At 46.6% G+C, this 70,609-nt stretch overlaps 6 protein-coding genes across 7 annotated transcripts; 1 reads left to right on the top strand and 5 right to left on the bottom strand.

The window, feature by feature from the left end:
- Window positions 1-17,964: 17,964 nt before the first annotated feature.
- LOC120688759 (ethylene-responsive transcription factor 1-like) lies at window positions 17,965-18,807 on the bottom strand (the record flags this gene model as incomplete). The annotated part of the gene is made up of 1 exon (XM_039971131.1): window positions 17,965-18,807. A coding segment is annotated over one exon (843 nt), but the record flags the coding sequence as incomplete, so codon positions are not given.
- Window positions 18,808-28,611: 9,804 nt separating this feature from the next.
- LOC120687789 (CBL-interacting protein kinase 7-like) lies at window positions 28,612-30,267 on the bottom strand. Its single transcript, XM_039969807.1, has one exon. The coding sequence runs from the start codon at window positions 30,154-30,156 to the stop codon at window positions 28,861-28,863; it is 1,296 nt and encodes a 431-aa protein (XP_039825741.1). The 5' UTR covers window positions 30,157-30,267; the 3' UTR covers window positions 28,612-28,860.
- Window positions 30,268-41,353: 11,086 nt separating this feature from the next.
- Window positions 41,354-42,702, bottom strand: LOC120687767 (pentatricopeptide repeat-containing protein At3g29230-like). The gene has a single exon (XM_039969791.1). It carries the CDS (start codon window positions 42,487-42,489, stop codon window positions 41,623-41,625), a length of 867 nt encoding a protein of 288 aa, XP_039825725.1. The 5' UTR covers window positions 42,490-42,702; the 3' UTR covers window positions 41,354-41,622.
- Window positions 42,703-43,165: 463 nt separating this feature from the next.
- LOC120693453 (guanine nucleotide-binding protein subunit gamma 1-like) lies at window positions 43,166-46,805 on the bottom strand. Its single transcript, XM_039976898.1, has 4 exons — window positions 46,535-46,805; window positions 43,853-43,905; window positions 43,692-43,736; window positions 43,166-43,601 (listed from the first exon to the last, which is right to left on the bottom strand). The coding sequence occupies exons 1-4, from the start codon at window positions 46,643-46,645 to the stop codon at window positions 43,517-43,519; spliced, it is 294 nt and encodes a 97-aa protein (XP_039832832.1). The 5' UTR covers window positions 46,646-46,805; the 3' UTR covers window positions 43,166-43,516.
- A 1,851-nt stretch (window positions 46,806-48,656) lies between these two features.
- On the top strand, window positions 48,657-51,640 carry LOC120692386 (WAT1-related protein At5g64700-like). The gene is made up of 7 exons (XM_039975657.1): window positions 48,657-48,880; window positions 48,995-49,060; window positions 49,809-49,925; window positions 50,004-50,250; window positions 50,447-50,605; window positions 51,089-51,240; window positions 51,350-51,640. The coding sequence occupies exons 1-7, from the start codon at window positions 48,693-48,695 to the stop codon at window positions 51,561-51,563; spliced, it is 1,143 nt and encodes a 380-aa protein (XP_039831591.1). The 5' UTR covers window positions 48,657-48,692; the 3' UTR covers window positions 51,564-51,640.
- A 5,164-nt stretch (window positions 51,641-56,804) lies between these two features.
- LOC120691175 (VAN3-binding protein-like) lies at window positions 56,805-63,271 on the bottom strand. Of its 2 annotated transcripts, none has more exons than XM_039974182.1 (7): window positions 62,814-63,271; window positions 62,036-62,149; window positions 58,342-58,735; window positions 57,986-58,252; window positions 57,842-57,891; window positions 57,673-57,730; window positions 56,805-57,584 (listed from the first exon to the last, which is right to left on the bottom strand). In XM_039974182.1, the coding sequence occupies exons 1-7, from the start codon at window positions 63,102-63,104 to the stop codon at window positions 57,376-57,378; spliced, it is 1,383 nt and encodes a 460-aa protein (XP_039830116.1). In that variant the 5' UTR covers window positions 63,105-63,271; the 3' UTR covers window positions 56,805-57,375. The 2 variants fall into 2 exon arrangements, with proteins under 2 accessions (XP_039830116.1, XP_039830115.1); XM_039974181.1 differs by having other exon boundaries at window positions 57,986-58,255; window positions 62,814-63,231.
- Between the last annotated feature and the right edge of the window lie 7,338 nt (window positions 63,272-70,609).

The raw sequence follows: 70,609 nt of genomic DNA, 5'->3' as shown, positions 1-70,609 counted from the left end.
TGTAGTCATCATCATCGTCGGCAGGATCTCGGCCGCTAACTCCTACCGCACCTAACTTGTCCTTCATTAAACCACATAACATATTACATTGAAGGTTTCATTCATTACAACCAAATTCGAGACAAATACATAATATACTTAGTTTCGTACACACAAATACATTGCAAGCTGTTACGTGCACAACTAGATGCGGCGATTTCTTGTAGGTGGAGCCGATCCATCCATCGGATTCCCGGAAGGTCCAGCCTCGGCAGCAGCAGTGGGTACTGAAAGCTGTGGGCACTTCTTGTAAAGTGTGACCGTCCGCTCCACACAAGTTGCAACGTTTTTTCTTCTATCCAGCCTCGGACTCGTCCATTCCGTTCCGGATCTGACGTGTCTGCCGTCGGCCTATGCCCCGCTTCGTAGCTGCATCAGGGATGAGCATTGGATGGGGATTTTTTTGAGTGAATGGGCCTAGAATACCGATGCCGTATATCTCATGACACCAAGTCTGTGCTGCGGCTTCTTTTGTGAAATATTGAGAAACATAGGACGCAGCATCTAACCCAGATACAGAACAAGCCGCGATGATATGGGAGCATGGTAAGTGATGCACCTTTGGCTTCTGACATCGGCAGAATACCCTCCCGTCAATGGTTATCAAAACTTCTTGAATTACCCTTTGTCTGCGGACACCCTGTCCGGTCATGTCCCTGCATGATACCTCAAATCTTTGCTCCTTTGTGCCCATCGATATGACTGAGTGAAATCGAGCCTTTTCAATTTTTTTCTCCATGTACTCATTGACCCTTCTGCAAAAATGCACTCCTGGATCATTAAGTAAGGGAGCGGCTGATGCGTATCGCTCCCGAAAATACCTTATACATCCATACATGATGAACTCAACAATGCCAACAAGAGGAAATCCACGAACACAACGCATTACCATATTGTAACATTCAGCATGGTTGGTCGTCTCGATCCCATAACGTCTCCCATCTGTGTCATACAGAAGTGACCACTTCTCTTTAGGTGCACCATCAATTCACTGTGAAAATGGCTTAGCATGTCCAACTAATGAATCTATAGAACGTCTCCTGCTGGATGATGAGGCCTGGCTCTTAAGCAATTCAGCGCTCATGTCATCAATTATACCCCACAAAGCATCAAACTTCCTCTGCTGATTCTGAGTGCACAATCGCTTGAACAAATTCATCAGATCCTTATTCTTGAACCGCTCATAAAAGTTAGCAGCCATATGCCTCACACACCACCTATTGACAACATCTGGCCATATAGGAGGTGAAGATTGACTACCTTCTTGGAGCTGCCTTATAGCTGCAAGTAGACCTGCATGTCTATCACTGATAAGGCAAACATTAGGCCTTCTAGCAACAACGTGAATCTTCAGACGTTCAAGAAACCAGTACCAGCTTTCTGTGTTCTCATTCTCAAAAAAGGCAAAGGCGATGGGAACTATCTGCTTGTTGCAATCAATTCCGATTGCCGTCAATATTGTTCCCTTATATTTCCCTGTCAGGAAAGTGCCGTCAATACACAGAACAGGAAGACAGTAAATGAATGCCCTCACACATGCTCCAATGCAGAAGAAAGCTCGTAGCAGAATGCTTGGTCCCCCTGACAAGCTCGGTACACTGTATGTATCAAAAGCATTTTCAGGATTTCTGTGCACAATAGCTTCAAGCATACGAGGTAGGTTGTCATATGATGCTTCATAAGTGCCAAACCTCATCTCAAATACTTTTTGTTTAGCTCGCCAAGTCTTTGCATAGCTGATCACATACTGGAAATTCTGTTCAATGTCCCTAATTATCAATGCAGGCTCATAATCCATTTTGTCAAGAATCACCCCATACATCTTCTTAGCCACGAAAGTTGATGTGATATTACGATGATATCTCACAACACCTGTCAATCTACAAGTATGTGGTGTAACAATTGAACATTCCCAGTGTGTCTTGAACTTTCCCTTGTATGCATGCACTCGCCATGTACAGTCTCTATCTGCACACCTCACCTCGTATTCTTTGCTGCTCGACTTCAGTACTCTGAATTCCTTCCTCAGAGATACAGCCCAGAGCTTCACAGCATCCTTCACATCCTCAATGGTACGATACTTTGCCCCTTGTATGACCTCATTCACTCTGTATTCAAACTCCGGACATCTAATATCTTGTACCACTGGATTACCAAAACCCTCTTTACGCCATTCACCTAACACTGGGAAGCGCTCATCGTCCTCATCGTCCGATGAGTCCCCACATTGCTCTATTATTTGTGCATCCTGGTCTTCTTTCTCCATGTCCTCCACAATTCCAGGTATCCGCTCGCCTTCATCTGCTAAACCTTGTGGTTCTGGTTCTGGTTCTGGAGCTTGCATGTTGTCTTCTTTTTTATCCTCTTCCATCTCTTCATTGCAGTCAGATGTTGTGTGTGTTGACCCTTCACCTAAATCAGCGGTCTTCTGGTGAATCTGAATTACCATTGCGAGAGGCCACCCACTTTCAAGAGCTGCGTGCATATAATGTTGCCATTCTTTCGTACTACTTATATGCGTCAACTCCCAGAAATCCCCATTAGCTTCCCAGGAAGTCAAGGTAAGAACCGTAAGCAAATGGGTCTTTGGATTCACATTGAACATCTTGTGAAGACATTTCTGTATGGACTCAAAACTCCTCTCTAGGGGTTTATCTAGACTGTACTGTCTTCTTTCCAATGCTGATAGATTTACTCCATAGGAATCATGAGTAATTCTGTAGAAGTCACCGTAATGAACTTGAAATGCCACTTTGCTCGACATATCTGGCCATGCAAAGACTTCATTTTAATTAATCTAATATCTACAAATATACTATGCCTTCAATTATAACCACTAATCCGAACCCTAAGTGCTTATAATAATAAAAAATACTAATCATAAAATTAAACATACAAAAAAATCTGGAATGACAAAGTTGAGATATATTGGTTACCTGCGGTTCGGATCCAAAATTCTGCAGGGCTTCGCCGGTTTTTTTACCTCCCTCACCCCTCCTCTCTCCCTCTCCCCTCTCTGGATCTCGTGGGCAGAAAATGAGGGCGCAGAGGGAAGGGGCGGAGTTTTATATTTGAGGAGGGAGCCTGCCGCCCGGCAGGGGGCGGCAGGCTCCCTCCAAGGATCTCTGCGCAAAATAAATTTATTTTTATTTATATATAGGTCCCTACCGCCTTCCCGCCGGGCGGTAAGCCCCCTGCCGCTCTCCTGCGGGGCGGTAGGGGTACAGAACTGTAAAACCTGAAACCAAAAATATATTTCTGTAAATTTTTTTTTGAAAAATACAAAAATAAACGCCCTGTTCGGCTGGTGGTTTTGCCCCGGCTGTTTACTGTAGCAACTGGTTTTTGTGAGAGGGTGTAAACTATAGCGGCTGGTACTGTAGCGGCTGGTTACTGTAGCAACTACACGTGGTATAGACTCGATTACGTGTGGGATCACATAATATACCAGTACTGTAGCTACAGTGGAACTGTAGCTATAGTAAATCAGCCAGAAAAAGACCAGTGCAGCCGAACAGGGCGAAAAAAAAACGCGCGAGCAGAGATCGTGGCACGGCACCCGCCCGGCCGGCGCGGGTGCGGGAGACCTCGGGCAGTGGCAACCGCGGCCGTCCATTGCTGGTGATAAATGGGAGGGCTCAATTATTCATGCGACCTTCAGGGCTAGTTTGGCAAGTAGGGCCAGATTTGCCCTGGGTAGCAAACCCCCAATTGAGATTTAATCGGCCCAACTAATCCCGGGAGCCGTTCCCCCTTCCTGTTCCCTTCTCTGTCACTGTTTGGAAGTAAAGCAAGGCCAAAGTACCCAGGTCCCAGGATGCACGTACAGACTTGCATGTCATGGCTATATTGATTATGAGCTTGCATTGATGTCTTAAAAAATCAGGAAAAAAAAATTAATAATGCAAGGAAAATCACAAGACCAAAATAATACAAACTAGCAAGCTGGCCCGCGCAAATAGCGCGGGTACCTAGTTCTTGCTTTCAATATTTAGGATTTTTTATTCAAAGTAATAGATGAAAATAGTTTGTTTAGACATATAATCATAATTTCTTTGTACTAAAATTACAGACACAGGGGTGGTGTTTTTACATGACTTAAGAGAGAAATGAACATTATATATAGAAATATGTCTTTTGGGTATTTACTGAAAGTAACTAAATATTTATTTTTTCGAGATTACATAAAACAACTCAAACACTCACAAAGGCATGCACACTCACTCTTATGAACGCACAAATGCAAATCCTACCCCTATGAATATATTTGAAGACCAAGCTGGCAAACACTTTTGACGCGAGTAAAATATTTTAGTTACTGTCCATGATAAATTATCTCTAGATTTTTATAAAAAAAATTTAGGTATCTTGTGCTAAAAGTAAAAATATATTTTATTTTCTTTGTCCTTCAATCACCCATTAATATGGCCTCATATATGCATACTCACATATTATCTTAGGTATAGCTATACCATGCTCATGGAAGATGCACCATTATGGTGCAGCACATCGTTTCCTTTAGTTGAACCCTACCCGTGGCTTGCTACAGACTGCATGCATGTTAAACATCAATTTCCTTGCATGTTTTGTTCTAGATTTCATTGGCACTCTACCATGATTGCATCGATTTTTTCTCTCCTATTTTTTTTAATCTCAGTTATCAACTAATCACAATGCTTCTCATTTTTGCTAGTGGTGATACCATACTTTCATAATAGCAACAGTGCAGTTTGCGTAAGGTAATGCTCAACCTAGTGAATGGGTTGAGATCATATTGTGGGTGCTATCATTGCCATGCTCTAATTTTCATACTCTTATTACTGTTGTGCTTTTCAAGTCTCGACACTCTTGTCAGTTCATTGATTTCTAGATTGAAATCGATTCTGAACATTGTGCTTCTTTTTTTCTATCTTTTTATTGTACAATTAATTCTGTATATGTTACTATCTGCGCAAACTTATTTTTTGCTAACAAAATACTATTTTTCTCCATGATAGTAATCACCCGGCCATCTTGTGATTGGACCCATGCTGAATTTTTTTCTCTATTTAATTTTTTAATCATAGTTCCATATAAATTGTTGCAACTAAGTTGTGCTTCTCTGTAGCATCCTTACTAACATAGCCATACCCCAAATTTTATTTCACAATACACATTGCCCAACTTGGCAATTATTTTCCTCCATTACACATCCATAACGTAGTGAGCATGGTAATGTGCGGGGCAAACAACTAAAATAGACTCTAGTGTTAAAAAATAATTCATAAATTTTAATTTGAAGGTAAGGCGGTCAACAAATTTTGACCATATTTAAGTTTCAATTCCAAAAATTATATACCCTTGGGGTTTTCCTCTAGGATAACAAAGACTATAATTAAATCTTTTTATCGCAGGAAGCACATACATGTGCTATAAGCATCAGCTAAGATCACAACTCGAGTATGTGAACCATCATTGCATCATGTGATCTGCACTGCAGCTACCCATATAATCAGCTAGTACATTTTTAAGTTACACACCGGTACGTACAAAATGATGTGTTGCCTTTCCATCAACACTGGTAGCATTTGATTCGTCTCGTATGCTATGGAAAAAATTGGTAGATGTAGTCTAGTTTTCTCTTAGGAATATGTGCAGATTCAATCCATCTAGCATAAAAGTCTGGTTTTCTCTCGGTTAGTTGGATCCTTGGTTGAGGGCAGCTTTACAGGTGAGTGTTTGCTAGTCACATCCCACAATTGCTTTCTGGTACCATGACAATGCTATGTCTAATCGAACATGGAGCACTTGTTACACCATAACCATAAATTAACATCAAAGCATCATTTGGCAAATTATTATGTCAAACCATTATTTGTAATTCAGGTTTGCTGAATTACTATCTCTTAGTGTAAATGTATAAATATGAGGTTATCTTGTGGTAACTTTTTGTTCAAGACTGAGCCATCGAAGCGACAATTTAGCTCGGGTGCTTGGTATTTTGTGCAAGTCGGCTGCAAAATGTGAGTTCAATTATTTGGCATGGTTTGTTTTTACAATCAAATGCATCTGCTTTTCTTCTGTCCTGACTCTTCCATTTCCTTGCAATGTGGTCATAATAGATGGTCATATTTTTAATTAATGTGGGAACTTCGAAATCCAGGTTGATCAAGACACCAATTAAGTTAGAAATAGAAATAATATTTGTTAAATTTTGAATTTATATATGTATATATTAGATGTATCAGATATAGGTTAGTTGAGTAGACCCGATAGATTTTCATAAAAATCCAATAATGTAAATCTTCCCTTTTTTCTGATTGACATGGTAATTTCTAGACCGAGCTAATTTCTAGACCCACTCCGTGAACGTAGTGGTTTCTTAATTTTTTAATTTCAAATGTGCTAAGTTCTAATTTTTTTATTTTTATGGTTCCAAATATGTTTTCCTAATTTTTAAATATTTAAATTAGCTATTTACTAATCATTGGATTAAATCCTAATTTTCTTATTTTTCTAGTTCCAAGTTTATCTATCTACTAATCGTATTTGGTATGGACTTTTTGATCATGTTCTAATTTTTCTTAATTTTTTAATTTTGAAATTAGTTATCTACTAATCATTGTGTTAATGTCTAATTTTATTATTATCCTTATTTTGAATTTAGCTATCTACTAATCATATCAATATGGAATCCTTTGTACTGTAATAATTTTTATTAATTTTTTAATTCCAAAATTATCTATTTATGAATTATGTTGTATGCACTCTTGAGTTGTTTAGACGGTTAGATCATAATAAAATATAATAGTGTAAATTCTTTTTTTAGATATGTGAAAAATTTTAGACCCTACTTTTATTAATATAATAGATAAATTATACTATTTCTTTAGCTATTTTCCAGCATATTTTGCTTCTTAATCACTATAAATTTTATTATATTTTTTTTGTTTTTAAATTTATCTAGTTATTAGTCATATTTGATATGGACTCTTTAGTCAATTGTTAAATTATTTATATAATTATAGTTATATATCATATAAATGGAAGTTAAAAACTAATAGAGTCCATATTTCTCTTTTTCTTAATACAATCACATATCTTTGTTTCTAAAGGAAAAATAATAAAATAACCGTTGGGTCTGGTTCACTACTACCTCCGCCTTGAAAAGATACAAAATTTATACAAAACAATATTGTAATTTAATCTACTTTGTAAGTATGTCATGTATATATCTTTTTTATATTTTTAATATAAATAAAAATTGAAGTGTTGTGGGGGTACTCCTCCATGGTTTGCCCTTCAAAAAAAATATACGATACAGTATACCATTTAGATTTATATCCTATAATCCTATTAAAATAGGTATCATATTAAAATAAGTATCATTAGATCTATTTGAAGATATAAATGTTAGTAATTTTTAATATAAATTTGATCAAACTTAAAATTATTTGAATTTTTAGGAAGCGAGAGTTGCAATTTTTGGAATAGAGGGAGTACATTGCACGGAAATTCACATACAATAGACATCTAATCCTAACCTGCACTAATCGAGCCTAAGACAATATATAGCTAGTACTCCATTGGATCCGCTCCCATCCATCCAACGATGTACTTCCGGAAGACGTTAATCGGATGGAGGATGGATTTATTAGCATGAGGCCAGTGCTGCTACATGGGTGATGGATGATATGTGAGGCTGACGGAGCTTGCAGCTGCAGGACCGGCCGGCCGCGGCACAATGTGTTGGTTGGTGAGCGATGGGAGATGATGCATGGGGCGGCACGCATTTGCTTCCGCTGCTTTTATTTCTGCCTGTGCTAAGCCAAGCTACGCCTGCATAGCATCGCATTGCATATGCATTAATTTCGACTGATCATATTCAGGGTAGACTCTTCGGTCATATTCTTATTTTTCTTATTCTTTTAATTTTAAAATTTGCTATTTAGTAATCGTATTTGATATGGACTCTTGAGATTTTTTTAGACCGTTAGATCTTCATAAATCCGACGGTGCAAATTTCGACTGATCATATTCACGGTAGACTCTCCGGTCATATTCTTATTTTTCTTATTCTTTTAATTTTAAAATTTGCTATTTAGTAATCGTATTTGATATGGACTCTTGAGATTTTTTTAGACCGTTAGATCTTCATAAAATCCGATGGTGCAAACCCTTCAATTTTTTAGATTAACATGTGAATTTTTAGACTCTCTCGGCGAACGTGGTGGCTTCTTTTAACACTATTGTATTAAGATAATAGATAATTGAGTAACATCAGAAACCCACATCAGAACATGGAATGATAATTTTTTGGCATAGATCAATACATAGAAAATTTAATTCAAGTGCCAAATCCAACCTAGCAATTCATTGGTCACCAAATTACTGATAAAATCCATCCGTTATCTGAGACATATAATAAAAAAACTATGGTTCGACTCCTTTCGTAAGCAGTGTTTGAGAAAAAAGAAAAAAAACTTTGCATAAGCTTCTTCTCGCATAGGCTCTGCAACTAGTAAAACAATTTTGTTCTCAAATCATGCATTTGCTTCCACACCAAGAACCCTGCAGGTAAACAAGGAAAAACATTAGTAGCTAGAGACATACCTAAAGTAAACTATCGAGTGCTGCTAGGATAAATCAACTTGGACCAAGGGTAAACATGTGGCATGCCACAGCAATCAAATTACAAATGTGGAAAAGTTGTTTAAGTTTTGGTGCAGCTGCAGGTTAGTCATCTAAGCTCCACAAGACCAGTCACAAAATGCAGAAACAAATTCAATTAGACCTACATAGAAGGATAGCTAAGATACTTTTTTGAGAAACCAGAGTAAACAAGATGGCATTTTTGTACAGGGTAAAAGCTAAACCTATCAAAATTCAACTACATTTCTAGTATATATATATAACATTATTTATTAGCAAAATAGTGCTAGCTAGCTGTCATATGGAAACAACAGCATATAAAAAAGGGAACAACTGTCATCTATTCAAACATGCTAGCTAGATAAATACTATTTGAATCCATAGTCATTGCTGCATAAATACTATTTGAATCTATTTGGGAAGTACAGATCATATACACAGCAGGTAAAATACTTCTGTGCAATAGCTCATTTTCTTAACAGTTCTGACAGTACAAAATATAGAGGAAAAGAAGAGCCTGGTTGTGCCCTTAATCTTAGCCTGAATGGAAGATAATTTCACATGTAAAGCTACAGAACTGAATCATGTATAGATAGGACTTCACTGGAATTGCATTAAAAAGAATTTCACTCAAATTTCGGGTTGATTTGTTTTTATGCCTTCTTGAAAGAAATACTAACAGCCAAGGAAATTCCACGTGTACAACATAGGACCATGCGCTGCGCTATAGCAATCTCAGACAAAGAAACGGCTAGAAGCCCCACCTGCTGTGTGTGATCTCAGATAAAGAACTGGATCTTGGAGATGACGACCTTGAAGTCAAAAAGATCTGCAAGAGCAAGCAAGAAGAGTAAGCAAATAGCAACAATTTCAGGATGCAACCTAATTTAATCAGCAAGCAGCACATAAGCATCGCCAGAAGCTACACAATATATTACTTCAGACGAATTAGGAGTTGCCTAGCCAACAGAATATTTTTGAGTTAATTGGCTGGTGAATGCTCCTCAGTAATATATGAGGGCTAGAGATCTCGAGTTTGCATTCTTACATGTGCATTGAACTGAAGAACAGAGCATTTCTCTCGCGCCTGACATTCAGTTCCCCTTTTTCCTCTCTGTTCTAATGCTAAGTTGGTAGGTAGCAGGTGAACTGACTTGGATTTTTGGAATGGTATCAGCTGGGTCTCAATGTCAGGCACTCGTCGGGCGAGGGGGCACTGCAAGATTACGTACTCCACCCAGAGGCGCACGCCGGTCTGATCAACGAGGCAAACGATGATGGAGAAGCTACCACAGGCGCAGCTGGGGCAACAACTATGCATCAAGGACGCGGCAACATCTAGCTGGGGCAACCGCAACGGTAGTACTCGGTTGCTGCGAGGCGTGCTATGGGATCTTGCAGTTGGTTGTCTCTAGCCCATTGAAAATTTTCCAATCTCACTTAATTTATCTGGATACATCATCGATGTTACAAATAGCTAGCACAAAGCAACATGCCTTGCAAGATCACCATATTAGTTCTTGTTGGGATCTTGCAGGTGACTTTAACATAAAGTTTGTGAGGAACCACCAAATTCACCCCGGCCTAAACAAGACACCGACCACTCGGCCCGCTCACTTAGGGCAGAATGAACCCGGTAGTCCTTGGGATGTGGTGCAATGCCCCAAGTGCATTCACATCCATAGTCCAACCTTACAATTGTAGCAAGTTAAACAGGTTTAACAATTGTACATAAAAGGTAAATTTAGTACAACGGAAGTAAAATGAAGGGTATGTCTATAGCTAACTCGAGTGAGATAGAGGAATCCATCACTCAAGCAATTTCAGCTTTGGTTTCACCCAAAATTAGTAGTCCAAAAAATTGAGTGAAACAAAATACTTTGTCACACGATTTTTATGACCATCAGATCGGAAATCAATGGACCAAATTATAGACAACTAATATGCAATAAAAAATACATAAAAAGATTAGAAAATTTCAAAAATAATTCTATATAAAAAAACAACAGAAAATAGTTAGAACGAAACAGATTAACATCCACAAATTAAATAAAAATGAAAGAATAATAAAAGTGTATATTGACGGACAAAACAAGAATAAGTTACACCATGAACATAATAAACTTACAGTATTTCTACAACTGTAAAACTACAGCAAATTAGCATAAAAATAACTACAAATTTTCAAAATTAATCTATAAAAATCACAATGACAGAAATCTTGGGGGTACCTGTGAAACCAAACAAATGCAAAGACAAAAGGCAAAGAAAAAATTAACAGATACTCAAAATTTTCAAAATCGATCTATAGAAATCACAATGACATAAATCTTGGGGTGCATATGAAACCAAACAAATGCAAAGACAAAAAAGCAAAGAAAAAAATAACAGATACTCAAAATTTTCAAATTTGATCTATGGAATTCAAAATGACATAAATCTTGGAGTTGCCTGTGAAACCCAACAAATGTAAAGATAAAAAGCAAAGAAAAAATTAACAGATAATCAAAATTTTAAAATTGATCTATGGAATTCAAAATGAAAGAAATCTTGGTGGCCCAATGTAACCGCACAAATGCAAAGAGAAAAAAAGATCAAAATCATCAAATTTTATTTATGAAATTCAAAATTATAACCGTGTTACACCCAAACAATTAATAAATGATAGCAATATATTAGCATAATGACAATATAACTGCAACAGTCAAATGATATGAAATTAACTTTAAGTATAACCAAATATAAGTGTAATGGTGATCCAAATGCCAAAATTGATGAACATGGAGGCCTATGAAATAAGGCCCACGAAACTCAAATGTAAATTTTGGGCCAAACTTTTAAGAGCAACAATAAAAAATATGAAACCAGGCCCAACTAGAAGATGAGCCCACAAATAGAAAGGAACCCAGCATGCTGAACATGTGGTACTTAAGTAGAAAAAAGGAAAGACAAGGGCAAAAAAGTAAAAAAAAAGGTCAAAAAGATACTTGGATTACAAGTTGATCGCCCAGGCAAACATAGCTTCTCACATGTGCGTCAGTCTGAGGTGGGCTGGGGCAGGGAGACTTGGCTGAAAAGGAAAATTAGCATCTACCTGTAAGCAGAGGCCAAAATAGATCTAAAACTCAAAAAATATGAGAGACTCGGGAACAAACTTAGCAGATCCAGATCATTGAGGAGTAAACAAATCAACGAGATCAAGGGGGGCAATTGAAAGTAGCAAAAAATTGACAAACAAAGGGCAAGATATAAGTCAAGTAAGTTGTAATTCAGCATCAAATTGAAGCACATCTGCAGTAGCATAAAAATGGATCTTACTTTGGCTGATTTTACATGCAATTGGTTTACACTTCATTAAAAGATTAGAAAGTACAAAACCAATAAAGTCAATGGTATTGTAGGCAAGACCAGATCAGAACCAGTCAGCACAAGAAGCTCATTGAATTCAATGCAAAGAATAGATGGTTCGCCCACAAGCTAATCAGTTTATCAGAGAACAGGTAACAATTTTATCCAAGGGAATGAATCAGAAAACTCTATGGAACTAAACTCATAAAGTAAATCCATTGACTTTTGCTTCAAATACAGTCAGATACATGTACATGTGAAAAAGAGAGCAGACAACATGAATCAGTTACAACTCCTGATGAACAATATTTTGGATGCAATGATAGATACATTACTTTCAACAACCATGATAAGGTATATCACAGTCATGAATCCCATATTTGTATATAAAATTGAACAAAACCTAGAGATAAATTTCTGAAAAGAGAAATCTCTGAACAATCAGAATGACAACAATCAAAGAATGGTTTGCACAACTGAGGAGATGCATTTAGGAAGTCAATTCTGGTCACAAGAAATGTTTGATGGACAAGGAGAGAACAATATAAATTATGTGGCTCCATATCCACAAGTATTAAGGATATTGGAAATGATGTCAAACAATAGCAAAACTAACAAATATTATATTTTAGCAGGGATTTTATAAAGACCTACTGTTGGAGCAGATACGGAATTCTCAAGAACAAGAAGAAATTACAGCATTATCAAAGGTATATGTTACATTACAAATGATACGAAATGACAGTGGCCATTTAGTAAACTGATAGTGCAATTTCAGATGTAACATTAGTTAATACTGACTATATGTGATCAAAAACAGGCTGCATCATTCATGGAATTATTGACAAAGGGCTTTGGAATACAGGTATATAATGGGACATAAGTATATATATAAACATCAGAAAACAAAATCAGTTGAGCCAAACTAATAATTTCTATTATAGGATTCAAGTTTAACAAATTTTGAATCCGTTAAGCTCCATGATGTCTTGGTCATGTTGTTCTTCATCTCCGAGGCCAGCTCCAATGCAGCCTTTGCTCCCCAGATCCATTATCAAGAGCCTAGCTTCTCCCTCCGGGTTCTTCTATAATCCACATGAGAATCTTGAATCCCCTCCACCCAGCATCAAGGTCTGTGCCGCCTCTGCATTGGCGGTTTTACAGCCATCTCGTCGCTCATCGGTGGACCCCGTGAAATCTCACCGACTTGTTGGGATGGATGCCATCTCGAAATCGTAACCACTTCCACAATCGCGGGCCTCATCTCCCTTGGGGAACAAAACTGCTGCCTCCCCGATGGTTACCGCTTCATCCACTGCCGCCCTGCCTCCCGCCACGGAGGACAAGGATGGCGGGCCAGGAGGCGCTGCACCCGCCGCCATCTCTCTAGAGGATACCAACCAGGTCGCTACCTCTATCGCGGCCACCTCTCGGTCCACTGCCTCAGCGACCGGCACCGCACCGACCACCTCTCTGAGCATCGCATCCTCTTCAATGACCACCGTCCCCTCGACGGCCAATTCTTTGCCCGCCGTCTCTCCTACGGCCCCTGCTATCCCGAGGCCAATGAGGACTAAGGTCTTGCTCATCTTTTCTTGCTGTTAACTTTTCATCTTGTGCGCGGTTACTATAAAATCTGCATCGTTCTTTGTATGGCATTGGGGACTAGGGATTATGGTTTTGTTCATCTAGTTTGCTGTTAGTTTTTCATCTTGCACAAATTGTGTGTGAGAGGGCTATTACATTCTTTTTTGGCTATTGTAAGTGTTGTAATTGTGCTGCTTATTGAGTTGGTTGTATAGCTAAATGCTATATGTTGGCTATATCTTACCGACTAGCTGAAACTACTTTCTAAGGAGTAGTACTGTTAAGTTCTTGTTTATTCTTGCGATTATTGCAAGGCCACCTCCAATGGTAGTAAGCAACTAGCTCTTATTTGAATTTTTCTGATGTGGAGAGAAGTGGTGAGATAGCCTCACTTAAACTCCCATGCATAATTGTGGAGCCAATCAAGTGAGTTGTCTCTCGTCTCATTTTATGAAACAATGCATGTACTTGTAGGGGTACACGTAATTGCTACTACTTAGTTGATAAAGAGTGATGACGTGATACATTAGAGATAGATCTATTTCTTACTTTTAGGGGAGGCCTAATTTTGCTACTTATTGATTGACAAGTGTAAATAAATGCTCTCTGTTGGCTGTCTGTTGGCTATGTTTGACTGACTATTTGAAACTTGAAACTAGATTTTAGAGCACTCTTATATTCTTTTTGGCTGTTGTAGTAGTTGTAATCGTGATGTTTTGGAAGAATGCAAGGCAACCTTCTAGAGTATTCTCCACAAGGCAATAAGAAGATATTTTCATGGAGCACTCTAGAATTAGTAATAAATAAATTAGAAAACCTTGTAATATTTAGGAACTCTCTAGAAGGGGGGACACATGTCACCTCCCTTGCCATGACATCCATCCAAGAGTATGGTACATAAGAAGGGTGAGTGCTAGGTTAGCCACAAAGAGAGGGTGTGTTGTGTACTCTTGTGTAATACTATTGTGTTGTAATAAAGTAAGTGTTTTGTAAGTGTTAGTCTCCCAGTTTCTAAGTACTTAGTGTATAAGTTGTGATCTATCGTACGTTGGTTCTACCACCCGGGATCACAAAGGGTCTGGGTTTTATCGTAGGAACGCTCCGCCTCCCGAAAACAAGTTTCATCTGTTGGTAGGCTCTGCCACCTGGAAGAGAGAAAGCAGCTCTGCCATTGAAAGGACCTTATACACTAAGTAGCTAGAAATTTAAAAGGCTAACCGATTCTAGAGTGAGTTGGTGTGTCTTAGATGTAGGTCCTCAGCTTAGTGGGTATTAGGACCACCTCGATTTCCAACATGCCGATTATTGATTTAACAAATCTAATTATATGCTCTTTGTCAGCTGTGTCGGTTGACGGATTAGTTTCATTTTAAATTTCAGGAAATTTGATTTTGCTTCTGAGTTTGAAAAGTTTGCATATTCTTTAGCTACTATTGGAGGTGGTTTAGCAAGAATCTTTCCTGCATGTGGTGTGAAGATTTTGGATAAGGCAGAAAAGGAAAGGAGAGATAAAGAAAAGAAGGTAGCTGCAGAATATAAAAGCATTGCTGAGGAGAAGGCTTTGGAGGAAGAGAAGGCGCTTAGCCCTGAGGATGCTATCTTATGGAAAAAAAAGAGAGAGGAGGAGAAGAAGAAAAAGGAAGAGGAGGAACGGAAAGAGAAGAGGCTGACATTTCTTTTAGCCGTACCCGACTGCCCGGTCAACACTTCCACAATTGTTCATGGAATCATAGACATTGCTTCGGGTAGCAGAGATTCAGTTTTTGCGCTGAGTACCATCAGAGGCGAAGCTAGATACAAGACTACCCTGGTGCACTTCTTCTTCATATCTATAGCAACTCTAAAATTATCAAGTAATGCTCCATTAAGTAGCTTTAGATTTTCCACTTGAACCCTGGTGCATGTGCACCAGGTAAGATGAACGTGGCTTCACCCCTGAGTACCATGATGCGCGGCATCCCATCAGTATTGGCATGGAGAAGAGACTACCACAGAATCGAGAAGCGAAGGCCAAGAAACTATTACCTCTGCAGGAAGCCTTGGTACTGGAACACTCTGTTTACTAACTGCGATCGATAGACAGATTCTGACTAGAGATTATGATGGAAGTATTGCAGTTATCGACGGCTTTGGTCCAAGGAAATAACTAGTTTCTCATAATCTCATGGGCACTTGCCTAGTTGCCACTATGACAAAACTTGATCGAGCAATCTTTGACTTCAAATGTGGGAAGTTAAGTCAGTTGGTTGACATAGACCAAAAATCGGTGACTTTGTTAACTGCCCACAGGACGTGGTCTCTACTATGTAGTGAAAACCTTAGATGTATTGTGCATAAAAATTCTCCTTTGCCGGAGATGACACTGAGAGCGACGAGTATCTTGGAAGAAGAAAGAGTTGTAAAGTCTCAGTTGGATGATATGCGTAATGCACAAGTGGACTAGAGTCACTTATTTTGGGGTTGAGAGATAAGCTCAAGGAGAAACACTCGAAGGAGAAGTCCTACTGAGAAAAGCTGAGACAGAATAGGGCAATGCTACTTCAGATGTCCTTACGTTGTTGGTTGGAGGCATTGTTGAGTTGTAGGGTGCTATGATTTTGTTCTTTTGCAGTTATGGTTGTAGGGTGCTATGATTCTGTTCTTTTGCAGTTATGACTCTGCTTTAGCTGAGTAGGCTGTTATGGTTCTGAACTACGATTTGGGAGGGGGAGAGAGGCGAGAGGGAGGAAACTTTTGCAGACAATGTATTCTCTTGTAACTAGGATCATATCTTGCACTATTTGTGCTCTGATTAGGGCTTGTTCTTCAGGCATCTTGGTTTAACTTTCTGCTGACAGTACTTTGGGATTTCAGAAGGATGTGGCATTTGAACATTGAGATTATGTTTGTTGGCCGTACTAACAATTTCTATTTTGCTAATCTCTTATCACCTCTTAGTTTTGTTATTTTTTACATTGCTGGCTTGATTGTTACTTATCTTTCTAAGCACTCAAATGATACTGCCATCTTGGTAAATCAATGGGAAGCACGAGTAGACATGTTCTCAAATCGTTATAAGTCCTAACAAACTCTATTGGCCTAATCATTCCTTCTAGTGCTTCCTCATTGCTCCCTCCATATCCAAAAATCCTTCATGCCTACTATGAGAGTAGGGCTTCTATCACCTCCCGGTAACTAGGGATGAAAACAGTCGGGAAAACCCCTCAACCGTTCCCGCAACTGTATTTTTTTGTCGGGAACGGAAACGGGAACGGAAAAATTGGACGGGAAAACGAAATCGGTATTACGGGATATCGGGAACGGAATCAATCGGTCGGGAGCATGCCGATTACGATCGGGAATCGATAACTCAAAACGGGAAAATACATACAACCACTTCAAATATTTAACTCGATAAAATAATTACAACTTTGCATAAATAACATGGAAACAAGACTCGTATAACTAAGAAACACAGGTAAAGTGAATCACGAATTCACAATTCACGTTGGAACACATGCAAACAACAATTCACGTTTCCAACACAGGTAACACAGCCGACTACGACAAATACGGGAATTCCCGCGGGAATTTTCCCGGCTGAAAACGGGAACCGTGAAAACGGTCGGGAAAACACCCCAACCGTTCCCGTTCCCGTTCCCGCCCGTTTTCCCGTTTTGTTTTCCCATTTTCCCATTTTTTTCGCGGAAACGGTTTACGGTCGGTTTAAACGGTAAACGGAGCCGGTCGGGACGGGATTTTCCCGTCCCATTTTCAACCCTACCGGTAACATGTTTTCAATGAATAGTCAGAATAGAAATTGGACCATTCTAAATTCAGAAGACAATGCAGTGCCCCAGTGATATTGAACTCAAAATTGAAGAAAGCTCTTAGTGCCATTTTCAGTATTCAGGAGACTAAAATAGGCTATTGCAGGCACAACATTAAAAAAGGGGGCACTTAAGATTTTCAGCAAAAAAAAAGAGAAACATCAAACCACTCATGTCTACAAATTCACAGTGTTCAGAGCCATTTGCATTTTGTACCAGCACAAAAATAGAACAATTTGTTCCAAACATGTAGTAGCTGTCATGGATAGATAATAGATACATAGTCAAATAAGGTACAAGTCCATTGCAACTTAGTACTGAATGAAGTAACTGCGGATCGGAACATATGCCATAATCCATATCCTAACATCGCTACTACGTACCTGACACGAGCGCTACTTCATCACCGGAGTACTTATTTCTGAAACACGGTAGAAAGAAAAGAATCAAAAGAAATGGAATTTGTAAGAAGTAAAAAGGACCATAAGTATGACTGAAGAAGATTACCCTTGGTCGCTATGTACAAGCACCAGTCACTAAGCTCAAAACCTCAGTAGAAACCAGTGGACATGGCCATGTCATCAAAGCTCCAAAGGTCCATGTTGCTGACGACATCCTGGGATCCATCACAGCTTAAGAGTGTGTCGATTGACTCATCTGAACGATTCTCCATCAGGAAATTAATATATGGTTCTAAGTCTATAAGGTGAACACTAGCATTTCCCATCACAGGAGGCACCACAGTGTTACCCGAATTCTGGAGGAATGCAGACTCATCACCCTGTGTCAAGGTGGAAACAGGTGCAAGAACCGATGTTATGTCAGGGGTCCTGATGTCATTCTCCCGGCTGAAGTCCGAGCAACTGGAGTTGCTACCTTGGTCAGAGGACAGATTCATGAAAGGTTCCTGAACGGGAGCAGCAGAATTCATCACAGGGGCAAATGACATGTTTTGAGGCTGCACAAGTGGCTCATGTGAGGTACAGTCAACAACAGGGTAGGAATACACATTTGAGTTGGTCATGTTGCTGACTGCCAGCTGGATAATCGGCTTCTCTTCAGTGTCCATCTTGGGCACTTTCACAGAGTTAGGCTCAGCATGGCGCTTCTGAGAAGCCACAGGAGCCTCATCTGGAAACTTGACCTTGGCCTTCTTGCCACGGATTCTGCGTGCCTCAGCATCATAAGCCCTGGCGGCTTCTTCAGAAGAGTTGAAAGTACCAAGCCAGACACGAACACCTTTGCGAGGATCTCTGATTTCAGCAGGCCACTTACCCCATGGGCGTCGGCGGATGCCCCTGAATTGGTTCTTTCTCTTCCTTTTAGCTGACTTAGCAGCAGTGCCATCCATACCAGCCGCAGTTGTGTTTGATCCATCTGAAGCAAGCAGTGAGATTAATGTAAGAAATCAACCATTCTATGAAAGACTGAAGTATGCTAAGTTAGCAAATACTACAGCATGGAGCGTGTTTGGATCCAAGGGCTAGAGCTATTTTTAGCCTAAAATAGTCCAAAATCCCCAAAAATGAGGGCTAGTTTTTGGCTATTTGCAAATAGCCTACCTCAAAAGTCTATCCCACCCAAATGGTGATTATTTAGGCTATTTCAGGTGGAGTTCACCATAGCAAGAGAGGTAATAGGGCTCCAATGATTGAGAAAAGTTATTTTAAAGGCTAAATAGCTCTTGGATCCAAACATGTCAAGAGTTATTTTATTAGAGGGCTATTTGCTTGAGCTAATTAGCTCTATCTCAAATAGCTCCAGCCTTGAATCCAAACACGGCCATGGACTACAGCATGGCACTTCAGTTTGGCTTCTTGCCAATGCACTTAAGGTCCTCTTCGGAGGTGGAGAGAGAACAGTTGAAAGTTGAGGTGACACATTTTTTCTTCAGCCTCTTGAAGACTTTGACGACGGCCGTCGAGAAATAAAGGAAATGATCAACTCTTTGTGGCATGTGTTCAACACAAGCAATATAGCCCCCATTGCGTCACAAGTACTAAAAGTGGAGCGTCAGCACTTCAGCATTTGGGTATCGCGCGCGTTGAAAGAATCACCTCATTTTGTCCCCTTGACCTACAAATAGACCCGTGAAGAAACATTGTTTGCCCAAGAGAATAAATAAGTACAGAATGAACAAGTATCTTTCGAATCTTGACCGATCGATTATCTCGTGCAAAGGCATGCATTTTGTGATCTCCCGACAACAAAATGCTTGGGAGAACCGGATTTTATCTTCTCGTGTTGCAATCTCGGTCTAGTCTTTTTGCTAAATAACAACAAAAATGCTATAGTACCGAAATCTAAAAATTTTCACAAACTAAACAAGAGCTTAGGGCACAAAAGAGGTTGGCCGTGGCAGGTACTGCCTCAACTTCCCCTACCCTAGGCCCGCGACGGGAGCCACCACGGCTATCCCCATGCCTGCTGCTGCTCGAGCTCCTAGTGGGTGGGATAATTTGTCTCGATGGAAATGGGATGGCGTTGTTTAGTGGAGGGAGTTACTCCTGTGCGACAGGCTCCCCGCGTTTTTCTGACACGCTGCCTTCGGTCCCGTCCCGTGTACCACGACAGCGATGCCTCGCTGCCGGTGGATGAAAAGTGGGCCGCCACTGCTAACGTGAGGGTGCGTTTGGGCTGGGCCATACAGACTTGCAGGGAGTTGGGCCAGGAAAGGTCTAGATGGGTGAGTTTGGGCCAGGCCATAGAACTTGCAGAGTTGGACTAGTTGAACGTTGGGCCTCTTCGGCTTTGTAGTGTTTTCGTGATTTTCCAACTCCAATTCGCGTATGGGTGTGTCCTAGTAGGAAGCGTGTTGCTTACATTTATAACTTTCTATAAAAGGGGGCAAGAAGATGATGAAGAAGCGTGTGCATTTCTAGCAACCTTTTTTACCACCTTGATTCACGCTTCCAATCAGATTCCGGAACATGCCTGTGGAACTTCTCGTCTCTGATTGCGACCGCTTTGTTCCTGCGCTTCCTTTTCCTTTGGACGCTAGGGGAGAGAAGGAAAGCCTGATTCTCCTCACATCCAATGGGAGGTGAGAAGCCTAGGCACAGTTGGACTAATCAGGGCATGATGGCAGCTAAACGACAGCAAGTTCTGCTGTCATGCGAGGGGTGTTAGGTATCGCTCATCTTCAGTTCAGGATGCCTTTCGTTGACTGTAAGAAACGGGGAACTCCTCTATCCACAGATTTGGTAAAGGAGCAGCAGTTGCAGTGCCTTCTCCGGGTCAGACTTGTTCGCAAGCTAATGCGCGAAGCGTGCTTTATCATAGGAATATTTCTTCTTAAAGGATGCATATCATGCATGCCCTCGCGCGTATATGCAGATTCATGTATGCTACTACAGTACTACTGAACTTGTCAGTCATCACCACCATCATGCGTTGTCCTCATCTTCTAGCTAGCTCAATCCTCATGGTGTTCTGTTGGTCTGATCTGAGTACAGCAAGGGCCAAGGCTGAAGAGACGGTGAGATCGAGATGAACGATGACTGTGTTGAATAAGTCTGGCACGTTCTAGTTAGGATAGAGTTTGTTTTTTCCTTCCGTTTCTTTCGGTTTGATTGAGCCCGAGTCGATTGGGCGCGTCCTGTAAAGGGGCTTGACGTGTGCACGTTCACATGGAGTCCGTTGGATTGAGCGAGTCGCGCGGCACGTTCTGAGCTGGGGGATGGCGCAGCTCGCGGTGGAGCGTGGCGTGCGGTGCGCGCGTCGTGGCCGGCATGGCCTGCATGCTTTGATTCTATATATAGCAAGAAAAACAGAAAACGCGGTGGTTCCAAAGGCCGCACCAAAATCCAGTCTCGCGTGTGTGTGCTTCTGCGTGTTTAGCCCGTTCGGCGACTTCGTCTTCCTCGGCTCCGGCGACCGGCCCAACTCCGGCGAGGGTTGGAACAATTGGCATCAGAGCCAGGTTGAGAGGAAGGCGCGATGGTGGGGGGGTCTGTGCCGCACGGCGGGCGCTCGAACACGCCGCCACGCCGCCGCCGCCTGTCACTCTCCCCCACGCCGCGTCGAGGCCGAACCGGGCCGCAGATCGTCGTCAGGCGCACGGTCAAGGAGGCCAACGCCACCGTCCAGTACCCGATGCTAACCCGCACCAACTATGAGGAGTGGGAGATGCTCATGCAGGTGAACATGGAGGCGGCCGGGATCTGGTACGCGATCGAGCCGTACGACGGTGAGGAGGTGGAGTACCGCGACGACCGTCTCGCCCTGGCGGCCATTCTCCGCTCCGTCCCAACGGAGATGCTGCCCACGCTCCGTGGCAAGCGCACGGCGCGAGCCGCGTGGGAGGCCGTGAGGACGATCCGGGTCGGCGTCGAGCGTGTGCGCGAGAGCAAGGCCCAGCAACTCCGGCGCGAGTTCGCTGCGCTGAGCTGGAAGGAGGGGGAGTCCGCTGAGGATTTCTCCGTGCGCATCACCGGCCTCGCCAACAACCTTCGCGTACTCGGCGACAACATCTCCGACATCGACATCGTACGCAAGATGCTTGACACCGCGCCCGAGCATCTGGAGCAGATCGCCGTCGCGATCGAGACCCTCCTCGATCTGAACGACGTCTCGGTCGAGGAGGTCACCGGGAGGCTGCGTGCCGTCGAGCAGCGTCGTCGCAAGGCGGCCCCTGTCGTGGACAGTCAGGGCCGGCTCCTGCTGACCCAGGAGGAGTGGACGGCGAAGCTGAAGATCGGGGAGAAGGGGAGCTCGAGCGGCTCCGGAGGCTCTGGCGGCTCCGGCGGCGGCGCCGGGAACAGAAGGGCCAGCGCGTCACGCGGGCGCGGGCGCGGCAATGGCGGCACTCGCCAGGCTGCCGGGCCGGGCGATGGCCTAGGCGGCCAGCCCAAGAAGGGCGACAAGTGCCGGTACTGCGGGAAGAAGGGCCACTGGGCCAAGGAGTGCCGATCCCGGCTACGTGATGAGGCCCATCTGGCTCAAGGCGAAGAAGAGGAGTCCATGTTGATGGTGGCCACAGCAGAAGTCAACGCCACATCTTCCCCCTCCACGCCGATCTCCACAGCACCGCCGGCGGCGCCTGCTCCGATCCACCTCGATGAGAGCAGGCTCTTCGTCCAGCTGGGCGACGAGCACCAGGGAGAGTCGACCAGATGGATCCTCGACACGGGCGCCACCAACCACATGACGGGCGCGCGATCTGCCTTCTCCGAGCTCGACACCGGCATCCGCGGCACGGTCAAGTTCGGCGACGGCTCCGTCGTCGGCATCGAGGGGCGCGGCACCGTCCTGTTCAAGTGCAAGGGCGGGGAACATCAGGCGCTAGAGGGAGTGTACCACATCCCGCGCCTCACCGCCAACATCGTCAGCTTGGGGCAGCTGGACGAGGAGAAGTACAAGTGGAGCTGTGAAGATGGAGTCCTCAGGGTCTGGAATACGCAACGTCGCCTGCTCGCCAAGGTGGTGCGCTCTGCAAACCGCCTCTACATCCTCAAGCTCGACATCGCAAGACCAGTCTGCCTCGCGGCGCAGGGAGGCGACGCGGCCTGGCTCTGGCACGCGAGGTTCGGCCACCTCAACTTCCGCGCGCTCGAGAAGCTCGCTCGCGACGGCATGGTGCGCGGACTGCCCCTGATGAACCACGTCGACCAAGTGTGCGACAGCTGCTTGGCCGGGAAGCAGCGGCGTCTGCCGTTCCCGTCCGAGGCCAAGTATCGCGCCGAGAACAAGCTCGAGCTGGTGCACGGGGACATCTGCGGGCCGGTCACGCCGGCGACGCCAAGCGGGAACAAGCTGTTCCTCCTCCTCGTCGACGACCTGAGCCGCTACATGTGGCTCATGCTCCTGAGCAGCAAGGATCAAGCGGCGGGAGCCATCAAGCGCTTCACGGCGTGTGCGGAGGCGGAAGCTGGGCGGAGGATGCGCACACTGCGCACTGACCGCGGCGGCGAATTCACGGCGCACACGTTCGCGGAGCACTGCGCCGAGCAGGGGATCCAGAGGCATCTCACCGCGCCATACACGCCGCAACAAAACGGCGTGGTCGAGAGGAGAAACCAAACGGTGATGGGGATGGCCAGAAGCATGATGAAGGCCAAGTCGTTGCCGGGCTGGTTTTGGGGGGAGGCAGTGAACACTGCCGTGTTCCTCCTGAACAGAGCTCCAACACAGAGCATCGCCGGCAAGACTCCGTTTGAGGTATGGCACGGCGTCAAGCCCCCAGTCCACTTCCTCCGCACGTTTGGCTGTGTTGCACATGTGAAGAATGGCAGCCAGCGTCTTGCCAAGCTCGACGACAGAAGCACGCCCATGGTGTTCGTCGGATACGAAGCAGGAACCAAGGCGTACCGCTTCTACAACCCGGCGTCGCGGCGCGTTCACGTGTCGCGTGATGTCGTGTTCGAGGAGGAACGGAGCTGGGAGTGGGGCACCGAGAAGGGAGCTGGACCCGACGACGACGTCGAGCCATTTCAGGTGGAGTACACCACCATGGTGCCGGTGGGGGCAGGGAGGCCCTGCCACGACGTCCCCAACCTCGACCACAAGCCCTGCGACACCGCCCGCGCCCACGACGCCGCCTACACCGGTCCCTGCGCCTGCACCAGCGATCGAGTTCGCCTCTCCTCCAACCGGGGAGCTCGATCTGGACGGCGACCACGACGACGACGCTCCTCTCCGCTTCCGCACTCTGGACAACATTCTTGGGGCATTCTCGCCTCCAGGACCTGCAGAGCGGGAGGTGGCAGAGGAGCTCATGGTGGCGATCGGCGACGAGCCAGCAACGGCTGAGGAAGCCAAGCACATCGCGGAGTGGCGTGACGCGATGATTGAGGAGATGGCGTCCATTGAGCACAACCAGACCTGGTCTCTGGTGGACCTGCCGGCGGGACAGCGCGCCATCGGCCTAAAATGGGTCTTCAAGATCAAGAAGGACGAGCACGGGAACATCACCAAGCACAAAGCCCGGCTCGTCGCGAAGGGCTATGTCCAGCGCCAAGGGATCGACTACGAGGAAGTGTTCGCGCCGGTGGCCAGGATGGAATCTGTGCGTGTGCTTCTGGCCGTGGCTGCTCACAAGTCATGGTCAGTACACCACATGGATGTGAAATCGGCGTTCCTCAACGGCGATCTGGCAGAGAAGGTTTATGTGCAGCAGCCGCCCGGTTTCGTCGCCGCCGGGCATGAGCGCAAGGTGCTGAAGCTGCACAAAGCCCTCTACGGCCTCAAGCAAGCGCCACGCGCATGGAATTCGAAGCTCGATGGCAGCCTGCTCGCGCTCGGTTTTGCTCGGAGCGAGTGCGAGCACGGACTGTACACACGCGGCGACGGCGAGAAGCGGCTGGTGGTGGGGATCTACGTCGACGACCTCATCATCACGGGCGGCTCCACCGAGGTGATCAGCAAGTTCAAGGAGGAGATGAAGTCGTTGTTCCGTATGAGCGACCTCGGGGTGCTCTCCTACTACCTGGGGATCGAGGTCAGGCAGGGGCGGCGTGGCATCGAGCTCCTGCAAGCTGCCTACGCCAAGAAGATTCTGGACAAAGCGGGCATGGGAGCCTGCAACCCGTGCGCGACGCCCATGGAGCCCAGGTTGAAGCTGTCAAAGCAAAGCACTTCACCGGCGGTCGATGCAACTGAGTACCGCAGCTTGATCGGAAGTCTGCGGTACCTGATGAACACAAGGCCGGACATGGCGTTCGCCGTGGGCTACCTGAGCAGGTTTATGGAGGACCCAAGGCAGGAGCACATGGCGGCGATGAAGCACTTGCTCCGGTACGTGGCTGGCACGATCGACTACGGTTTGGCGTACACCAGCAACGCCGAGCTCAACCTCGTCGGCTACAGCGACAGTGACATGGCCGGTGATGTCGACGACCGGAAGAGTACAAGCGGCATCCTCTACTTCCTCGACGGCAACCCGGTAGCGTGGCAATCACAGAAGCAGCGCGTGGTGGCACTGTCTTCGTGCGAAGCAGAGTATATCGCCGGGGCAGCGGCAGCTTGTCAGGGTGTCTGGCTCCGGCGGCTGCTGCAGGACATGGTGGGCGCCGGCGTGCCTCCACCTCAACTCAAGATGGACAACCAGTCTGCGATCGCCCTCAGCAAGAATCCGGTACTTCACGATCGTTCTAAGCACATTGATACAAAATTCCACTACATTCGTGAATGCGTGGATGGCGGGGCGGTGCGCCTGGCGTTTGTGAGCACCCAAGGGCAGCTCGCGGACATCATGACGAAGGCGCTCGGGAAGTCCAAGTTCCAGGAGCTTCGCGAGTTGATCGGCGTCATCAAGCTGAAGTGAACGGCGCCAGACCTTAGGGGGAGATTGTTGAATAAGTCTGGCACGTTCTAGTTAGGATAGAGTTTGTTTTTTCCTTCCGTTTCTTTCGGTTTGATTGAGCCCGAGTCGATTGGGCGCGTCCTGTAAAGGGGCTTGACGTGTGCACGTTCACATGGAGTCCGTTGGATTGAGCGAGTCGCGCGGCACGTTCTGAGCTGGGGGATGGCGCAGCTCGCGGTGGAGCGTGGCGTGCGGTGCGCGCGTCGTGGCCGGCATGGCCTGCATGCTTTGATTCTATATATAGCAAGAAAAACAGAAAACGCGGTGGTTCCAAAGGCCGCACCAAAATCCAGTCTCGCGTGTGTGTGCTTCTGCGTGTTTAGCCCGTTCGGCGACTTCGTCTTCCTCGGCTCCGGCGACCGGCCCAACTCCGGCGAGGGTTGGAACAGACTGAATTTCATCCCTCTGCCTATCGAAATGTCTCTGAATTCAGAACTGGCCTATTGACGAACAGAGGGGAGGACACCAAATGTCGTTTCGCCCTTTCTTCTTCTTGCGCACATGCGTTCCATCGGAGCTTCTTTCTCCTGAAAACTATGGTTTCTGAGGACGTCAGACTGGAGAAATTGTAGATGCTATCGAGCTCATCTTGTTTACAGAGAACTAATGATCCGGAACAAAAACCGGTCACCGATGAGATGGGATAGAGTAGACGGCCGCCCATACAAACCACTTGCATCAGCATTCCGTGGCAGCTGCCTTTGCCTCGTCCGTTCCTCTGATCGACGTCCATGTCAGTCAAGACCACTCCCTTCTCCTCCCCCTAGATCTTACGCTTTCGTCGGCACCTGCTAGCAGACACCCACTTGCAGTGCAGGCTTGCTACACTCTGGCTAGCTAGTACTACTTGAAGTCCCGTGCCTTTGTATGTGCCGTGGGGTCTGCATTTGGACGTGTTTAATAAGATGACTGGTGTGGTTTCTACTGGGTGTTCTTATTCTACAACTCGCGCGTGTCAAATTTCATCATGCATTTGGTGGTGCCAAAAGTCACTGAAGATGATGCCATCGATGTGAGCTGGTCTCGGGTTTCCCCCAATTTAAATCTTCGATGCACCTTCCACTTGATCCTGCACACCGTCGAAGCCGACTACAACTTCCACTGATGAATTCTACGTATCTAGCAGTATATAGTACTTCGTATTTTAGTAGGCGTAGCCGCGTATCTGCCAACCGTACCTTGTGCGCCATGGGTTCTTGATTAGGATGGCATTAGGGTTGAAAATGGGACGGGAAAATCCCGTCCCGACCGGCTCCGTTTACCGTTTAAACCGACCGTAAACCGTTTCCGCGAAAAAAATGGGAAAACAAAACGGGAAAACGGGCGGGAACGGGAACGGGAACGGTTGGGGTGTTTTCCCGACCGTTTTCACGGTTCCCGTTTTCAGCCGGGAAAATTCCCGCGGGAATTCCCGTATTTGTCGTAGTCAGCTGTGTTACCTGTGTTGGAAACGTGAATTGTTGTTTGCATGTGTTCCAACGTGAATTGTGAATTCGTGATTCACTTTACCTGTGTTTCTTAGTTATACGAGTCTTGTTTCCATGTTATTTATGCATAGTTGTAATTATTTTATCGAGTTAAATGTTTGAAGTGGTTGTATGTATTTTCCCGTTTTGAGTTATCGATTCCCGATCGTAATCGGCATGCTCCCGACCGATTGATTCCGTTCCCGATATCCCGTAATACCGATTTCGTTTTCCCGTCCGATTTTCCCGTTCCCGTTTCCGTTCCCGACCAAAAAATACAGTTGCGGGAACGGTTGAGGGGTTTTCCCGACCGTTCCCGACCGTTTTCATCCCTAGATGGCATCTTCTTCAGCACAGCAAAATTCAGCAGCACCTTAGTTTGGACGGTTAAGTACGAACTAGTCAGGTTGGCGCGCTACGCACGCCTATACCAAAAACATGGACCTAAAATATTAATAGAAAGATATTATTTGTTACTATGTTCGAAGCAACATCGTATTGATGTATTGAGTTGGATCTAAAAATTACAGGTAAGCGGCATAGTAGTTTTGTGTCTGAGAGCGCGCCAATCTCAAGCATTGTAGTATAGAGGTACATGTACTTTTTCCTTAGGTTTTTTTGTGTCAGTAGGTATAGTTTAATTACTTTAGTAGGAAAAAAAGTAGGATTAGAAATGAATGAACAGTTTAATTATATTTTGTGGGTTTACGGAGGGAAATCAAAACCCAAGAAGTAGTACAACTACCACATGTAAATGTATTATACAAAGTTTAGTTATTATTTTTGTATGTAGGAATTAGTTAAATATATTTTGTATTGTCAAATAATGGAAGGAAAATATTTTTTTAAAATAAAGAAACTAAGTTAATAGAATCGTGGGCCCCACGTGGGGCCGCCTGAATAGTACATGGGCCCCACGTGGGCCCCTGCCTGAATAGTACGTGGGCACATGGGCCCGCCTGAATAGTATGTGGGCCCACATGAGTAGTATGTGGGACCCGCATGAACAGTGCACCGGCCCCACGTGGGGCCGAGCGCGCGCCGATTCTTGGCCTTTTAATATATGTACTCAATGCGTGTACATGGGAAATGATTAGGAGAGTGCTGTTGCCTAGCTGGGTGGGTGCATAGGAAAAAATGGACGGCTTTCCTGCGGTTTGGTTGCCGCTGTCAGGGAAGACGTCAAGACGATGAGTCCATGTCCATGGCGAGGGGAATGTACAGTACAGTCAAGTACTCTTGGAAACTGCTTGATATTGCAATCGACTCGAGTTAATTCCTTTTTTGGTGCTTGCAGCCTGCAGGAGAGGAGACACATAAGCCATGCGTACCCAACGAACAGTAGCCATTTTGGCAAGTCTTCTTTCCGAAAAAAATTTCTAGCATACTCCTCGCACAACTCCTGCGCTGCAAGTCTGCAACAATGCTCTTGGAAATCTGCCGCTTTCTTCAACACTTGAAGAATCAGAGAACGAACATCTACTATATACAGTAATCGATCATCACAAACATCACACATTAGATTGAACTATCAATCTAATTCATTTCCAGCCACACACTACAGTGCGTCCTAATCAGCTTTGACATTGTATTGTAGACTTACTATACATACACTTTCCATCGATCCTTCCTACGAAAGAATTGTGATCCTGCAGCTCGCGTTTCAGCTTGCCGCGAATCAACCTTCCTCGCACACGTGCCACGCCGTGACCACGTCGCCGAGCTCCCCCCGGAGCTCCTCCCACCCGAACGCCTCGGCCTCCTCGCCGTCGCCGCCCTCCAGCCTCAGCTCCACGAGCATCAGCGCTGGCGACACCTCCGACATCTCCATCGACATCGCAACCAGCCCCGAGAAGCCGCCCAGCGGCAGGCGCTCGGCCCCCTTCCTGCCCACCATGAAGTAGCCGAGCTTCGCGCCCGCCTGCCCGAGCCGCTCCACCGTCTGCTCCGGCGACGCCGTGGTCATGAACCGCTTCTCCCGGGCCCGCCGGCTCTCGCCGAACAGCCCGGACAGGTCGAGCCCCGGCGACATGGAGATGATGTCGAAGGCGTTGAGCGCGGGCGGGGCATGGAACGCCAGCTCGCGCTCCGCCTGGCCGCCCAGGAGGCCGCCGAGCTGCGAGTCGACGCTGAGCGAGCGCTTGAACCAGGGGTGGCTCGCGAGCTCGGCCACGGCGAGGCGCGTGTCCGGGTTCGGGTCGAGCAGGCGCGACACGAGGCGGCGCGCCGGCTGCGACACCCACCGCGGGACCACGTACTCGCGGCGGTGCGCCCTGCGGCACATGTCGGCGATGTTGGCGTCGTCGAAGGGGAGGTGGCCCGCGAGGAGGACGAAGAGGATGACGCCGCAGGACCAGGCGTCGGCCTTGGCGCCGTCGTAGGCCTTGCGGCGGAGCACCTCGGGCGCGGCGAAGGCGGGGGTGCCGCAGGCGGTGTGCAGGCGGCCGTCGTCGCGGAGCGAGTCCGGGAGCGCGGCGAGGCCGAAGTCGGAGACCTTGAGGTTGCCGTCGGCGTCGAGGAGCACGTTCTGCGGCTTGACGTCGCGGTGGAACACCCCGCGCGCGTGGCTGTAGATGAGCGCCGACACCAGCTGCAGGAAGACGCGGCGCGCGGCGGGCTCGGGGAGCCGGCGCGCGGGCAGGGCGGCGAGGCGGGACAGGAGGTCCCCGCCGGGGGCCAGCTCCATGACGAGGTACACCTTGGAGCGCGTGGCGAGCACCTCGTGGAGGCGGAGCACGTTGGGGTGGCGGAGGCGGCGCATGGCGGAGACCTCGCGCAGGACGCGCGCCGCCATGCCCGTGGCGGCCAGCCCGGGCTTGTCGAGCACCTTGACGGCCACGGGGTCGCCCCCCGCGAGGCAGCGCGCGTGGTAGACCTTGGCGAAGGTGCCGCGGCCCAGGAGGCCGCCGAGCTCGTACTTGCCGAGCAGAGGCGAGCCGGCCTTGGCGGAGGACCTGCTCTTGGTGCCGGCCATGGCGCGCGGCACCAAGGCGTCGGGCAGGGGCAGGGCGAAGCCGCCTCTGCTGCTTTGCTTTGCTGCGCTGCGAATCAGCGATGGCGGTATATATGGGTTACAGAGGGGCGGGCTTGTGTTTGGTATATAAAGGATTTTAGAGAGTGGTCGAGTCTGCTACGTTGTCCATATGTATGTGCCGCTCTAGGGAATTTGCTAGTTCCTTTCGCTGGCTTGCTTTCGGTATTTATTAGTGTGAAATTATGATTATCGTAGATCGCGTAATTAGGTCCATTATAAAGTTTTTAAGACTTATTTGTTTGGACCGCAGAAATATTTTAAGAAATGTAATTGTCTGGTTTCAAAGTTGCCTTCTTGATAATGGCACATTTACAGCTTGCGGGAAATGATATTCTTCACACACACACAAAAAAAAAAACTTGATGGGAAGAGACAGACAGCCTCCGCGTTTTGATTACGGGGAGAACGACATTTCTCCCAGTAACCACAGATATATACACTCCGCTCGAAATTATATATTGCTTTGATTTTACTAAGACATATAGTTTTACCTATATATCTATATATATATTAACTATGAAGTGTATCTTGGTGTACAGCTACAACTAGAGAGTTCAAGCGCGTGTCAAGTACTGAAGCACACCATCAACCTAAGAATACAGGGACTCAACACCGAGAAGAAACTCCCTCGCCTCGCTGGAGCGGCCTGAGATCTTTTTCTCTCTCTTTTTTTTTTCCACACACAGCACAGATCAGCAAGCCTACGTGTCCAGTGCCCCTGCTGATCTGAAGAAAAAAAAAGTGACCTTGTCCCTTCGATATTTGGGAGGGCCAGGCCAACAAGGGCAATTCACTCGGCCCCAGAAAAGTGGCAGCGATCATGACATCACCAGTCCCGATCCGGGCCGTGGAGCCGTGCGCCGGCGAGCGACGCGCCGTGGGACAACCTGGAGCCGGGCCGGACGCGGCGAGGAAGCGGCCGCTGCCGCCGTCGGGGAAAATATCGGCGGGGGCGGAGGGCCCGTCTCGACCTCTGGACGGTTTGCCCCGCCCCCCAACTTTCTCCGGGGGAAAATCTGGCGGCGGCGTGTGGTGGCGGGGCTGGTGCCAGTCGTGCTCCAGGGTGAGGGAGGGCGTCCATCAGATGTCAACCGCGCGGCGGAGTTTCACGGCCCCTGTGGCAACAGGAACCTTCACGATAGGGGCAGCAATGGCGCACGTAAAAACCGGGCCGGCCCGGGTGAAGGCCTCCCTGCTTTACCACAAGAATTTTCTGAAAATAACACTTATCAGTTTTTCTTTCTTTCTTTTTTTTCTGGCTTTAAAAAAGATAGAGATCGTTTGGTTATTTCTAATTAAAGCGCTGGAATTTCTACGATGTGATATGTATTGATGACTAGCCTCCTGATCTATGTTCATCGATCTCTGATCATCGCTTAGACCAATAATGGCGGTGAGACTCGTCGAGCGCACCGTACAAACAACCGTGGTCTGGTTAACACAAGTTCCATATGGTACGTGTAATTAATTTCTACTCCCTCCGTTCTAATTGTTGGTCGTTTTGGCAAATTTAGATATATAATTTTTGTCATGTATCTAGACATAGTGTTTATCTAGATGCATAGCAAAAATTATGCATCTAGATTTTACAAAACAATCTACAATTTGGAACGGAGGGAGTATATATGTGCGTATGTTTGTGGCGATCAGACATGTTGCAACTTCGCTGGTTGAAGACCTCAGGCCACTGTTGACTGGAGTTGGAGTAAGTAAGTGAAAATTGAATATGGAATAATCCGTAAATATTTTTAGAACAATATATGTATCTTGCTATTACTAAGCAGATGCTTCTTTTGAAGCCTCCACGTGAAGCCACCTAGGATTTTAGATAGACACTTAAAAAATAGAAAAATGGTACAAATTCTCATGAAAATTAAAAACATCCTACCATTACAATTCTAATAATCATAATAGTCATTGGATCTGTTCTTTTTTCTAATAAATTATCTATCTCTATCATTATAAAAATAGACTAAAGTAACCCATAAATATGTATCTAAACTACCCACCTCAGTCACTATAAAAATATCTAAAGTAACCCCTAATCTTTGTGTAAATTACTCATCTATTCTATTATAAATAATACAAATAACCCATAAATTTGCATATAAATTATCAAACTATATTCTTAAAAACTAAAATAACCTCTAAATATGAATCTAAAATTATATAATTATACAAAAATAATTAAAGTGCACCAATATAAAAATCTAAATTATTATTTCTATCAATACTATTATATTATTTATATAAAAAATACTACATACGATATGTGTCACAAGTATTCATGTATGATGGAAGAGATAAGAATACCAATTCACAAACATATAGTTCAATTAAATACTATCAAACACACATGGAGGTGTGATGCAAAATAAAATATATTGCAATTAGATAATAATAAATATTATTTTAAAGTATGTATTAGAATCTTTAATAGATGAATGACGGCGCGAGGTAAATAATTATGATAATTAACTGTAAGCATTAATATATATATATTATTCTAATTAACCCATGTGGGAGCACGGGTCTACATGGGTGGTGCACGTGCAGGAGCTCGTGCTGCAAACCTAAACTCCATTTGTATTGAAAGAAGATTAGTTTACTATGTCAAACAATCTTTTTTTTCATCTTTATCTGTTTAGAAAAATTGGTTCAATTTTCTCCCATAAATTACTTTAACTAATCAATTTAGGGGTTACTATCTGAATATTTTATATCAGATTGATTAATTTAAAATAATCAGATTAGTTTACTATCTGAATATTTTCTCCTCGTGCCTAAAAGTTGAGTTGTAGCCTCTGTGATTCTGTGAATATGATATAAACGGCTTTATTAACATGTGTTTGTTGTAAATAAAAAGAGGCTGAGCAGGCATGTTGAAAAAAGTTGGAGAGACTAAACTAAGCAGCTTCAGTTGGAGGTTCAACGAGCAAAGTTGATTTCCGTAGCATGTGCCATGCAGACCATTTCCACTGCCATTATTAAGCACATGCTAGAACCTTGCACGTGCATATATAGCAGGCCCCGTGCGGCTTCCCCCGTCTTCTAAATCTTGCTAGCGTTAAGCAAACTGTAATGCGCGCTGCGCCCAAGATTTTTTTTTTTTGCTCAGAAAACGAGATGAGTCAGATCGGTTTGGATCAGTTAATTATCTGCATAATAGCTCGGCGGTGGATATATCTACTACAGTGTCTAGATGAGTCGCGGTTGACAAAACGATCGAGATGGCTAGCACGCGTTGGCGAGATGAGTCGTCGCCGTTGGCTAGCCGGATCGAGCGGAGAGGTAGCTAGCACGCACACACGGACCGGTCGCTCGGGTTCCGCAGGTGCAGCGAACGAACGGGAGCCGCGAGCGATGCGCCACCGGACGGCCAGGAGGCGAAGGGAGGCGGCCAGAGCAGACGGGTTCAAGCTGGATTCGGATCCGCGCGCGTCCACCGGCGCAGGGCGATGCGCGTCTACTTTTTCTTGGCTCTCGCCGTCTGTCCTGGCAACCAACCCAATGGCAACCAACCCAACGGCACGGCAGCCACCCAGCCCCAATTCGCCCAGCCTGTCTGGTTTTTTTTTTTTTTTTTGAGCAGATCTGCCTGTCTGGTTGGGCACCTCCCAGGAGGTTTCCTCGGTAGCTTGCTTGGGTTGGGTGGGTAGCTGGCTATGCTATGCGTGGGCCGCACTGGGCAGAGCACAACACAACGCGCACACCCAGCAGCTGGATGCCCGAGCTTCCACCGCCGACACCACTACTGTCCCTGATACGAATACGATACGAGCCTTGCAGGAAGAAAATAATCGCGCCGGTCCTGGTTACCACCATGTCAGTTCAAAAACGCACGTGGTGTGTGCCAACATTACTTTTTTACTTTGCTCTGCACTTCATCCCTCAAAGTTAAACTTTAGTAAATTAATTATTACCTATCGTTACCCGGAAATGTATCATGCATCTATATGCTTTTTTTTTAAAAAAAAACCTAATACTTTGCCCCACCATATCCTAGTCACAACATGATTTTAGCTTTGTGGGCTGTTACCCAGAATATATAAAGTTTTACTTTAAAAAAATGCAAAACATGCCTTCCATATTTTGACTGGGCGAGTACATGTTTACCTGTTCCAAAAGTGTTACTCTGTCATTTCAACTTGTTTAGCAGCTGCCGTACATTTTCGGCTGACTTTTTAAAAAAAAAAAACTAGGCAGGAGCACTGCCGATGCATTTAAGCTGGCTGAAAAGTGTTCAAGACTTTTTCTATTTATACATTTCACATACTTAATAGAAGATGGTAATAAAGGTCCTAAGAGAATTAATTTGGTGTTTATTTTATCCTTCTCTCTCCCTTTTTTCCGATTTTGCCTTCTGTTTGGAGGACTTGTCGGTCACACCGTCACAGGAACACCTTCTCAAAAAAAAAAAGGTTTCCCGCATCTTTTCTATTTATACATTCCGCCTACTACAAGATGCTGAACATCGCACTCTCCTTCCAAATTTTACGCTGAAATCCGTAGCTTTTCTCCTCTGTCGATCTTCTTCGAGATACGGATGCTCATCTATCTTCGTTTCTTTTTTTTTAAAAAAAAAAGAACGGATGCTTCTTTATCTACATCAAGCCACTTTAAACAACAGCATGCATACACAACACAAGTAACTGTCGCACTACGCATAAACATGACTAGCAAAGTGGCGAGGACACATACACAACTTTACCAGCTTATATTAATCAGGGCGCAACCAAAAGATCTCGCACTAGCTCGCTGACACTAATAAACAATCGAATGGTATTCATCTACTGATGACCATGTATCTAACCCCACTAGACAAAGTATCTTGCAAACAAATGAGCACATTATTTTTTAGAACTAATTTAGGCAATGCAATTCCAACACAAGAACTCTCCAGCGCTTTTATCAGAAATCACATTGGGAACCGCACGATGTTTGTTTACCTGACATCATATCTTGGCTGATCAGTGGCGGACCTAGAACTGGAACTTAGGGTATGCCGCGTCAAAAGTTCAACATTCAATTCGGTATTCGATACAATCTAAAAAAGAGGTACACAACAAAAAATTTCACAAGCAATTCGGTATATAAGCAATTAGATTCGGTACTTACATACACTTGATTACAATATAAATAGTAGAAGCACCTTAAATCTTAGAATTGCATAAAATAAGTTTACACACCTATAATAGCTCAAAGAGATTACCTTATTTCTTTTTATTAGGCCTACGCTTCCTAAAGCTCATGAAAGTATTAATTATATCATTTTCATCCACTTGAAAGAAGATATCTCGCTCGATGAATGTGTGTAGACAATCATTCAAAAGACTATCTCTCATCTTATTTCTCAGCTTAGTTTTCACAAAAGTCAATGCAGAGAAAACCCTTTCAACACTTGCCGTTACCACCGGTAGAAACAAGACCAATTTGAAAAGATTATAAACCATGTCATAAAATAGAATACATCAATAATCTACTTTTTGGCCGCGAGGATGGTCGCCGGCCGGCACTGGCCGGCGCCGGTGGCAGGCTAGCAGCTCACAGCTGACGGCGCTGCGAACTGATCGAGTTGGGGTCTTTGGGCCTCGGGGGTGACTGGCGACTAGCACGGCGAGCCGGCGTCCAGCCCTCCGGCGACCTACGCGGCTGTGCTGCTGGGCGACGCCGAGCGGAGGAGAGCCATGGGCGGACGGGCGGTCGCGGAGGCGGCGCGTGATGCGTGATGGAGTCGGAGTCCGCGTCTCTCTTTTTTTTCCCGCTGTGTCTGCGTGCCTCCGCTTGCTGGGGCTGGGAAGGAGCAGGCCGATTGCATGCTCTTGAGTGGGCCGGGGTGGGCCGCTTAGGGTATGCCACGGCATACCCTGGCCACCCTTTGGGTCCGCTGATCATTGCCGTATGCATTTGCATGCTCTTCTATCTCGCACTCGCACATCAGTATATATGATGTCAAAAACTCTGATATAAATCGAGCTCAAGAATAGACACTTTATTTGTTACTTGTTCATGGCAAACACGGCACGAGGAACAGATAGGAGACGAGCTTGCGCTGGTGAAGAATCTTGCTAGCTAGTCTTCAAGATGATATATTCGCTGGCTCTCCATCGATGCTGTGTTGGCCAATGTGTGGATCGGATATATATCTTCTTTGCTCTGAGTGACTTGAAGGTGAAGTGAATTCTGCCGGGCATCATCACCTTATGTCCTTATTGGCCCATCGCAATCAACTTTTGAACAACTAGATGGATCGCTCCAACCAACTTTAGCTAGAGTTTCACAAGCATATATACATGTAGCTTCCTCTGTGACTTAAACTGTCCCTTACATATTTTTTTTTGAAGTTATCTCGGACATTTTAAGAGGATACAGCATTTATTTTGGAACAAAAGTAAAACCAGCTAAACCAGGTGTGGCTCTAAGCTCAGCAGTGAGGATATTACTCACTGAAAGTGGGAGAGGTTTCAAATTGACCAATGATGATCAAATTAAATAAGCTAAGAGCTCTAGCACAATCAAGCATCTATATCTACAGGATCGTTTGTCAAAAAATTAATCAATGGAACCGCTGTATTTCGTCTCCAATCAAGCCTATACGGCTATAACCAGTTGATTCTAAGTTGAAGGAATGAATTTGTACTTGTATATCCCTAAAATTGCTACAAGTTTTTCCTTAAGCTCCAAACCTTCGCAACTTTGAAACAACAGCTGAGTGTACCTTTCTTCATGGAGATCCTTATCATTATGAGTTGGCGCATTTGGATGCAACGAAATGATCTTATTTTCAGAGGTCTCCGAATCCATCCTCTGAGCTGCAAGATGTACTTCAAGCGAGAGTTTGCTCTGGTTATCCTTAGAGCGAAGACATGCTACAAAGAAGCAATGTCTCTATGGCTAGAAGCGTTGTTGTAATCTTTTTCATTTTCTTTGTTTCCTTCTTTGTTTCTTGATCCTCCCTTGTAAAACACTGCTCTTTATTTATTAATATATATTCAGTAGGGGGAACCCCTCCTATTTCATCAAAAAAAATCAGACTAATTTGCCCATCAGTAATCAAAATGTACACCATGGCTATATGTTTATATTTGTTCAGGTATCTTTCAGGATATTGACATGTTGGTCTTTAAAATGATATGTAATGATGTAGAAAACTAGCGCAGTTACAGCTTCTATTTCATTTCAATTAATAAATCAAGTAGGACAAATCGAATCCATTGCAATGAGCAAGTTTGAAAGAAAAAGACACTGGACAATATATACATATGTTTCACAACATTCCTAATCTATTGTCACTTCCCCCATACTATTTTTTTTCATTCAAATCATGCATCCCATCATTTTTTTATGTAAGAAACTAATTCTTTGTCGAGGGGTCCTCTAGACAGAAACATAGTTCAATACTGAACATATAAATAATGAACAAAAACTTTACTATTAATAAAGGCATCTCAGTTCATCATTGGTACTATTTATTATCATTTTTCCAACAACCATGATTCCCTATATAGCCATCAATATTAGGTAGGTCATTGATGGTATTGATATGCTCATACATTTTACTACTACCTATTGGAAGTCATAAGCATTTACATTTTTCAGCACCCAAGGTTCTGTGGAGGCCAAGACTATGTTGAACTGTTGATGCTATATATTGATACTCTTCTAATGAAAACTAGGAAAGCTGAGCATCTTTTTATGAGTATTTTGGTTGCTTGCTTGCTCCCACACTCACTTCACCAGCTTCGGTTACCCCACAGGTCAACTATGAACTCATGAAATCGGTAGCACCAAGTGGCACAAGTGTGGGCCCATGGAAGGCGCCATTTCATATTTAGATTCCCAAGGAGCCACTAGCAAGAAAAGAACATATCTCCTATGATCCTATCAATCGACCTGCACTGTTGATGAACAGCATTTGCAAGCCCATCATCAGCTACCCGCAGCCTGGGAAGCCGAAGATTATTTAGTAGTATTGCATTATTGTGTGGTTTTAAGATGAAGGGAGGCAATGATCGATAAATACAAGTGTTTACTGTAAGTCTGAAGGCGATGCTTGACTCATAATTCCTGCCGATAATCTCTGACCAAATATTTGTGCCACTGCGAATATGTAAATTATTTTTTCAGTGTCCGATACTACTTTCTCTATGGTTTTATCATTGCAGCGAAATCTTGTGATAAAATAAGGACTCTGTTGGGTTTTTTTTGTCCTTTCTAAATCTAAATGAAAAAACTTGCAACGACGCGCTCGCTTGAGCAAATATACCAATTTACAAGCTAAGTTAATCAAATGATTGATGGAAGTCATAACATCTGCAACTTAGCAGTATGCATTATTGGAACATTATTATGATGCATGTGGAACACTGTTTCTCCATAATCGTGTTCTTTTTTTCTCTCTCTCAAAGTCCATGAAGTTAGACACTTAGACTGGGCTTCTTGACACTGACTTTTGCCCCCCTTTATACTAATTAGGGCGCACATGACTTATATATATTCCAAATAGAGTAAATTGCATTCTAGGTCCTCAAACTTGTCGTAAGATTTCATCTAGGTTCCTAAACTCTCAAATCGTTCACCTAAATCCCTAAATTTTGTTAAGTGGTTCGTTTGAGGTCTCAAACACGGGCATGCCACCTACTGCAGGCAAGAAATTAGAGGGAGATTTTGGGGGTACAGGGGCGCAGGGTTAGGGCGAGGCTGGGGCGCGCGCTGGGCTGGCCGCCGCCGTGGCCGCCGCCGGCAGGCTACCGGGGCTGCAGCCCCCCGCCGTGCGCCTGACCAGAATAGAGGAGGCAGGGGCTTAGTTGAAGAAGAAAGAAAACAGGAGGGGGTTAAGTGAGAAAGAGAGGGAGTTAGGGTGGGGGAAGTTGGAACTCTGGAGGGGTTTCTTTTAAAATATTTGTCACTGCGGTGCCACGTGACATGCCACATCGGCTTGAGATGCTTGTGTGGCGCATTTGGGACCTCGTATGGAACACTTAACAAACTTTAGGGACCTAAATGGACGATTTGAGAGTTTAGAGACCTAGGTGAAATCTCGGAATAAGTTTGGGGACCTAGGGTGCAATTTACTCTTCCAGATATATAACAAGTAGTATATCTAAATACTACTGAAACGATGTAATAAATACCTGAATGTTCAAACACATAACTAATAATCATACACTCCAGCTAGACATATAAGGGCCCCTCGTGATTAACGATTAGAACACGTGATAAGCTTATATACTGTTTTGCACCCTGCAACCAACATCAAGTACCTGTCAACACAAACTGGTGGATCAGAGCATAGTGAGTATCTTAATCTAGCTCTAATATAAATTCTTCAAGTACGCACTCTTCCTTTGCAGCACGAGACAAAATTGGGAAATTATATGGAATTAATGATCAAACTAACGGATGAGAATGCTCCATACATTTTCTAAAAGCGCCACATAGTTTAGCACTCTGACGGTGACAATTCGGTATAAGAATTTCGACAATCAGCATAACTACACCTCTGCAGGCCATCCATTTCACCAGATATTGATCGCCAATGAAAGGACAATCCAGCTTTAGATTCGCATTCACTGAATACTAGTTCAGTAGCAACAGCCGATGCAGATAGGCGTTTGTGTGGTGATAATTGATATTTTAATTGGGCTGAACTGACCTCTTAGCTCCTATCAACTGATTAAAATTCACTTGAGGTCCCCCACCTGGATTTAGTTCGCGGTTGTTGAAGGGTGATGCATGCATATGCATTCGGGTAGATGTGCTGTATATGTTTAGGTTTGTACTAGACGAGCTGATGTTTGTCTGTTTCGTTGAGCTGTTTTTGTTTGTTCCAAATCAGTTCAGGCTTCAGAGTTCAAAGCTGACCTTTCAGTAGTACAGATGACGGTTGAGATGGTGCATCCGGATTTAACTATTTGATGGTCAACACAAGCAGAAACACCTGTCAAAATTTCGGTTTCCTAGATCTGGAAAATGGTAGGTATATTTGATGGCCAAAGAGCCAATATGTGTATAGCTTCTAGTAATGTTTATGTACAGATCAATCTTAAAAAGTCAAAATTGGCCACGCATGCTTGCTGCTAGATATGTGTAGCGAAAGTAAGGTAATACAAGGCCACTTCACCTTCCAGAGTTCTGATGTATCACCAGAGATTCAGAGAAGGCCAAGACATTTTCCCTAGAATCCTTGAAGAACCTTTTAAAAAAGGACGTATCGTTGAAGGAGATGTAACACCAATATGTTCTGGATTGTTCCATGTCTTCAGGAGGCCATTGGTCTGAGAGCTAGCAAACTGATACATGAACCAAACATTTACATTCCCAAGAAACTGGACGAATAACCAAGCCTTATACTGCAGCCACTTCCATTGGAAATCTGTAGCTCTTCTTGTGGAAAACAGAATCCGGATTCATCTCCAAAAGGCAACTCCTGATGGCAATATATATACAGTCACTGTCCGCACACTGCACAGCGACCAGAAATCATGCCATTTCTGTGGTGCGCATCGTCTTAGGAACTGCTCAGATATCTCTGAATCTAGGGTTCCAGCACGACCTAACCAATGGAGCCCATTGCGATTTGCTTGCTACTGCTAATGGAGGCACTCGTTTAGCTTTTGCTTAAACGACAGTGATCTGCACCAGAAAGGATGGGCCCGCGCGCGTGATCACGAGCAAGTGTGGGTCCATCGAGTTTTTAGGGGGTGTTTAGTTGGTGAAAAAGTTTGGGTTTGGCTACTGTAGCACATTTCGTTGTTATTTGACAATTAATGTCCAATCATAGATTAATTAGCATCATTAGATTCATCTCGTAGGAATCAATTAGACTATGTAATTAGTTATTTTTTTTAAACTGCATTTAATGCTCTATGCATGTGTCCAAAAATTCGATGTAACAGGTACTGTGCAAACTTTTTTTGGGTAACTAAACGCAGCCTTTGTTTCTTGTAAAATTCTATGCTGGTTTGCGTGACTCGTGATCTCTCTCGTCAGTACTCGCATTTGGGGGCCTGCTTGAATAATAATGGGCCCTGAATTTTAGCTACACCAAGAGGACAAATGTTGTTAGAGGGAGTAGGGACTGTCAAGGAAAGCCAAGAGCAAGTGGAGACAGCACCTCATCACCTAATAATGGTTGATTTGTCATACCACGGCTCCTGGTTGTACTGTCTTTCAAATCCTTTCGAGAAAACAAGGTTCAGAACAATCTTAGTCCGGGCAGTGCTCCCAATTAGGTTTTGCTCATGTTACTGAGCAGTTTCAGGTATGAGCTCAGCCTGTACTTAGTGAGTACAATTTAGATCTGTACAATGTACGCGTAGGGCATTCGTACAATTGTATGTTTTTTAAGGGCAAACAATTGTACGCTTTTACCACCATAGTCCCGTATCATGCTCTGCCACTGCACTAGCTCAAAAACTCGTGCACGACGCCGTTCACCTCGATCATGCTGCACCCGGGCACCTTGTCCACGCCGGCCTCCCTCATCCGCCCCCTCACGCCCGCGGCGTCCCCGACGCGCGCCGCCACGCTCGCGGCCAGCACGTACGCGCCTCTGTCCCGCGGGTCGCACCGCACGGCCTCGCGCGCCACGCGCGCGCCCAGTTCGGCGTCGCCGTGCAGTCGGCACCCGGAGAGCAGCGCGCCCCAGACGGCCGCGTCGGGCGCCATCGGCATCGCCAGGATCGCGTCCTCCGCCTCTCGGAGCCGCCCGGCGCGGGCGAGCGCGTCGACGAGGCAGCCGTAGTGCTCGATCCCCGGCTCCAAGTCGTGCTCGGTCGCCATTGATGCGAACGCGGCCTTCGCCTCGTCGGGCATGCCGGAGGGCCCGTAGGCCGTTAGGACCGCGATGAAGGTGACGTTGTCGGGGCACAGGCTGTGCGATTTCAGCTCGGAGAACAAGGCGATCGCTTCTTGCCAATGCCCGTGCACGGCCAGCCCCTGCATCATGGCGTTCCAAGACGACAGCTTGGCCAGGCGCGCGTACGCCGCGAACACCGACGGGAGCGTGCGCCGCTCGGGCGGCGTGGGCGAGCCGAGCATGTCGACGAACAGCGCCACGGCGGCCTCCGGGCGGGCCCCGTCGGACAGCGCCCTGATCACGGTGTTCCACATGAAGGAGTTGGGCCTCGGGTGGTGCCTCACGATGCGCTCCGCGTAGGCGACGTCGCCACCGGGGCCCGCGCAGAAAGAGACGGCGCGGCTGGCGGCGATGGGGTCCTTGGCGTGGCCGGACTTGACGAGCGCGGCGTGGAGCTGGCGCAGGTGCGCCATGGAGGCTCATCGCGTGTGGAGGAGCGTGAGGGTGGGGTTGGAGGCGATGAAGGCGGAGATGGAGGCAGAGGGAGGAGAGGGGGAGGGGCGGTGGTCGGGGTGGGCGAGGGGGAGGGGCAACCGTGCAGTGGCGCCATTGCCATCGTCGTCTCCACTCCACCTCGCTTCGGCTTGGCTCGTGTGGTTTTGATTGTTTGCGGCTTTGCGCGCTACAGATTTTTTTGGATAAGGTGGTTTAGAGCTAGGCTGGGCTTAATTGGGCTATGTCTTAAAGCCCAAATATAAGGCCAATGGATCCAACGACTCCATTTATAAGTCCATTAGATTGCTACAGCTGAACCCAGATGAGAGGCGTAAAAAAAAATAAGTCCATTAGATGGGTGAAAGTCAAGTTGGTCCAATATATCAGTTCATAGTGGGCTGTTTTCTTTTTAGATGGACCGCAAGTCAAGTTGAACCAATATATCAGTTCGCGGTAAATATCAAATAAAAATTTGAACGTGGAACAATTCTGTCATATGTTTTTGGTATACCAGAGTTTGCTGCAGTATTAAGAAGCCAGACAAAATCAGCAGGTTTGTTTGCATCCAAGGATTCATATTCAAACCACTTCGTCTTGGCCAAAGTATAGATTATTTAAAATGGCTAAGAGTCAGCTACCACTTTTCATTACCGATAGAATAATTGAAAACTTAATGATATAAGGATCACAGAGAAGTTAGATGCAATCTTTGAGGTATAAAGACCAAACAGAATAGACTTCCAACCAACAGAATTCAGTACAAGGAACGTGACAGAACAAAGTTCTAGAACTTACGAAATGCCGGCTTCTCTATTCAAGAGTTGTGTTCCCAGGTCACTCCTTGAACCTAATCCTTCAACAGAGCTTGCGGTGTCATTTAAAATCCTTGAGAAAAGGAGCTACCGCTTGCCTCAAATAGCCCTCTGTGCTGGGGGAGACTCGATATACACCTCAATCGTAGCAACAATTGCTTCTTGGAGTTTCACTTGAGATTATTGCGAAGGATCACAAAAACCAGCATTTGCATCTGCGCAGATCTTGTGGACCTTCAAACCACCTATCCCAGGACTGATTCACAGGCCCTGTAGTTCTGCAATTACAAGGGGGACCAAACAAGAACAGACATGTAATGTGAATATGGATTAGATGCAAGCAACAAATATGTTTTTCATTTTCTTACACAGGAAGTAGAGGGTCAGCTTTGCTTTCCATCGCTGTTAGAAACCTGGTTCAAGTAAACGATGAAGTCAATCTCCAACAAGAAGCCACATCAAAAATGCTTTCAGAGCATAAGCAGCAAAATAATGGGATTGATCTATTTTTTCCAAAGGTGGCACATACTCTTGCAATGCCGATGATACCTTATCCGTTTTCTCAAGCTCTTCAAGTTCCTCCTGCATACAGTGTCATCAGTCACATCAGCCTTCTAAACCTGAGAATATCACTACTTTGGTAAAATGGTAAGGATGGAAGACTACAAAAGTTTAAACAATAAAAGTACATCTTTGCCAGCTGTGCATAATTATATATTCAGAAAAAAATATCTGACAGATCTGACGATGATAATGTGCAGAACAAAAGGCAAGGAAACGTAGCCTATAGCGCTGATATTTAGGAATTTAATATGTTGTGAGTTGGTAACTTGTGCTTTGTTTCGATGTGTAGCTTTGTTTGTTTACATATTTATGTTGTGAGGCCAGGGCTTTTAGAAACAAAAACTGCAACTGAAGATTCTCTTTTATATGTACACAAATATGTTAGAAGATAGGGCCATGAGCAGTGTAAATCTGTAATCCAATCTCTACCCAAATGGAAATGAAAACAGCCTAAAAAATGCAGCCAGAATCATCACAATTTGGCAATAAAAGGTGATGCTTCTGATTAAGTAGTGAATAATAACTGAGTCTTAAACACAAACTCTTCGTAAAATTGATCATTATGAGTCTTATAATCAATTTGATTGGAAAGTACAATGGCAAAAAGGAGATTCGTTAGCTCACTATTTAGTATGAATGGGGGAAATGAGGAATCCATAAAAATTATTCAACAAGCTGTAGAGAAAATTCCGGGAGGAACTTATGAGAATTTAGAAGCCCGACGCTTTAAGTAAATACCTTGCAGCTTTTTTAGAAGGTACGCAGATGAAAACTCGGTTAAGCAGAGTGAGATGAAAAACAATTATGGTCAATCTTCGATGTTCTTAACAATACAGGACTTCAGATTATATCTTAGTGGCAATTAGTAGGGTAGAATACCAAAAATGTTTGATGAAAAAAGTCATATCAGCCCAGTTGCATAGAATTGTATTTTTCAAGTATAAAAAAAAGAAAATACTTAAAGATCTAGAGATATGATTGTGAACTTTAGAGAATGGGGTGGACAGTTACAAATAAGGTTGTGAACTTTAAACAGGATGACCCTTATTTATATATAAAGTCACATCTACTCAAAGAAAAAGTGGTAAACAGGTTAACAGCCTAAAATAGCAAGTTGCATATTGCTCCTAATAAAAATTAACAAATTTATGTGAACTAGCATCCTTATCAGCACTCAGGGTATCCTGACATATGAATCTTTTTTGAAAAACTCTTAGCATATGAACCTGAAACACCATAGTAGCACTAATTGTAGTAACTAGGCGTTAAACTTTATTAGATGTTACTGATTTTAGTAACAATTTACCCAGCTAACTCAGTTAAATTGGATCAAATACTATAAATATCAATATAACATTTAGCTTCTGAGAAGTCAGATGATCTATTTGTCAGAGCCAGCCGTTTGATTAAAGGGGGCAGGAATGACCATGCAATGCAACTGCAGTACCTTTTGAAGTTAGGCCCTTAACTTTTATGGCATCTGCTGTTATTTCTGCTTAGCGTTTAGCAAGTTAGCCGATGGATGTCGTGAGAAGGATTTGCCACCAAATAAGAACTAGGATGCATTTAGCAAATTTAGCCCTTAACTTTGGGAGTTCCACATGCTTTTAACCTTGTACAAGTCCTTTTGCAGGAAAAAATATTATAAGAAAGTATCTAACAATGCCAACCAAGAAAACACTCATCTTGCAGGACATGCTCCTTGCTCAACGTAATGTCCAAGACAACGGATAAATTGTGAAGTCTCTATGGCTTTACTAAAATCACGTTCGCTGATCGTTTCTGCTCTGTTAATGGTTTTATACCCAACACTGCTATCCCCACAAGTTATTACTAGAAAGTACAGGGATGCGTCTCAAAAAACTAGAAAAACAGCTTCCCATGCCCACAGGTCCCCCCAGAAAGGGGCATCACTGCATCAGCGCGCCACATCAGAAGTTCAGTCGTCAGTACACTGTCCCCAATCATTTGACACAGAAGAATTTTCAGTTTTCGTTTTTCTTTTCCGGCTACGGACCGCAATATCCACAACACTACATCTAGTCCGGCAGAAAAGAATTGATTGCTTGTCTTCATCAGGAAAAAGGTCCACAAAAGGGTACGGAAAATGAATCTTTTCAACAAGAAAAATTGTTGCAGCAGGTCAAGGCAGCAAACAAAGAGCACATGGAGCGGGAGCGTGCACATGCATATGGATGCTTTCCTCCAACCCACACGCTCCTCCATGGCAAGAACCTGGGCCCAGGGACAACCATGGCAAGAGTGTTGTAACAGCCTAAGAGGTAGGATAAGAATCACGCAAATTATGCATGGATTGTTCTACACAATTTTCCTTTAAGTTTGAGCGAACAGGGATAATTCCACACCATTGGGTTAAAAAGCTGCATGCTTGGCCGAATTCGGTGGGACGAATGCTGCCTTGACTGCATTTCCGATGACTGTTCTATCCTTTTCAGCTTTCCTCACTGACAATCACGGCAAGGAGGAAACTTGCAAAGAAACTCATTTTCTTTTTATCTTCTGTGACGATTGAAAAAGGCTGTTTCTTTTTCTCAAACGCAGCAAAACCAGAAGAGTTGGCACGCCGTGGAATTGAAGGAACAGGAAGCAAGCCTAAGAGGGAGCGGAGGCAGGCAGGCACACACACCTCGAGGAAGCGCGCTTCCTGCTCGAGCTTCTTGAGCTCGGCCTGGATCCGGTGGCGGCCCCGGATGTCCGCCGCGTCCCCTCCTCCGGCGCCGGCGCCGCCGACCTGCATCGCCTCCGAGGAGCGGAGAGGGTGGGCGCGATCCGGCGGGGCGCAGACTTGGGAGCCGGCAGCGGAAGCGTGAGTGGGTTGGGGAGGCGAGCAAGCGGGGAGGAAGAGGACGAGGAACTGTCACGGAATGCGGGTGGCCGCCGGACCGAAAAGGCTCTGCCTTTTTTGGTTAGCGAGAGAGGTTTGAGCTCTGACACAGGGGGGTTTATTCTAACAACTGTACCAGGCCCAACTCTCTCTCTCTCGCGTCCCATTTGGTTTGTTTTTAGAGGATGCTAAAACGCACTTTACGTTAAATATAGGTATTAAATAAAAGCAATTTAGAAAACCAACTCCTCAATTCTTACACTAGAAATCCTAAAGAATCTAATGAGATCTTTGACCGCGTAATTAGATGATGGTTACTGTAGTATCACTTAAGCCAATCATCAATTATTTACCGTCATTAGATTCGTCGCGAAAAGTTATACCCATCCGTGAAAAGATTTCGCAAATAGACTTGATTTAGCCTGCCATGCATGAAAAATTCCCCGTTCTAGAATCTCTCTCTCCGCGTTTTCTTTCTCTAATTTTATTTATTTTCTGTTTCTAACAATACGAGTTATTTTCTGTTTCTAACAATACGAGTACATGATAACGTTCTAATTTCTAAAAAAACTGAAATTGTAAAACACGTTAGTATACCATTCCGTTTTTATATAGTAAGGCTCTATATATACCAGCATGCACCAGATATTCGCCATTATTAAAAAAAAAAGGTAACTCTCATATATTCTTCTGAGCTACGAGATCCATTTGCTGTGGATTCATTTACTTTTACTGTTTATCTGTGTCGTCAAGAATGGCCCAATGATTGAGTAGGCTCGCAAGCTGCCATGGCATGCCATGTGGGGGCTGCTCTGGTCGGGTTCCTGACGAGACGCGATGTACATAAACAAAGTGCTTGCGGTGCGATGCGATGCGATATGAAATAGTCTCTCCTTTTCCGTCCTCGCCCTGGGCTCCGATCCTCACGTGCATGCATGATGCATGATTTGTTGCGCTCGGGTCCTATGGGTTTTGTCTAATTTGATTTGCACGCCACGTACACTGGCTGGCTGGATGGATAATCAAGGGAAGTCGTATCAGCATGTACAGTGTACGGTTTGTCCACGTTTTTTTGTCCGTTCACAAGTCATCTTGCTTGCCGTGGTGACCTGTCAAAGGGCAGGCACCTGGGAAAGAAAGAGGCTTTGATTCCAGAAAAATAATTTATTTTGCCCAAATTACCGCAGGATTCTCACTGAGTCTGCTCAAAGTTTGTCCCTCTATTAACTGCGCACACTTTTTTTTTCCCTATCTCGTCCTTCTTGTTCTTGGATCAGGCCATGGCAGGAGTAGGCCGGGGCGAGTGAACTGAACCCGACAACACAACAACAACTGGGCTGTCTCATCTCTAGCAGGACGTACGTGCGAAAGCAGACGGGCCTCTAGATGATCCGTGTCCAAATGTGAGTGGCGCAGCCACGCACACGCGCTGGGGGCGGATCCAATCCAGCTCCCGTTGGCATTTCGCATCTGGCAACCCGGCCGTGCATGTCTGATCGAAATCCATCCAAATGTATCGAAGCTGATCCGATGGTTTTGACAAGCAGACAATCCTGCACTGCACTTTGCTTCGGTGGAGACGACGACTCGAGCACGCGAACGAACGAACGCGAGAGCAAGAGTGTCCGGTAGTCGTTTTGGATTTTCTAGATGCGTAGCTTTTGCAATGCATCTAGATATATATTATATCTAGATACATAGCATAATAAAATCGATGGATTCAGCTAGCTTTCGCGTGCAAGCTGTCAAACTGGTCAGACTCGGAAAGGCCAAGGAAAGAACGGATCACTACGACAATGGCTGCCTCAAGAAGATTCCACAGGCGATGGACACAAATTAAAGGCGACTAATATTCCAGGAATAATGCAATAATTACAACGGCCTCCCTGATTTTCTTCGTGACTTTATCTCTCGCTCGCACAACTCTTCCGGCGCGCTTTCTCTGGGTCACTTGCTGGACATGGAGACGGAAGCCGCAGGCATGAGCATGAAGCCTTACTGCGTGGCCGTCGCCATACAGCTCATCTACACCGGCATGTTCGTGGTCTCCAAGGCGGCCTTCAACCAGGGGACGAACACCTACGTCTACATCTTCTACCGCCAGGCAGTGGGCTCCCTGCTCTTGCTGCCTATCGCTCTTCTACAAAGGTATTATTTCAAGCAACAGCATGCTCATTAACCACCTAAAGTAAGCAACTTTCCGATCATATATCTGATGACTTTATGAAAGAGTAGTGACGTCCCCGTGTCTCGATTTTGTAGGAAAAAAGCACGATCGGCCATGTCACCCCGGGTGCTCTTCAAACTCTTCTTTTGCGCCTTAATCGGGTATGTATATGCGGGCATGCTTGCAGTGTTAAGAAACCGATCGACAGTATTATATTCCTCATCTGCAAGGCGAAACAAGAGAGTTCAGCACCTAGTTTTATTTACGAAAAGTTCGGTTTACACTCTCAAACTATCATAGAAGTCCGATTTTCAATCTTTAACTACAAAACCGGATAGAAAAGACCATCCAACTGTTGAAAACGGGCAAATTTGACCCCTTAGATGGTTTTTGAAGGTATTTTTCCATTTTATAAGAATTAAAAATATTTAAATTTAAACTAAAAAATTCATTTTAGATAAAAAATACAAAAGGTTATCAAAAGTAGTCTAAAAATGTAACCAATCTATTGGCATGATACTTTTTAGTTATTCAGATCACATTTTTTATTTTCATAATATTTGGTTGCTTGTAGTTATGTTTATTATTTTTGAATAACTAAGCTTCAAATAGAGCAATAGTAGACATGCTACATTTTTAGAAAACTTTTGGTACTAGTTTCATATTTTCTGATTTAAAATGAATTAGATTTGATTTTATTGATCTAATTAGAATTTTTTATTTTTTATAAAAAATACAAAACCACTTTGGAAACCACCCTAGGTCCAAATTTGTCCGGTTTCGACAGTTGAATGGCCTATGTTATTCAGTTTTGTAGTTGAATTTTGAAAATCGGACTTTTGCGATAGTTCGAGGGTGTAATTCGGATTTTTCCCTTTTATTTACCTGCATGCGGTAACTGCTTTTCAGGATTACGCTTGGTGTGAACTTGTACCATGTGAGCCTCAGGTTCACCTCTGCAACCGTGGCATCTGCAGCCGACAGCTCCATGCCTGCGGTCACCTTCTTCCTGGCGGTGCTACTGAGGTTGTACTACGCTGCAAGCTTGTGTCATCGTTAGCGTACCATCCCTACCTACGAGTTCACAGTGTTCAGCTAAAGCAGGATGGAAGATGTGAAGCTGAGGAGCCGGTCAGGCATCGCCAAGCTCACCGGCGTAGCGCTCTGCCTCGCCGGAGTCTTCACCATCGCCTTCTTCGCCGGGCCGGCCATAAGCCCCGTCAACCATCACCGCGCCTTCGCCTCTCACCCGCCAGGCTCCAAAGCAGCTGTCCCCAAGGGGGTATGGATCAAGTGGACATTCCTAATGGTCGTCGCCAACATGTGCTGGGCTCTGTGGATAGTTCTACAGGTGCGTACAGGGCACATACACTTCCTCCTCACCCGTGTCTTGCGTATGTTCCTTTTTCAAACCGAGAGCCATTGTGTATTGTGCGTACGTTTTCTAATAATCCTGAGGTGTTCTTGCTTGCCTGCCTGTGTCTGCATCCTGTTGCAAGTGCTGAATGCTGAAGTCTGGCCGGTTCTTGTCTGTTGACCGAGTGCAGGCTGCGGCTCTAAAGGAGTGTCCAGATAAGATGGTCGTGACTGTGGCTCAGTGCCTGTTCAGCACGGCGCAGTGCTTGGTTGTCGCGGTGGTCGCCGAGCGGGACTTCTCCAAATGGAAACTCCGACTCGACGTCGGCTCGCTCGCCGTCTTATACTCGGCAAGTTCTGTTCTTTTTTTTCAAAACACAATACAGATGCAGACGCTCACAAACACACGCACCTACAAGCACCTCCAAAAGACTGAGCCAACAGATCCTCAATTGACGAAATCACCACCGGTGCGCCTTACTATCGATGGGCACGCTTCCTACCACTAAAATAATATCGCCAGTTAAATCCTAGAATAAATCTAGAAAAATACGAATACCAGCGCAGAGTCCAATGCAGGGTGGAGGATTCGAACCTTGACGAGCAGGTTCTCAGTTCGCTTTTGTACATTTACTCTTGACGCCATCTTTCGTGTACATGCCTTTGACTATTATTTTTTATCATCTATTATTGAATTATACTGATAATGGATTAATAATTTTATAGTGGTTTTCATGATATTGGTACTACTAGCTTTTATGTGACAAACATCTTATTAAAATAAAAACAGAGAGAGACAAACATCTGATTACTAAACAACCTGTTTGCCTCAGGGTTTTATGGTGACGGGAGTCTCCTACTACCTGCAAACTTGGTGCATAGAGATGAGAGGCCCCATGTTCTTCGCGGCCTGGACCCCACTCTGTTTCGTGTTCACCATATTTTGCTCATCGTTCTTCCTCGGAGAGACTGTTCGCCTCGGCAGGTGACTCATATATATACCACCACTCGTTGCCAGTTGACAGGAATTTCGATACCTCAAATCCGCGCTGAATCTTTGTTCTTTGCACTCTTCCTTGTCACTTGTGCGGCAGCATCTTGGGTGGAATTTTGCTAATCGGAAGTCTTTACACGATGCTGTGGGGTAAAATCAAGGAGAGTAAGACTTATGATGGAACTGAAGACGCAGAGAAAGATGGACATAGGAAACCTGCAGAGAGTTGCCCGGAAGAGCACGAGCTGACTACGATAGAGGTGAAGGAATCAACATCGGTAGGCGCATCAGCCTCGCGTGTCGATGAACTGTGAATCTGTTGTCGATGGATTCGACTAATGTACTCTGACTGCATTATAGTATGCATCCAAGGGTAAAACTGTGTCCGTTTCAAAAAAAAAAGGGGTAAAACTGTGGGGTTTTCATAGTATATCGTCAAGCAAAACGTCATCTCTAATGCTATTATAATAACACGTTTAGCAAGCAAATGAACTTTATTATAAGGTGAAAACACTTTCCAGGGAAATTGATTGCGTTATTCTGCAAGTCTCAATACTATACATGAGCAGCGGAGGCAAAGACTGACATGCGGAAAAGAAAAAGGTCAGCTGCATCCCAATTCCAGAATGTGCCCATCTAAAATTGAGAGTGAAGTGGCACCTGCAGTCCTGCTTGTCTCCACGTCACTTGAAGACGGACCATGCATGGGCTTTTGAAACCTGCATATCACCTGCGGGAAGGCTGCGGTGATCATGTACTGCACCTGAGGATGTTCAAAGAGTCACACCTTCTTCTTCTTTTGCCCTATCTTCATCTTCACTTCTCCAGCACGGAGACGATTTATACTCCACTCCATTGTTCTCATAATCAGGAACAACTGAATCAATCTGAAAAAAGGATGCGTACCACCAGGCGACGCGGGTGCTGACGGACATTGAGCAGATAGAGGGCCTTCGGATTTCAAGGATTTTGATCAGAAAACTGTTGTGCTCCACTGGTCTTGGTCAATCTTGCAGTATGGAATCCTGATCATGGGCTCATCGCAGCTGCTCTCACTCACCCGGTGGCCAGGGCACAAGACCAGGACGGTGGCTGCCGCCGTCTGTCTACACGGCGGTTTGGGCGATGGCGGCGACCTGTCTGCTTCTGTTAAGCGACCAAACAGAATGAAGAGAAGCCCAAACAACTCTAGACTCCAACCATTGGGCTTCTTAGGCTGGATTCGATGAGATTACGGACGGCACCAAATTTCTATTTGTTGACTCAATATGGGCCCGTCGGTCCAGTTCAGATTTCCCTCACAAAGCCCAATCTGTCGATGCTTTCCTAATTGCCTTTGTACAGGGCCGGAGATTCGTTAGGGCCCAATGGCCCCCGCGTCTAGAAAACAAAATATTCTTCAAGTGGTAGTAGTAGTATTTAATTTCAACCCCTCAAAAAATAGTATTTAATTTCACAACTTAATTGGTAATAAGAAAAAATTAATCCGGAACCTTCTGCCTGTTGGTCGCATTAGACTTGGGCCATTTTGCAATTATGTCCAAGCTCGGCGACTGCCTTTTGCATTGTACTCTCTCCGTCTTGAAATGTAAGTCATTCTAGGATTTTTCCAACAGACTATGGAGATGGAGAAAGCACTCTCGTACCCCTAATTATTAAGTATTGGGAATCTATTTGAGTAATTAAAGTATCATGCTATTTCTCATACATCTTCCCCACATGCACATCCCCTTACATGGCTGTATGCACGTCTTTTTATTGGGAAAGATCTGAAAACGATGTACAATTAAAATAATTTGATTCACTCTCGATCTAGAATGTCTTATATTTGAGTATAAAATTTGAATTCTAGAATATCCTATATTTCAAGACGGAGGGAGTACGTACTAGCTCAGTAGCCACTGCCGCCGCGGCACAAGGAACTGGGGTCCGTGCCCGGTGAACGGATCCGTGGCTGCTTTCTTCTGACCTTTTTGACTGGCTGCTGCGTGATGAAGCACTGAAGCCCAGAAGCGCAACCGTGGTAAGACGTACCTCCACACCTTTGCGAAGTTAACGATCGAGCATGACACGATGAACCAAGTGAGGGTGGACTTCACTTGGATTTCTCCAAGGAACTAGTGTAAAGTGGGCCTTGCTAATAAGCACGCGCGCGCTAGGATAGATTGCAACAATCGATTTCTGACAGGATATACTTTCCCTTTTAAGTATAATCACTCATTCTCTTTCCGACAACTTCCCACCCGCAGAGCAATCCCGCCGCCGCCATATGCTGACTGAAGGCATGCGCTCCCGCCCAGCGAGTGTCCGCATGCGCTCAGCTGTTGGTCCCCGCCTCCCTATTCTCTTTCGTCTTTTTCCTCAATTTCAGTGGCATATGTAATGTATATATATAAATTATATACATAAAATAATATAAAGCAAAAAGAATTATATACGAAAAATTAAAACAGATTTATATTACAAAGAAGCAAGATATTTATACAACAAACTTATATAGCTAAAAATATGAAAATCATGTTTATATGCTAAATTTATACATATAAATTTTATGGGGAAAATTATATAATCAATATTTCCGGCAAAACTTTGTCGCAAACCAATCTGAACGAAAAAAGTTATGCAAAATAATATTTTTCTAAAAGAAGTAATATTGATATAACTTATGCAAAAGAAGCAAAAAAAAAGTTATATAAAACTAATGTATATAACTTGTGCAAAGAAAACAAGACAAAACTTATATATAAAAGAAAAGTTATATACATAACTTCTCCAATACAAAGAAGTAATATTGATATAACTTATGCAAAAGAAGCGAAAAAAAGTTATATAAAACTAATGTATATAACTTGTGCAAAGAAAAACAAGACAAAACTTATATATAAAAGAAAAGTTATATACATAACTTCTCCAATACAAAGTTACAGTACGTGTCTGTTGCATTAACTTTATGGAAGAAAGAAAAGGAAAGAAAAAAAAAGCACTCCCACCTCCACAAGCTTGCCAGGCTCCTGCCTTTTCACCTGGTTCGCCACTCTGCCGAGATAGTGCGCGCGAAGCTCCGGGCCGCATTGCATCGACCACCGTGGGCAGCGTGCAGGGCTGCAGGCCTCTGTACCCCCGCTGTGGCGTTGTGAAGGATAATGATGAAAAAAAATATGTGAGAAAGATATAAGACACATCCAGCAGAGAAGGGGAAAACGTAAATGCAAGCTGGTACTTGGTAGGGTCCACGCACGTGGAGGCTGGTCGGGAAATCGCGCGCTGGAACGCTCGCTAGCGCTCGCGTGTAAAATTAGATTTGCGGTGTAAAGTTCCCATGCGTTACTTGTTGTGCCGGCATGGTCGGTTCTTGCCATGCTGCCATGGCCCATGGCGGAGCTCCAACTAGGTCTCGTTTCCAAATCCAAAATAGTCGTCGCCGGAGCAGAACTTTCAGTCATCACCTCAATAAAAAAGGAAAAGAAAAGAGAAGGAGGCAGCTTGGGCCAACGGAAACAACGCAACAACTCGTCGGATTGGATTCCAAAACGGATCGCCGGCCGCTGCTTTCCCGTAAAGATGAAGGAAAGGCAACGCGTGTGCACACACCAGTCGGCTGCCTGGGTCCTCGTCCGGATCCACGATGTTCTGTTCCCACCGGCGACGACGACCGCCGCAGCACCACCACGACTGGAATTCCCAAGCCGTAAGGCGAAAGAGATGCCTGCATGCCGCCTGCCCCGGCCCCGGCCACCGTACGGGCCGCCAACTGCGCCCAAGTACCGAGCCCATGGTTTTAAATCGCCAGCTAAGTCATTTAGCGGCAAGGCTACCGTTACGGCATTTAGCGGACTATAGCCGGCATTTAGCGGGCTAAATGCCATAGCGATTGTCTTTCCTGGAAGCTATAGCCATCTATAGCGAAAATTATAGCCGGCTATTTAGAACCTTGCCAAGCCCCGTCCCGTGCGCGCGCCGCGGCGCAGGAAACAGGGGTTCGTGCTCGGCGAGCAGCTCCTACTCCGTACGCGCTGCTGCCGATCGCCCGGCCGGGCGCCGCACTGCCCTCGTCGCCGGAGACAGCTGTACGAGCACTGTCTTTACATCTGCGGCGTCTGAGAATGTACAAGAACTTTTTTTTTTTGAAGAAATCGAATGTACAAGCACTCAAGCAGTGACCGGATGACCGGACCTTTGGCCACGGCGCGCATGTGACTGTTGCTCGACGCAACACAAAGGCTCTCGGCTCGCCGGGTCGGCGTGCGAGCCCTCCCCTCGGGGCAGGGGCCGGGGCCCTGCGCGTCCAATCCGATGTGCCAAAAGGGCCCTGCAGCTGCAGGGCTCCGGCGCGCAGCATCCGATCTGACGGTCCGAGTGACCGCCGGAATTGACCTCGTCGTCGTCCGGATCCCAACCGGCCAACCCTTCCTCTGTTCCTCCCCCGGTCGCATCCGTCTCGGCTGGATCACAAGAGCCTCGACACCCCTCGCCCGGCTTCAGCGATCTGACGGCGCGGAGCTCTTTCACGCCTCCCCGAGCAGAGCAGGGAAAGAGGCAAAGCGGCAGATTCTCCCGTCCCGGTGCCCGAGGCCCGGGCGCTGGCGGTGATCATTGATGCTGACGCTGTGCCCGTCCGTCCCTTTGCATCGGATCAATCAGATCCGTGCTCCAAACAAACCTCGGCCTGCGAGTCCGTTCATCCCAATCCTGTGTGTTTCTTTCTCCCGCAGTAGTAGTTGCATCGGAATCGGCAGTCACCGCTCGCTCTCTGTTCTTGTGTTCGTGACTTTGTGTTGCAAGAAAAGCTGGGAAAGGAAAAGAGGGATGGATCTTTGGGTCACCGATCTCGAGCACGGCAAAGAAAGAAAGAACATCGTCGCTCGCTCGCTCGCGAGCGCGCACACTCATGAGCAGCTTTTGCACACAGGCAGAGCAGAGCTCAAGCCTTGAAGCACGATCTTTGCAGCCGATCGAGACGATCTTTGAAGATCTCGACACCCATCTCAGAATGTTCATACTACAGTCCGAATTACTGTACATGCTGCTGCTGCTGCTGCTGCACAAGAGTACAAAATCCGAGTAGCCGGCACCTACTTCTGCGTGCTGACATTGGTGTGGCATGGTCCTGACCCGAGCTGTCCAATGATCAGGCGGCGGCGTGGTCCTGGAACCGCCGCCATCAGGAGCGGCAAGTTGCTGCGTCGCCCTACAGCCTGCACAGGAGCGCTGCGCTGTGCTGCGCTGTGCTGGGGTGATCGATCGCAACGAGAGCTCCAGGAGGAAGCAGGAAGAGGACAGGGACAGTGGAGAATGGAGGCGACGAAACAAGATCATCTGGCGCCGGGCCCCAGGGAATTCATTGAGGCGACGGGCCAGCCTCGCTGCTGTTGCCGTTGCCGCCGGGGCCACGGCCTCGGCCTCCCCCGTCGGCTCGGCAGGATGACGGTGAAGGCACGGGGACTAAGCAGCTTTTGCCCCCCAGTCAAAGATTCTCACAACCGCAACGGCCACCGCCAGCAGCGGATCGCCGCCGTGGCAGCCTCTTTCAGAGAAACATTCAGAGGAACAATGTGTGATGGAATGAACATGTGCTTAATTTCCCGGTGTTTACTACGGTAACTACAGAGTTACTACTACTACTACCAGAACAAAGCACTTATCTTTTGCCAGCTACAGTTCCAGTATGGCCACACCCCAAACCAGAGAAGAAGAAGAAAAAAAAAGCAGCAGCAGCAGCAGCAAAACTTACAAGAGAGGCAGAGCAAGAGGGAAGAGCACAGGCAGAGAGAGATCTGCAAGCGCTGCTGCCCTTAACCTCGCCGCTGAATCACTGAGGGATGGCACCCCACGCACCGGCGTCGCATTCCCCAGAAACCACACCGCCATCGATCGACTCACTCACCCAATCCTGTGCCCTAACACAGCAACAGGATCCCCCTACCTAGCTACATGATCCCTGTGCGCCCATGTCGCGCTGCTGCCTTCGCCGGCCTCGCGGCATCTACAGCCTAGCAAACAACAAACGGGGCGGTGATGATGGGAGGCCCCTGGATCGGAGGCGCCCAGGCCACCGCGTCGGCAGGTTGGCGACGACGGCGACAGCCGGCACGGGTCGCGCGGGGTAGGTCTAGGTCGTCGGCGTCGTCACGCGAGGCGCTTCCGCTCGCCGGCGAGGCTCAGGAGCCGCGCCACGCCCTTGGTCCACATCTCGTACTCCCGCTGGCTGGTGCACTCGAACTCGATCACCCGGTGCTCCGCCGTGCGCAGGCCGAAGTAGCGCCGGTGCTCGCCGTCCTCCAGCAGGTGCCGCCCGGGCCACGCCGGGACGTCGCGGCACACGTCGATCACCACACCTGCACGGCAGCCAGCGGCGCGGACCGTCAGTAAACACTGCCGTGGACGATGGCTGCTACGAGTTTTGATTGTTTGGCTGCCCCTTACTTTTCTTCTTCTTGGTGATCGTCCCCGCGACATGCCGGCTCTTCATTTTCAGCATCACCTGCGAAAACCAAATGCCAAAACATCTTGGTAAGCAAAAACATCACAATTGTCGCCACAAGGTTAGAAGCCACCACCAGTTCATGAACAGAAATAATCAAATCATTTTTACCAGGCCCATCCGGTTGATGTACACCGACGCAACCTTCCAGTGCAGGGCGCCTGTGAATGAAAGGTAAAAAGGAAACATCAGTGCATCCCTTCCAACAGGGCATCATCACCCGGAACAAATGATGATTGCAGAGGCCGCCGTTACCTTTCCGGGTGCGTTTGAGCAGCTCGGTGCCGCGAGCGAGCAGCTCCTGGCTGCAGATGCCCAGGAAGTTGTTCTCCTCCTCGAGGGAGACGTCGTCGCTGATGCTGCTGCCGTTGCTCTCCAGCTTGCGGTGCTGCTGCTTCGGCGCGCCGTGCTTCTGGTGGTGCCCTCCGCCGCCCACCGTTCCCTTCTCCACCGGGATCACCGCCGCGATGTTCCACACCTCCTTCAGAGCCCTCGCCTTCAACGTCGCCGCGCCTCTTAACGCTGCTATGGCGGAAACATCACCAGTTGTTACATCTATATGTTAGGATCAGAGGAAGCGCAGATCATTCCATATGGTGGTGGTAACACACCGGTGGCAGCGGCAGCCGTGACTGTGATGATGTCCCCAGGCGTCCGGACGTTCACAGCGGACCCAACAACGGCCTCCAGGTGCTCGCGCTCGGCACCCATGGCCTCCGCGGCCTCGACGCACTGTGCTGCAACGAGCGTAGCCGCCGAGGCAACGGCCATGTCAGTGCGAGCGGCATGATCGTCCTTGCCGGACCCTGACGCCGCAGCGGTCGCAGCAGCTACGGCCGCCACCGCAGCTGCCACCGCCGCGACCGAGACGGCGGCGTGGACCTGCGCGTTGTGCGCCCGCGTCTCCTCTTTCTTCTTCTCCTTCCGATCCTTGAGCCACCGGCCCACCGTCTTGTTGCCTGGCCGGTATGCCTGAGGCTTCGGCGTGCTCACTGCTCTGCAGTACTGCGTAATTTTGAAAGAATCCAATTAGAGCACTGCTAAATTTCGCCAAAATTTGGTCCTTGTTTACAGTTATCACTGATGTACTGTGAACCAGAAAAAACAAACATAGTGCATTCAATCAGCCGGAAAAATGTGGTGAAGGTACAAATTCCATGCAGTGAAGGTGTTGTGTCATGTGTCAATTTTCTCGATTGCAACAACCACAATGGGGTACCACCTTGAATTGACAGAACGGTTCCAGTTCCCAGAGATGGGTCCTTAACCTACTGTTGTGAACTGATCACTCAAGAAAGGTGCAGTTCATCAGCCACAGCCAGTACCCAAACCACTATGCTTAGCACTGCACATTGTTAAGGCCCTGTTTAGATCCGACCCGTAAACTCCGTAAACGCAAAAAAAAAACATCACATCAAATATTTCGACACATGCATAGAGTACTAAATGAAGTCTATTTACAAAACTTTTTGCATAGATGGGCTGTAAATCGCGAGACGAATCTAATGAGCCTACTTAATCCATGATTTGCAACAGTGATATCACTACAGTAATCATCCACTAATTATTGATTAATCATGAATTAATTAGCATCATTAGATTCGTCTCGTAATTTACAACTCATTTGTGTAAAAAGTTTTATAAATAGACTTCATTTAGTACTTCAAATTAGTAAGATTCTTTTGAAATTTTTTTTTGCATCGGAACTGAACACGGCCTAAACCGACAGCAAGACTGAAAGCTAAACACGGCCTAAACCGACAGCAAGCCTGAAAGCTAAAGCCTGCCAATATTCCGTTTCAGACACCGGTAAGCACCAAACAATGCAGTACAAGAGAGCCACACAGGAGACAATGGACACAATGATGAGGCATTGGGGAGGATAATGCTCGCCCTAGATCAGCTAAAGAGCCCATGATTACGCTAGGATTAGAAAAGCTGGAGGGAATAACACTCGATTAGGGACCGAAAAGGCCCAGCCAGCCTCACGATGCCGCGACGGCACGGACTGCGAGCATGCCATGCCTGCCGCCGCTGCCTTTCACCCAGAGCGGGTGATGGGCAGAGGGGGTAGGGTGACATGGGCTGCCAGCCGACTGGACACGCTGCAGTGTTTGCTTGTGCAGGCAGGAGACCGGCTGGCTGCAGTGCAGGCGCTGAGACGGTACCGGGAATCAAACTTCTTTATGGTATACTCCACCAGGAGTACTAGCATACGGTATAGGCTACTGGTACTCTACTACCCCAGAGGCCAGAGCAAACAGCAAAATCCATCGGATCCTAGCTCTGCTGGGCTGCCGCTCGGAGATAGGACTGTGATTAGCCTAGGGGGAAATGGCCAGAGTGACCCCCTGCGGTGTGTGGGGGCTTTGCTTTGGCTATCCTAATCAGATCTTTGACCATGACATCTCATAAGGCTTTGTCTTTCTTGGGGCATGTGGAACGGCAGTGGCGTGGGGCAATTCTTGGCCCATTTTGTCCCTCAGGAACCAAAAACATGGGTGAGCTATGGGGCAAACAGCTGAACCTCTGGAGGCATTCCACATTGCTTGCAACATGAGTTGGTAGAGGTTCTTTTCAGGCACCAGATTTGGAATTTGCCAGGTGACAAAAACCAACTCACAGGCTTCATTTCAGGTCTATCTGAACTGAATGAGTCAAACTGGGAAGTTTCTCCTTGGAGCTCATTTTTGTGATTGCTTGCGAGAAATCATACGAGCCCCCTATCATTTCGGAGGAAACATGCTTGGCGATCAGAATATGGAAATTGGAACAAGCAATAATTGTCGCGAGGAACATCCAACCACTTGCACAGTGGCGGAGGTACAGGGAGGAATGAGGCACACAAACAAGAGCATGGAAGGCAGGGAAAGGAGGCGCTTTTCTTGACTAGCTGATTGCTACTACAAGGATCCTACATCTAGGAAAAAGGAGGGTTCTTGCCCCAAGCCCCAGCTGAATAACATGTCTGTATCAACCATACAAATTTGTAGGTGAACGATGAGTGAAGCTGTTTGCTTGTTCAGGTAATCAGGCAAATTTGCAAATGGAGATTTCGCCATCACTTGGTGTGCCATGGGGCAAAGCAGGAGAACAAACAGAGGAAGGTCCGCTGCATCTTGTTCATGTGACCGGACAGGGACGTCGAGCTGCAACGCAGGAGCTGTCGGTGTGGGACTGTGGGGAGAGGGAAAGAGACGCCTCCATGACAAAAGATTACGCTACCCCTGCGCGCGCGCACAGGCACCGTGGGGCATGACCGCGACGGCGAGAGCTCACAGGAGAAACACGAACTCTCAGGGGGAGCAAGCACGACGGATTGGGCCAAACAAAAGCTGTGGGGAAAAAGCAAAGGGCTTGCAAGTCGGGGGTTTTATCGGAAGGCGCGAAAGGCACGCCTACGAAACGGGTTCTTCTTTGTCGAGCTTTGTTTCTTGTTCTCTTTCTCCAACCCATCTCTCTAGAAAATTTGGTGCCCGGCACAGGGAAGGCTGCAAGGCTGGTCGCTTTGTCCCAGGCAGACCCACAGCTTCCGATGGCTGGTCTGGTCTCTCCCTTCTCTTCAAGAGAATCATATGCTTGTGAGCTTTTTTTTACCACTGCCAAGTGAATCACTCTGCCGTCTACGGAAATACAGGCAAAACTAACCGAAGCTACTACGTTGCATATTGTTACTGCATATTACTAGTATAAACTTGTAAAAAATTGTTTTGACAAGTTACTGTTTACCTTAGCACACGGTACAACACAAAACAGAAACTGTTTCTAAAAAAAAGAACAGAGCAAAAGACTGGGGAACCTGAAGTTATTACTCAAAAAAGACTAAGCATATCAAACACAAGAGAGAAAAAAAATAGCTCGGCACAAAAGCTTCATTCTCTTTCCCTTTTCGTTAGCAGTGTGTGTGTGAGGTGTGAGCCATGGAGCACACAGAAATGATTTCCCTCCCAAAAGAGAAAGCACACATATGCAGGAAGATGTAAAGAATCTCACGCACCAACACGCACACAGTGCGTCCACTAGCCCGGCAGTAAAAGCAACGCCTTGGATTATCTCCCCCCTCTGATTATTATTATAAAATTAACACATTAAAAACAGCTAATTTAATCTAATGGCTTCTATTACGGCTCAACTTTCAACAGCAAGTGAGCCAAACAGGTGCTGTAAGAAACTGCAGGTTACTGCCAGACCAGTACAGTTCTGGCAATTAAAAAATTGCAGAGAAGCTGTGCTACCATCTCGAAGGCACAACACAGCTGGTACTCGAGGTAAGAGGAACAAGAAGGTGACAAGACAGGAACGGACCTTTGCGTCATCGATCTCCGGCGAGACCGGCGGGCTGTCGGAGAGGGAGCCGCCGCCGTTGAGGGGGCCGCTGCTGTGCGAGAGACGGCCGGAGGTGAGCGGCGCCACTTCCTGCTGCAGGATGGCAACACAACAAGCATGTTTCAGACACCATGTTTCAGAAAGGCGTCAAATTGCTGCGAGCAAAAAAGGTAAATGAAATCTTGTTTTCTCCGGGGACAAAAAGGCATGTTGGATGAATGAGGAATTGATTGGTGCTGCTTGATGGACGATGCCTGATTATTAATGGCGACTATGCTGCGTGTTAAAATGAAATTGGTGGGGATTACACTTCTTTTTCCGGCCTTGGCAGAAAAAGAATCTCTCCTTTGGACGTTTCTCCTTGTCCCAACATGGGGTCAAAGAGAACCCAGAAGGAGAGCTCATGTACTGGGAAAGAGTTGATTAATAAAAAAAAATGGCAAGCTAACCAGATGTGCAGATGTCGGAAAGATCCATCAATTCCCATGAAAGTTTACCAAAATGTTTCTGTAGGACATATGGAACCAGCCAATCTGCAGCGAAATGCAGTTCGGGAAAAGGAGGAGACATCGGCAAAATAAACATGACCGAAGAACACTAAGTTGTCCAGATATTGCCAAAACAGAAGGGAGATCTCTAGCAACGATTGAAAAGAGACAAATTTTTCTTTGAAAAACGAGGAGCCATTTAGGAGCTGGGGGCAACAAGATGGGACAGGAGGGAAGAGGAAGAAGTCAAGGCAGGACGAGGCTCTCACGGACTGCGCGAGGATCCGTTCCATGATGAGCTGCGACGTGGCCGCGGACGCGAAGGAGAAGGAGCTCCCGGTCGCGGCGGCGGCGACCCCGCAGTCCTCGAGCTCGCACGCGGCGTCCTCGGCGATGGGGCTGACGAGCGCGGCGGGGGGCGGCGTCGGCGGCGGGGGCGCGAACGCGCGCCCGGACGCGCTCCAGGACCGCGACAGGAACTCGAGCGGGTCCAGCGGCGGCTCCGGCGGCCGCAGCTCGCCGGCGGCCACGGCGGACGGGCGGGCCCGCGGATCGCCCATGCGCGCGGGGCAGTTATGGAGGAGCCGAGGAGAGTGTGATGCGAGGGAGTGAGTGGGCGCGTTACCACTTACCACCTGTGACCGGAAGAGGAGAGAGGGAGGGAGGGAGGGTCGGAGGGAGAGTGGGCAATGCGGGTGGTTAAGGCCTCCGGTGGTTTTATAGGCTCGCGACACAGGCCGTGCCATTTCGTATTTGTAACTTCTCGAGTCGTGCAAGCAAACATTGCGGTTAGTGATGATGGGAAAAAAAAAGGCTGTGTGTACTGCGTGATCCATTGTACTGGGTACAGCACAACAATGTACTCTACCGTATGTTGTTCGGTTTCTTTCTACCTTGTACGAGTACAGTCTAGTTCTCCTTCTGAAATGGAGGCACTGTTCTCCGTATATGGCCTCGCTGACTAGATACTAGTATGCTCTACCAACAGCGAATTTAAGTTTTAGGATCCAATTGCAATGCCCAAATTTTTTTTTAACCACGATGCTTCTTTTAGAGGTGTGCTATTGGTGGTGTTAATATTTGAGGCAGGGTTTTTTTTTCCCGACCGGTAGAATGAAACCGCCGCCGTCCGGTTCCGGTAAACCGAACCGGTTTGACCGGTAACCGGAAAAAACCGGTTAAATTCAAATTTCAAACAAAAAATGACAGTTCAACCGGTTTCCACGGGTTAGCCACCCGATTAGGCCAATAAACCGCTCTGGTTTGATAGGTAACCGGGAATTTGAACAAAAAACCGACGGTTTTAAAGTGGTTCCCTTGTGTGAAATAAATGAAAATTTTGGGACGCGATGCACATATTAATTTAAAAGACCACACAAAAGCAACAAAAAAACCGATTAGCATGAGCTATGCACATATTAATGTAAAAGACCACACCAAATCAACAATTTATAATCATACATACAAATATAATAGTAATAAGCGTGCATACAAATACTATAGTCATAATCATGCATACACTGATACACATCAATAAAAGTTCAACGTACGAATGGGAAGACCCCCATTTGGGACGTGATTTGGTATTCGGTGGTGGACATCACATTCAAACCTCGCACTCTAAGCAGCTCAGCCTTATATTGTTGTCAAATTTGGCCCGTCCACGCCGATGTTATCTCCAATTCCTGAACTAACATAGTGTAAAAATGGGGGGTCTTCCCATTCGTACACCCATCTTGTCGGTGGCTGCATGCTGATGTCAGGTATGGGATAGTGAAAAGACTGCGAGGTATCACTGTAGGAGGAAGAAGAGTACTGTGGAGTGTCGTAGTCCGTCGGTCCAACCGTTCTCCTCTGCGATTGCGGTGCTCCATGGTCGGAGTCCTGAGTAGCATGTGTAAACTGAGTCTCCCCTGCAATCAACCATATATCATAATTAGTACTCATAGTCAGAAACATGTGTGCATATGTAGGTGCAATATATACCTGTGAAACGAACACCACCAGCACCACCACTACCACCATCATCATCACCACCACCACCACCAGCATCAGCACCGTCACTATCATCACCATCATCAGCCGAGCTGCTATCCTTAGACTCCTGATACGGTGGACTACGCTGACTATCGCCATCATCAGTGTCGGTGTCGCTGCTCACTGGTTTTGCTGTTGCTTTTCCTTTTCCTTTTTGACGCTTCGGGTCACCCTTCGTAGTCCCTTTCTGGAACTTCCTCTTCCCTAGGTGATTGTCGCCCACATGTTTACGTGCCCAATCGCTGATGCAATCATCCCCTGTAGCATCACGTAGATCTGAGAGGTTTATTTGATATTTGACAATATGGGACGGGAGAGGGACGTCTCCGTCGTCATCATCCTCGTCCAGAACTGGAGCCCGGTTAGATCTACCATATTCCATCCATTCCCACACCGGATTATTCTCATCATAGAATAAAAGATGTGCCAGCTGGTAAAAAAAATCACCTTCTTCACGCATCGGTGGGCCGGAGACCTCCTCAAGTCGCAGACGAAGATTGTAATTGACATAGACAAGCTTGTTAAGTTTCTTGTGCGACAACCGCTTGCGAACCTGTATGCAGCAAGGCAAAAGTACTCCAATTCCGCTCGCATCCACTGGACGAACAACATTGTGAAACAAGTCACATGGCAAGGTACTGTAGCTTTGGAGTGCTTGATCCGAACATCATCCACTAGGACGCTGCATGTGCAACCGAGTATGTAAGCAATATATTGGAATAGAGAAAACAACAATATCGTACGGAATAACTCTTACATGGGGATGTCTTTGGGTCCATCGCCATTTTCATTGCCATTTCACTGCCAAACTCACCAACCTTCTGCCGAAACAGCTCAAGCTCCTGCAATGCCTGCACGGCGCTCTGGACATCTGTCATGCGTTGAAATGAATCCTTGAGTCCACGAAACATTTTTTGAGTTGGATCCATCGTATATGAATACCTCGGATTTAGGACAGCAGCTGCAAAATATAAATCACTTCAAATAACCATAAGGTCAATAGAGCTTCAAAATAGATGACTCGTATAGTCTTACCTGGACCCACATACATGCCTATGAACACGTCACGCATCCTACCGTCCACAACGTTAAGATACTCCGTCACGCATCATACACCTAAATCTTACCTAAATTCTAAACAAATCATATAATATTCTAAATCAACTCATAGGGTGAAAAAAATTCGAGTTCATACCTTGTAGCGGCTAACCGCCGCTCCGGGCCGGTAAACCGGCGGTGCGCACGGTTTACTCGTGGGGGGCCGTAGATCTGCTGCCGTACCGGCTTACCGGAGCTACCGCCCGGCTAGCCGCAGTCTCCGGGTGGCTGACCGGCTGTGAGCGCCGGTCGCGGCGTGGGGGCGGTGGAGGGGTCGCGGCGTGGGGGGCGGGTAGGGTTCTGGGGGGCGGCGTGAGTTCGGGGTCTTCATAAGGGTCGCTGCCGTATTCAGGCCAAAGTGGGCTTTAATGGGCCGGCCTATTTTTTTTCTTTTTCTTTTTTTGTTTAACTTCACATGGCGCAAAGTATACTAAATGAATGAATATTTGAAAAAATTTGACACTATTAGATTCGTCGCAACTTGAAGTATTTTTAGGATTTTTTGAGAATTTTTCATTTTTTTGAATTCAAATTTGAAGTTTTGAATTGGGCCGGTTTCAAACCGATCGTTACCGGAACCGGTCAGAACCTGTTACACCGGTAACCGCGGTTTCCGGACCTGTTCCGGTCGGGAAAAAAAAACCTTTGATTTTAGGTTAGGATACGATGACGGCGACGTTCTGCATGCATGCACCGGGGACAAATAGTTCATCTTATAAAACGGATCGGGATAAAAAAAATATTCATATATTTTTATCTTCATTAAGGTCGAATTATCAAATTTAAAATAAACAAAGCTAGAATATTATACTTGAAGTCAACGATTGGATTGGTTGCTTCATACATTGCCACCCATATTGATAGAAATAAATCTAGATTGAATCTATATTTCTTACCGTTATTGCTACGTGATCCATAATTTCAACTTCAGCTATTGATACGATGAGGTACTTTTTCTTTTTTGAAACGAAACAAACCAAGCAGAAGAGCTGTTAATTATATTAAAAAGAGAAATAAGCCCTGGGCAAAATAAAAAACAACATCGTCTAGTTGGATATGACATCAACCCTCATCGAACACACCAACGCACTACTCACACCCAACTCGAAAAACAATAATGTCCAGTTGGATTGGGACATCAATTGGAACTCTCACAATTCTGTCTGGTTGAATTGGGACATCACAACGAGCCTCAGTGGAACTCCGCCTGATCGGATTGGGATGTCCACGCGGGCCACCACACAACCAACACCTAAGACTCTCTTTTTTCTTTTTTCTTTTACTTTTGAAAGAAAAAGAGAGGAAGAAAAGCAATACAGACCACCTTCCGCATGGTAGAGATGCACGACATTGCCTTTAGGAAGGACACGACGCCAAAATGCGCCATCGATGTTGTAAGCGTAATGTGAACAGGGGTACTCATAACCCCCGGACAAAAGCAAGGTTAAGGGAAGGAGACCCACCAGCTAGCTGCATGACCCAGCGACGTCAGCCGAGCGCGACTGTGGGCCCTCACCCAGAACAGCCGCCCATGGAGATGGGGCGGACGCATGGAGCGGGCCGGGACCGGCCCGGCATGTGAAGCACAGGAAGGCCTTTACCTAGCCCTAGAAGACAGCCGCCTGGTAAAAAGATCTTTACTAGGCGGGAAATCTCGGAGGTTACGGCGCCCAGCCGCCAGGCTTGGTGCGGAGCTCGAGGGGCTGCGCGGCTTTCCTGTAAGAACATTATAATTACGGAGATGTCGTGCGCTCTCAGATGATAATAAGATAGGCGGCGGATAGCTGATCCCTGAGCTGTCCGTCCCATCAACTTGAATATGGGAGGTGGTCGGGACCTACCACCATGTACCGTACCCCAGACATCTCCCCGAGGTTGACCAGGGTCACCCCAGACCATAAGAAGTCCATGGGGCGACCCGGACCCGCCAGACGACCCCAGATCACTCCGGGACGTAGGGGTGCACCCGCCAGTGTCTATGACCACCCCGGGATGGCCCGAGGCCGCCTCGGAGCACCCCTGACACCGGTGGGCACCCCAAAGCCTACTACAGCAGGCCCGACAAGCCGTCTGCCCGTCCGACAAAGGTAGAACAACCTGGAAGACGGCGCCCACCATACAATGGGTGCGTTCACACGAGTTAGAGAGGAGCAGAGAAGGCAGTTGTTGCCTATAAATAGAAAGATCTCAGGACATGTAAGGGACCCCCTTTTCGGGACTTGATTAAGACATTCCAGGCTTGGGCTCTCCAACTCGGGATCGGCAAGAACCAATCACAACACACAAGACATAGGATATTATGCCTCCGGACGGCCTGAACCTGTCTAAAAACCACCGTCTCAACTCGCTTCCGTAAGGAAGATACTTGTGTGCTTTACACCCCTGGCCGAATCTCTAAACGGGGGTTCCCTCGAATCCCTGCTAGCGGTACTCACCCACCGTCAAACGCCGTCCTAAGAAGGGATGGGTTTTTACCCGCATCATCACCATAGTGTAACGAAACGGCCGGCGCCACCAGCCCACAACCATGGCGCCGCCAACCCCATCAACCGTTGCCGGCCACATCACCACGGCGTCGTCGACACACCGTCGCACAAATGCAGACGTCGGCACCTAGGAGCCTGCCCACCTGTCGTGCCAGAGACGCCACCTGTCATCCTTTGCTTTTTTTTCCTCAGGTAATTACGTACACACATCCTGGTATGATTGTTTAGAATATTCAATCCCTCAAGCACTGAAGAATATTTTTTACAAAAAAATTGCTTGATTCGTCTTGGCAAATATCAGTATTTTTCTAAGAGTCCTCTAATTATGATTTCTTTGTTATGTAAATCTGGAATTCAGACTCTTGCAAGATCAATATGACTATCAGAAACAAGAATGATCGATATGTCTGACAAACAACATCAGATATCTATAACCATCTTACTTCCTTGCAAATATTTATTTTTCAGAAATCTCGTGAGTCGTTGGTATCAGTTATTCTTGAAAGGCAGATCAAGCAAGGTAAATTAATTTTGATCAAGTAGTTAGGAGATTGATCTATCCCTAGTCATATACGTTTGATTTTTTGTTTTTTCTGTTTGATAAATTAGTCATAGATGATCCTTGTAACTGAAATTATATGTATCTAATAAGATTATTTCAATTTCAGTGGACATGTTCAATGTTTTATAATTTTGGAATGAATACACTATTTAGGATTGTCTAGTTCCTGTGGAAAAAGCTATGGTGTATATGAAAACTCTGGTTTTTTAGTCACCAACGCATAAGATGTGTTGCAAATATGTGTTGTAAAGCTTGCAACACTTTTTAGCACTAGTTACCAACGCATGTGTATATGTTGCCATAGACCCTTGCAACGCCACCTATTGCAACGCATATATAATGCGTTGGTACAGACCTTTGCAACATTTATTTTTAGTTCTAGCAACGCATATATGCGTTGCTAAAGGGGTGTTTCTCTTGTAGTGCCGCTTCCTCCCCTCCCCAGCCGGGCGATCGTGCAGACGTGCCTCTTTCCCGCCCCCGCTCCATCCGGTGCCGGCGACCCCAGGCGGGCCTGGATCTGAGGGCGGCGGGCCCGGATTTGTGGCCACGTCGCCAATCCGCCCCGATCCGCTTGGGCTGGATGCCGCCGAACTCCCAGGTGCTGGAGCTGGGCACAAGGACGGACCTTCGGGGGCTGCCGCGGCGCCGCCGGCCGAAACCGCCCCTGCGGGGTCCGGTGATGGAGCGCCTCCGCGGACGCCGGGCACCACCACCGCGGCGACCTGCACGACCCCGGGGACTGCCGCCGCCACGGGAGACGCCGCGGCCAGCCCGGCTACCGTGCCACCGCAGGCCGCCCCCAGCTCGCCCCACCTCTTGCCGGCAGCAGCTCCGTTCTACCCGGGTCGCTCTTCAGGCGGGCGCCCGAAGCACCGCCGGTGGGCGGAGTCCTCCCTCCCTTCCCTCCCCGGCCGCCGCTCCGCCCATCCTCGGTCTGCTCCGGCCCTCCTCGGTCTGCTCCTCGGCCAGAGCTCCCTCGCGCGCCGGAGCAAGGAGGCACGCGCCGTGCGCGGGGCGGGGCATCAGCAGCAGCATCCGAGGCGTGGCGGCCCGACGCGGCGCGGTAGAGCGGGGCGCGGCGGGGCGGAGCAGATGCGGCGGCGCTGCTGGCCGGCGGCCGCGGCGGGCACCCCTGGAGCTCTCCGCTCCCTCCGCTCGGTTGGGATGGCGCGTGGGTTGCAGGCCCCGCGCCACATCGGCGTGTGCAGTTCGTACTCGACGCGCGCAGGATTTGGCGAGCAGAAGCCCATACTGAAGCATTCAGTAGCGTTTGGAGATTGCCGCTGCGGTAGTTTTTTACGCCAAACGCTACTCCATGTTGTATACAGAGCGGGTTGGAGTACCCACTGCGGACAGCCTGATCACCTGATGTATAGAGTACGTGCGGCCGTACGGCACAAAATCCACCTATGAATAGACCGCACCAGTCATCATACATCTTAGCACGTACGAGTACGTATCTACGTGCGCCACCGCGCACGCCGCCGGCCCCGCCTCGCCCTCCCGGCGGCCACGCCGCCCGGTCCTCCCGCGCGCGACCAGGCCACCCATCAGGGCCCCGTACGTGAACACGCCGCCGCGGCCTCGCCCGCCACAGGTGGAGCAGCCGAGCAGGAGCATGGCGCAACGCGCGCGCGGCCGGGGCCAGCTCGACCTGGAGGCGCGCTGCTGCTGCGTGCTTGCTGCTGTTGGATTGGATTCTCTCCCGATCCCATCATCCCCCGCGGCAGCCGGCTGCGGGCTGCGTTTCTTGCCGTGCTCCGCTCCCCCCCCCCCCCCCCCCCCCCCCACCCCCATTGGCCCCCTCCATCGACGGTGCCGTCGCCGTGCTGCTTCCATGCCACGGCCACTGTGCGCGTAGGTCCCGGCCGGCACAGCA

Source organism: Panicum virgatum, chromosome 9N (assembly GCF_016808335.1).
Source record: "Panicum virgatum strain AP13 chromosome 9N, P.virgatum_v5, whole genome shotgun sequence".
Classification (NCBI taxonomy): Eukaryota; Viridiplantae; Streptophyta; class Magnoliopsida; order Poales; family Poaceae; genus Panicum; species Panicum virgatum.
The sequence above is the reverse complement of the archived record's forward strand: the minus strand, read 5'-3'. Positions and strand labels throughout refer to the sequence as shown.

Excerpts from the sequence above, each read along its gene's own strand:
- LOC120692386 (XM_039975657.1), top strand. The coding sequence starts at position 48,693 with ATGGAGACGGAAGCCGCAGGCATGAGCATGAAGCCTTACTGCGTGGCC. Across the intron at positions 48,881-48,994 it reads CCTATCGCTCTTCTACAAAG|GAAAAAAGCACGATCGGCCA; the intron begins GTATTATTTCAA and ends TCGATTTTGTAG. Across the intron at positions 51,241-51,349 it reads GAGACTGTTCGCCTCGGCAG|CATCTTGGGTGGAATTTTGC; the intron begins GTGACTCATATA and ends CTTGTGCGGCAG.
- LOC120691175 (XM_039974181.1), bottom strand. The coding sequence starts at position 63,104 with ATGGGCGATCCGCGGGCCCGCCCGTCCGCCGTGGCCGCCGGCGAGCTG. Across the intron at positions 62,150-62,813 it reads AACGGATCCTCGCGCAGTCC|CAGGAAGTGGCGCCGCTCAC; the intron begins GTGAGAGCCTCG and ends GCCATCCTGCAG. Across the intron at positions 57,585-57,672 it reads GATCACCAAGAAGAAGAAAA|GTGTGGTGATCGACGTGTGC; the intron begins GTAAGGGGCAGC and ends GCTGCCGTGCAG.
- LOC120687789 (XM_039969807.1), bottom strand. The coding sequence starts at position 30,156 with ATGGCCGGCACCAAGAGCAGGTCCTCCGCCAAGGCCGGCTCGCCTCTG.
- LOC120693453 (XM_039976898.1), bottom strand. The coding sequence starts at position 46,645 with ATGCAGGTCGGCGGCGCCGGCGCCGGAGGAGGGGACGCGGCGGACATC. Across the intron at positions 43,906-46,534 it reads AGGAAGCGCGCTTCCTCGAG|GAGGAACTTGAAGAGCTTGA; the intron begins GTGTGTGTGCCT and ends CACTGTATGCAG. Across the intron at positions 43,602-43,691 it reads GCTGACCCTCTACTTCCTGT|AACTACAGGGCCTGTGAATC; the intron begins GTAAGAAAATGA and ends TTGTAATTGCAG.
- LOC120687767 (XM_039969791.1), bottom strand. The coding sequence starts at position 42,489 with ATGGCGCACCTGCGCCAGCTCCACGCCGCGCTCGTCAAGTCCGGCCAC.